General features: G+C 51.1%; 2 protein-coding genes across 6 annotated transcripts; both read left to right on the top strand.

Moving 5' to 3' along the window:
- The first annotated feature begins 4,263 nt into the window (after positions 1-4,263).
- AEN (apoptosis enhancing nuclease) lies at positions 4,264-22,931 on the top strand. 3 transcript variants are annotated; one of them, XM_033100360.1, is made up of 4 exons: positions 4,264-4,356; positions 18,665-19,268; positions 21,565-21,765; positions 22,262-22,931. In XM_033100360.1, exons 2-4 carry the CDS (start codon positions 18,729-18,731, stop codon positions 22,496-22,498), a joined length of 978 nt encoding a protein of 325 aa, XP_032956251.1. In that variant the 5' UTR covers positions 4,264-4,356; positions 18,665-18,728; the 3' UTR covers positions 22,499-22,931. The 3 variants fall into 3 exon arrangements, with proteins under 3 accessions (XP_032956251.1, XP_032956249.1, XP_032956250.1); XM_033100358.1 differs by lacking the exon at positions 4,264-4,356 and adding an exon at positions 16,351-16,445; XM_033100359.1 differs by lacking the exon at positions 4,264-4,356 and adding an exon at positions 16,491-16,749.
- A 5,123-nt stretch (positions 22,932-28,054) lies between these two features.
- ISG20 (interferon stimulated exonuclease gene 20) lies at positions 28,055-39,618 on the top strand. Of its 3 annotated transcripts, XM_033100382.1 has the most exons (4): positions 28,055-28,205; positions 28,478-28,729; positions 38,197-38,397; positions 39,393-39,618. In XM_033100382.1, the coding sequence occupies exons 2-4, from the start codon at positions 28,502-28,504 to the stop codon at positions 39,570-39,572; spliced, it is 609 nt and encodes a 202-aa protein (XP_032956273.1). In that variant the 5' UTR covers positions 28,055-28,205; positions 28,478-28,501; the 3' UTR covers positions 39,573-39,618. The 3 variants fall into 3 exon arrangements, with proteins under 3 accessions (XP_032956273.1, XP_032956272.1, XP_032956274.1); XM_033100381.1 differs by lacking the exon at positions 28,055-28,205 and having other exon boundaries at positions 28,356-28,729; XM_033100383.1 differs by lacking the exon at positions 28,055-28,205 and having other exon boundaries at positions 28,361-28,729; positions 39,388-39,610.
- Positions 39,619-60,948: the final 21,330 nt, after the last annotated feature.

Below are 60,948 nucleotides of genomic sequence, written 5' to 3'. Positions count from 1 at the left end.
TAAATATGACACAAACCTCAGAAACCCCAAAAGACTAATACATTCAATCACCTAAAAATAAAAAAAATTCCATGGGGCAAAACCCACCAAAAGCAAATTATCAACAGGGGAAAAAAATATTTGTAACTTACATTACAGACAAAGGGAAAGTTTCCCAAATATATAAAGATCTCCTATAAACCAATAAGAATAAATGCAACAGCGGAAGAAAAGCATGGCCAAATGATATGAACCCAGAGGTCACAGAAAAGGAAATTTAAGAAATGACTCTTAAAACATACAATGTGATAGTCCGTTGTAACTTATAATAAGATTAATTGCAAAATAAGACTACACCGAGATGCTGAGTTAAAGACGAAGACCCACTGGGTGATTACATTTACATCAAGTTCAAAAACAGGTCAAACTAATTGAAGATGTTAAAAGTTAGGGTGCTGGTTACCTTGAGGGTAGGAAGCTAGGCTGGTGAGATTCTATTTCTTGATTTTGAGCCTTATTACGTGGATGAATTCACTTTGTAAAAAATGAATGGAGCTGTATCCTCCATGATTTGTACCCATTGCTGCAAGTACGTTAAATGTCAACAACATTTACTTAAAAATACTACATTAAGATACGAGTTTTCACCTATGAGTTTGGCAAAGATAAAATCATTTGATGATGGATTATATTAATAAGGGTGTGGAAAAAGGGGCTCTCTCATATATTGCTAATGGGAGTGCAAATTGATAAAGGCTTGATAGGGAGATAATTTATTAATATCTGTGGAAATTAGCAATGCACATGCCCGCTACCTAGCATTTCCACCTCCAGGAATTGACCTTACAAATAACTCTTGCACGTATATGAAGCTATAATGCATTGTCATGTCACTGAGAGATCAAAAAACCTACCCAAACATCCATCAACAGGGGACTAATTAAATAGTGGAAAACAACGGAATCCTTACAACGAAATGTTCTGCCACCATTAGTTCTAATGAGGATATGCTTTATGTACTAATACGGAATTATCTCTAAGGTGTACTTTAAGTAAAAATATAAATTAAGGTACAGAATACCTTAATTTACCCAACTGAGCTGAAACCTTATATCTGCACAAAAACCTGCACACAGATGTTTATAGCAGCTTTATTCAAAATTGCCAAAACTTGGAAGCAACCAAAATGTCCTTCAGTAAGTGAATGGATGATTAAACTGTGGTCCATCCAGATCATTAAATATTACTCAGCATATTACTAAGCAAAAGAAGCCGATCTGAAAGGTCTACATACTGTATGAAAAAAGATGAGCTGTTGCCAGGTGTTGTGAGGAAGGAAGAATGAATAGGCTGCGCAGAGAGGATTTTGGGGAGTAGTGAGACTATTCTTTACAATACTATAATGATAAATCTATGTCACTATACATTTGTCAAAACCTGTAGAATGTACAACACAGCAAGAGCCCCTCCGCTTCATCTTATAGGTGAACTAAGAATGTGTGTGTGTGTGTGTGTGTGTGTGTGTGTGTGTGTGAGAGAGAGAGAGAGAGAGAGAGAGAGAGAGAGAGAGAGAGAGAGAGAGAGAGAGTATTTGACATAAATTGCAAATTTCCTCTTTACCCCTGGGTCTCCTAGACTCAGAAACTCATGAAGATCATGGAGACCCCAGAGCCTGGAGCCACAAGACATTTGTTACCAAGAGGAAATGTTATTTTAGAATGAAATCCTAGCCAGGCTGCAGGGGATGTGGAACACAATTCCATAAAAGCAAGGTCCTTGGAGAACTTCACAAGATTTCTACCTGATGATAAGAAAACGATGATTTTATTGAGAATCCCCCCCACCCCGCCCCAGGAAACTGGTTTCTCCCCATTCAGCTGAAATGCTGAGATCATTTTAGTAACAATACCGAGGATCAGAAGCAGGGGGTCAGCCAGGGCTGCATCTCCTGAGCGTCTGAATTAACTCATCAATGTCGTTCCCAAGGGCAGGACAACATGAGCTATTCAGAGACAAGTCTTCCTGGCAGGACTTCCTGTCCCAGGAATGCCAAGAACTCATCTGTCATCTCTCTCAAATGATGTGCCTCTGTGACAAACTAACTGATCTCTTCTACAAGCTGTCTTCCATTGCCACCTCTGCCATTTTCCACTAAAAGGCTCTTGTGATGGATAGTGAGGTAAACTGCCAAAGGAGTGATTAATACTCACCGTTACGCCCAGGACCATCTCACCTACCTCCCAGGGCAAGCGGCCTTTATCTGTACTGCTTAGAACACCCTGGGGACACAGGAGGGGGAAATTGAGTACCTTCTCTTTATCTATAACCTAATTCAAAATTAGTATGTGCTCTAGTTGTAAACCTCAGGTTGAGCCGTTCTGAGCTCCTTCTGTTTTTGCCATTTCATTTTATGTGACAATAATAGTATCAGCGTTAAGCAAAACCGATCGTTTTTAAAGTGCTCTCTTGTGTGTGAGTGTATTTGAGGCTCACTCACCAAAACCCTAAGAGGTAGAAAAAGAAGAGTCGCCATCCCCATTTGAGTAAAGAGAACTTGTGACACAGACGTTGAAGGGCTCCCCAAGGTCGAACATCAATTATCCTCAATCAACCTTGTGCAGGTGGGTTTTCGTATGTTCCCAAGGTGATGCGACCATCACCACTATCTAATTCCAGAACATTTTCATCACCCCAAAAAGAAACCCTGCACCCGTTAGCAGTCATTCCCTATTGTGTCCCTGGCAACCACTAATCTGCCCTTTGTCTCTATAAATTTGCCTATCCTGAAAATAATTTCATAGAAATGGAATCATACAGGCTGCATACTGCAGCCTTTGCAAATGGCCTATGTCATTTACGGCCCTATTTTCAAGGTCCATCCATTGTATTTTAGTCCTCTTTATGGCTGAATAATATTCCATTATATGGATATACCACCTTTGTTTACTTTTTTATCAGTTGATGGACCATCGGGTTGTTTCCATTTTTTTGGCTGTTCTGAATAACGTTGCTAGGAACATGTGTGCACAACTTTTTTGTGTGAACCTATGGTTTCAATTCTCTTGGGTATATACCTAAGCATGGAATTATTGGGCCATCTAGTAGCTCTAGTTAACATTTTGAGGAACGGCCAAACTGTTTTCCAAAGCAGCTGCACCATTTTTCTTTCCTACCGGCAATGCATGAGGGTTCCACTTTCTCCATATCCTTGCCCACACTTGTTATTGCCCACTTTTAAAATCACAGCCATCCTAGTGGGTATATCTCATTGTGGCTTTGATTTACATTTCCCTCATGACTCACGATATTGAACATCTTTTCATGTGCTTGTTGGCTATTTGGATACCTTTTTGCGATAACTGTATAATCAAATCCTCTGCCCATTTTTAAACTTGGTTCTTTTAATTATTGAGTTCCAAAAGTTCTTTTAAGGATTCTAAGCCTTTCTTTGCAAATATTTTCTCTCATCCTGTGGGTTGTTTTGTCGTTTGTTGTTCATTTTCTTGGTAGTGTCCTTTGAAACACAAAGTTTCAAAATTTTGATTAAGTCCAATTTATCTGTTTTTTTTTTCTTGGGCTGCTTGTCTTTTGCGTCATATTTTAGAAACTTTGCCTGACTCAATTTCACAAAGATTCACACGTATGTTTTCTTTTAAGAGATTTGTAGTGTTAGCTCTTATATTTTGATCTTTGATCCATTTTGAGTAAATGTGTGTATATGATGTAAAGTACAGCTTTAAATTTTCTCTCTCCTGCCGCGTGATGGGCAAGGAAGGGGAACTACAAAAAATTTAAAAATGTCCCTGTGGATATAAGGTTTCTGCGTGCTCACCCTGTGGGAGTCTCCGGGGTTGGGGGTGGGGGGCCAGGCAGCCCCTCTCCTGCCCTGTTAGGCCCAAGGATGGGGACACAGAGATGGATCCCGGACTAGCTCAACCCAAGGATGAGAACACAGAGATGGAGCCGAAACTAGCTCTAGGGCCTCCTGCCTTGCACTAAGCCAACACTAAGGCCGAATTTACTCAAGCTTCTACCCCAGCGGAACTCGAGGTCCCGGGCCCCGACCACGCGGCAGGAAAGAGAAAAGGCGGCTGGCTAGCTGCCAGCCCGCGGACCTCTCAGAGCTGTTGCCATGGCCACAGGGGACTTGGCTGTGAAGCCCAGTGACACCCCCTACTTCCCTTCTGGATGACGTCATGGATGTCCGCGGGCCTGATTGGCCACCTGTGGGTTGGTCTGGGCTTTAAAGCAGCTGTTCTCCCTGGGCCAGCAGTCGCAGCGACTATGTTTGTTCCGGGAGGATCACGCCGTGTCTGGACCGGCCTCCCACCCTGGCAGCGCGGTCACCACTCCGGACAGAACAGGCGCCCGAGAGAGGCAAGTATTCAAATGATGCTTCACAAAATACCTTCCTCAATCCCCAACCCTCTCTCCCCGGCTCCCTGCCCCTATTCTGCAGCTCTTGGGGGAGACGCGATGAGCTGGCGGTGAACGGTGAGGGAGCTTTTCCAGAAAGAAGTGGAGCACAGCGGTCTTCCTTCCGGGCCGTGGCGCCCTACGCCAGGTAAAGTCCAGACCAGGGTCCCCCGCCCAGGTCAAGGGCTTAGGATTGGAGGCGCTGCCGACTGAGCTGAGATTCACGAGTTTAAGCCTAGAGCTGCTTCGGAGAAGGGGGCAGCCGGCTGGGCATCTGCCAAAGGGGCTGTGCCCACCACCAAAGTCCCCAAGAGGAGGGAAGGCGGTGAGGGAGCCTGGGAAGAGGGAGGCGCCCCTGGCTCTGCAGCCCGGCAACTAAGCGCTCCCACGAGGTGCTCAGCCAGCTCAAGTTGTGGGCGCGTCTAGTCCTCGTACCCGCGCGCGGGGAGAGGCCAAAACCCGGCTTGCCATTTGTCCGGGTCGGTCCGGCGCCGTCCCTGGACAAGGGCAGGCAGCTCCACAGCCTCAAGAGCGCGCGCTCTCCGGACGCTGCCTCCTCTCCCGCGCTGCTCACCCGTCAGACCCCTCATGCAGCAGGCCTGCTGTTGCACGCCGGAAAACGGCCGGGGTAGGTGTTCCAGGCCTCCACTCCCTGCCTTGCAAGACCTGAGCGCCAGGAGTCCCGGACTGCCAAGTGCCGAAGGAGAAAACGTGAGAAGCGCCAGGCGGCAACTGTGTAATCATCCCAATGCAAAGAACTCTTCCTACCCTCTGCCATGGGGGCAAATAATTCCACTAACCCGGTGAGGGGAAACGACAGGCGTGGGGGATTGCGCCCCCGAGGGAGCCCAGTCTGCTGGGAAAATAAGTGCATCCGGTGCAGACATGTCCTAGTCTCGCCTTTTCCCCGGGGGGATAAAGCGCGTGCCCTTCGGATCCCACCCTCGGGGGTCCGAATTGGCTGCTGAAGGGCCCCACGGGGAATCCGAGCCTCCAGCTTCAGCACCAGAGGCTGGACAGCGCCACGGCCCGAGAGCGCCTGGGATGGGTTCCTGCGCGCGGCTCCACCACCCAATCCGACGCGCGTCGCTGTCCCTCAGACCCCACGCGGAGGAAGCCAGGAGATGAGGCAGGGTTCGCCGAAAAGGGGGGACTCATCGTCCCCATTTCTCCAGGGGTTTACGTGTCGGGTTCTAGGAGGGCATTCTATCTCTCTCCTTCGCTAAGACCAATTGGAATAACTTGGTGCCGAAGCGCAAAGACGAGCGCCTGTTAAGTGGTGAGCTAGGCGCACGGGACAGTGGCTCTACCCGGACCCCCAGGCCTCGTGTGCTGCGAAAGATCGCCACATCCAAGCTGTGTTCTCCCTCTCCCCACAATCTCCTTACGTCTTAACGTGGGTGAATGAAGGGAAAAGCGTGGGACGGAGGGAGAAAGAGTGAGGTGTTGAGGCCAACACAGAAGCATCTTTCATCTGGGTCGCAATATCGGGGTGCAGATGAAATCGGCCCAAAAGGAACATCAAGGTCCGCATTTTGGGCCAAAGGAGCGCAAATTGCTCTTTGTATGAGGGAGCAGATTGACTGCTTTGCCAGGGAGGGGACTAGCCGCGGAGGAGGGGGAAACCTTATCACAAAAGGGCTAACGGAGGTGGGGGAGGAGGAGAGCCCCGAGGTGGGGGAGCCGGAGAGCAGACAGGACCCTGGCACTGGAGTGTGGTTACCAGGCAACCAGCCCCAGCTTCCTGTTGCCTTGGTTACAGTGAATGGCGGGGCTTTGGCCACTAATTATCCGTGAGCACCTTGATTCTTTAAAATATCTGCTGGGGTGAATTTCTCCTTTTAAGCCAAGGGGCTTGGCGAAGCAGCTACTTTTCCACCACCGCAATCCTTCCCACCTTCGCCTCCTCCCCCTTCAGAGAGGTAACCAAGTCGTATCCAGTCATTCCTCTGGGATTTACAATTAGGGCTTTAAAAAAAAAAATTTAGTTCTTTAGACGGAGGTGCTGATCCCCCCATACACACCCTTTATCCCCTTTAAATGAGAAAAACACACTTGCTCTTCACGTAGGAGGAGAAGGGAGATGGGGAAATTGTCCAAAGGTGTCTCTGATAAAGAAAACCAAGGTTTTTCCTTGGTTTGTCCGTGGTGCCTCCCTCCCTGAACACCTGTTAATTCCAGATCTCCGCCCCCCTCTTCTCATCTCTCCCCACAGACCACACAAGTAGGTAGAAACGGGGCTCCCTTAGCAAGCCGCCACTAGCATCGCCTTCATCTGGTTCCTCCAGCTTCTCTTCTCTCCAGCGCTGCCTTCACCCTTCGCTAATACAGCACTGAACGCTCCTGATCCTCTAACTTTTTCCGTTTCCCTGATCAAGAAACAACGACTCCACTTTTCACCTTGTCTGTCGTGCCTGCCTGTGTTCATTTGGAATATCTGGGCTCATCGTCTTACCCATAATTTTCCAGAGGCAGCTGTAACATTCTCAGCATGATTTACGGGGAAATCGCTAAGTTAAGGAAACAAGCTGTGCACTGCGCACTCTTTCCTCTAGAACACTTCTGAGGAGACATGAACTTTCTCTTTCCAAAGAGAAAGGTGGGCTATCACTTGACACCACAGGAATGGAGGAGGTCTCTGTGTCCTGCCGAAACTAGCATGCCTTTATTTGTGATGCTCTGTAGCAGTCAATACATATTACTTTCCTTGTCTTTTCACTTTTTCCTTCACTTATTGCTACTACAAAGTTTTTTAAAAATCAGAATTTCAGTCTAAGAAGTCCCCCCCCCCAAAAAAAAATCCTCCATGGGCTGGCTAGATATCATTTTTTTGTGGACATTTACATTAAAATGCTTTTTCCTCTCATGTTACTATAGAAACTTCTTTTCAGTCCAGATCAGACAGCTGGTGTGCTTTTTGTATTTTTCTTCCCAAAGAGGTGCCTTCCTTTATGAATTCTCTGAGGCAGCTATCGCTTATCACACCAATAATGTCCCATAGCAACAGTGGCTTTAAAAAAAAAATTACTCTTCCCTTTCTGCTCATTTTCTTTATAGACAAAGGGTCTACTTTCAAGAAGAGAACTGAAATCTTATTGGCCAGAAAGGGAGACTCATTCTTTCATTGGTTGGTGTGTAATGCCTTGTCAACCAATCAAAGGGCGCCATTTATCCTTTTCTGACTAGTTGAGTGAACAGGGTACCCAGAATGATTGAATCTGCCTCAATTCCATCCAGTAGCAAAGAATGGAACTCAAGAGTTCTGGGTCCCAGGATCTGGGATTAGATGTGGCTACTCCAGGTGACATTTGACTTGCAAGAACAAATTTTGCTACCTTGTAATTTGCAGCTTTCTTGAACACATCTGAATAACACATTGTTCTACAGATTTTTTTTTTTAACTTTAAAATATAGTATGATTATCTTTCCAAGTCGGTGCAGGTCACTGGTATCAAAGGGTCCAGGGATCTTCGTCATCTCCGCGAGAAATATAGAGATTTGGTGAAAACTTTTGGGAATGAGGATGAGAAACTGGAAGAAGGAAGAGCTGTGTTATCAATGACAAGTAGCTGTCTCAGGTTTTGAATTCACTCTTCCCAACTGTGGTATCCCCTGGTAGTTGTATTTGTTTTTTTCTACTTTAATTCTTCACAACTACCCTTTTGGCCTGCATTTTCAGTCACCAGTAGAAGAGCTGGATAAATGGAGACAGTGACCCTCTCATTCAGTGTAAGAGCAGACCCACCACTTTCCAGGAAGGCTTGTGACAGGTAGGTGAGGGGGATTTCTAGAAAGGGAGATTATCCCAATCCCTCGTGGCGCTGGAGGTGGGCAAGTATGGCTTTTTTCTTTCTCCCTGCATCGAATAGTCCAATTTAGGGTTGCCGGCATTAGTCTTTACTTCTCTAAAAGGAAGGAGCACCAAGGTGCCCTCCCTTCTGCGACGGAAGTTCTCTAATAGCATAGCAGCCCAGGAGAAGCCTCAACGTGAGTACAGACCCCCTTGGTCAGTCTTTTCTTGGCTGTTGGCTGCAGGGGATGCTGGAAGGAGAGAGATGCTCAATCGTCACGATGCTAGCTAGAGCCACCTCCGTTAGTGGCCCATCTGTGCCAGGGTTTCCGTGGGACCATGAGCCCCAGTGCTAGACGATAAGCCCCTTGATATCAGGGGTTCTGTCCCTTTGAGTCCCTAGAGCTTACTCATCCTTAAAGTAGGGGCTCAACAAATGTTTGCACTGAATCTTCCTGGCTAGTATTATGACAAGTCTCTTAACTTCCTCTTTATGACAATGACGGTTCTAGACCTGGATCCTCCCCCTCCTCTCCCTTCCAAACTCTTCATATTCCCTAGCTCTCTTCACAAAAGAAATGAAAGCTCAGTTAATTGTTACCATGGTATGTGGAGTGTCCACCCTAAGGGTCCCTGTCACCCATTACTGTCAGGGGAGGAAACCATGGAAACAAGCGTTGCTAAGGGGATGGCTCCAAATCCAGAGGTAAGAAACCCCAAGTGGGGGAGAGGGAGTGGGTGGGCTCAAGGGCGGGTCATTTTTTTTTTCTCTAAGGTACATTTCTCTGAGACGATGGCAGCCTCTTTTGCTATTTGCATCTTCCCCCAACCCAGACAGAGCCCAGAGTTCAAGAATTTTAGAAAACTGTCAGGCTCAGGTCCATCTTCATTGGTCCTTCAAGGAAAAAGCCAATGAGAGTGGATTTTTGGGGTTCGCATGATCCTATGCTATCTCTGTCTCTTTGCCAGCTGCTGTCACAGACCGTGAGCCAGGCTCTGTAGTAGGCGCAGGCAGGTAATAATGACCAGTGACAATGGCATGTCACAGGGAATATTCTGACAGCAGGATTCCCTCCGAACTCTCTTTGTAACACCTGAGGGCTCCCTGGAAAGGCATGTTTTTCTAGGAATACCCAAGGCCCTAAGCCTGTGGCTTAACACCTTGTACCTTCGTCAGCCCGGTCTCTAATATTAGCTCAGCTCTTTGTCTCTGAAACCACACACCAAGAGTGACGTTCTAGCCCTTTCTCAACAGCCAAAGAGGCACAGGTTGTTTATTATTCCTCTTATTTTAAAAGAAATAAAAGACAAGACATTCCTCCCTCTTCCTTGGTTAGACAGGGTAGATGGGAGGGGAGATTCCTCAGCTCCTTGCAGCTTGGAGTTGAAGAGCTAGGACCCCACTGGGGAGTGGGGAGAAAGGGGCCTTAGTTTCCTGAGGGTGCCTCTGTTATCCATCCTCCACAGGAGAACCTCTCTGCTTTCTCAGGCCGACCAGCCTGGGCTCTGCCAGTCTTCCCCTTGCCCCCCGCGGCTCCCACCCCATAAGCCTCCAGACAAGCCCTTCCCCAGTCTGGAAGGAGAGAACAAGCAGAAGAACGGAGGGCTGAGCCACAGAGGAAGAGTTTTCAATTAAAAGGAGAAAAAATTAAAAGCAGGGAAGGGTAATTATCGTCCAGCTGCTGCAGAAATACAATTAGGGCCATGCTCTCTGAGCCATCAGAACATTGTGGCTTTGCTAATTAAGAAGAGGATATAGCACTGCAATTAGAGGCTGGCCCGGCCAGCAAGGGCCTTGCCTCTCCTCTGTCAGTGCCCCAGGCTGGGGAAATGAACCAGAAAGCCCCATGCGGGACCTGGGGACATCAGGGGCAGGAATCCACCCTCCCCTGCCCCCCACAACAATTTCCCCTTCTCTACTTTCTGCTCTGCTCTGAAGTGGGGGGATGAAGTACCCCCACTTCATCCTGATCTGTGGTTCAGGGAGCACCGGGACGATTTTCACTCAGACCAAGACGGTAGACTTGCAGGTGGGTGAGAGACAGGGGCCTGGCAGAGAGGGCTCACTGCGACCTGCAGCTCTTCCTTTTTCCCTTCTCCATGATGCTCTAGCTTTATGACTAAGGAGGAAAGGTAACGAGCCCCCCCACCTGCCTCCCTTCAAAGATAAGATGTCCTGATTATTCAAGGAAGTATGTCACATGCCAGAAAAAAAAAAAAAAGGAAAACAAAGTAAGTAAGAACTCCCCCTGACCCATTTCTGAGCAGAGGCTCTAGAGAATTCTGAGGGAAGGAAGGGGCGGTGGGAGAAGACAGATTTGGCTGTGGGAGCAGCATGTTGGCTGGATGACCCAGGGGACGGCCCAGGACCCCAACGTGCCTCTGAGAAGCAGCCGGAGGCAGATACGCATGGCCAGCCCCATCTGGAAGACCGGTGATTTTGTTGTTGTCTCACTATGTTCAACAACAAATCCCAGTCTGCCGCATGGCGTGGGCCTTCACAGCGGGGTGGGGGCTGGGCCGCGACCCCTTTCTGGTTCTGCCTCCCTGTGTTCTTTTCGGGGCCTTCTCTGTCTCCTAGAAAACAGCGCTGGAAACCTGGACACCCCTGGGCTGCGTACCCCGGGCAGAGTCTTCCAGAAACAAGCACAGACTGTGGTGTGAGTGGAAAGCTTTGGGTGGGGGAGGAGGCAGGGTCTCTGTCCTCAGGAGCCTGGGCTGTGACCACACCACCAACTAAAGGGCGGGGAGAGTTTCCCCTCAATTCCTCACTGATTCACCCAGCAACCGTCTTTTTGGTTGGGCGCCGGCAGCGTGAGGTCTGGTTCTGTGACAGGAGAGAGCCCCGGCGTGTGTGGGCATAAAGGGCCCTGTGCTCATGCCCCAGGTGCCAGCGGTGTTTGGTGCCCTGCAACAAAAGGCCACACCTGACCTGCAGCTGGTTTGCTGCCTCCCCGAGGGCTCAGAGTAGACTTGTGTGTACGGAACATCTTTTTGGACCCAGAATCTGACTCAGTGCTGCTGGATCCGAGATGTCACGAAAAAACTGGGGTGAGGAAGCCCAGTCGCCCAACTGTCCTTGGGGACCGCCCCCCACCGTGGAGAAGCAGTGGTCATAAACATCATATCCCAGCCTTTCTGCAAGCCTAAGAAATGGGGGGGGCACCTTGCCCTAAGGTGGTCATCAAGTCCCAAAGATGAGACGCTCCATGGGGACTAAGCCCTCCTTAGTTCTTTCTAAATATATCCCCACCCTTCTTCTCCACCCTCACAGCAGGCACAAGGCACCCCAGTGTCCTCGGGCCAGAGAAGGGAAGGGTTGGTCAGCAGCATCCAGAGGCAGAAAAGGCTGGTAAAGTCTTTCCTTTAGAAGACTAAAGCATCTTATAAACCTAGGTGGGATTGGAAGTTGTACTCCTTTAGGGAACACTAAGAAGGCAACCATTGGCTGAGCTCACTTGCCTCTACCACTTGCAAGCTGTGTGACCTTGGGCCAGGCACTTAACCTCTCTGAACCTATCAGCTCTTCGCTTCCACACAGAGGCTGCTGCTGTCACTGCCTCAGCTGCTCCTTCGGCTCCCCAAACTGGCTCTCTTCTTCCCCATTTCCTGCCTCTTAAATTTCCTCTTTACTTCTAACCGTGCCTGTAGCTAGTAGGCAGCAGGTCCTATTAGAAATCTTATTCACACTTGAGAAGGCTGCAAATTGGTGTCACTCAGTGGGTGGCAGCCTTTCACTGGAGAAGAGGGGCCTGGATAAGCAGGAGGGGGGTGGGAGAGAAGGGAGTCAAATCTCTCCCAGGCAGCCCACAGCATTCAGGGCTGCTGTGCAGACAGAAGGGGGAGAGAGCCTGCTTCAGTGAAACATCTGGGGAGGGAAGTGGGTTCACTCCTGCTTTGAGAGACGGGCTGTGTTGATAGATAGGGTGTAAAACAAGGAGCCCTGCACTCCCTAGGGGGTAAGTCGGGGGAGGGAGTCCGGGCTTTGAAGTCAGACACACCCCACTTCCAGTCCTGGCTCTACCACTTACTGGCTGTGTGACTTTGAGCCAGTTGCTTAACATCTCTGAGCATCAGACACCCAACTTGTAAAACGGAATTTATCACATCTACCACGCTGGGTTGTTAGGATAACTAAGCAAGAGAAGAGTCATAATACATAACAGCATAGATTAATACCCAATAATAGCCTCTTCGCCTCCTCTTCATGGCTTTTCTCTTTCCTTAAGTTGGACACCCACAGGACCCCTTCCACCAAATAGGAACGAATGAGAACCACCATCTCTACGAGTCTCCCCTATCATGTAAGAGTTTTATCCCATTTGAAAGTTTATCCTTCCCCTACCCGCATCAGCATCTCGACTATTTCACAAGCTCAATATATAGGAAAAGAATGTAGGCCAAGCCCTCCACCCATTTTAAAAATGCAAAAACCAAGGCTTACAGAGGTTGTGTGACTAACCTCTAGGTCCTTCGGCAAAATAAACAGCTTACTACTTCTTGAGGTACCTTTCTAGGTGTCTCAGAACACAAAAGGGTTGGTGAGCCAAGGGTCAGAGCATCTGGGTCCCCTTCCCTTAACGGCAGGGACCTGGTTTACACAGGTAGTAAGTAGCCAAGTGGCCAGAACTCCGATTTGTAAGGAGGCAGTACCATCTGGTGGTTTCTCTAGGTAGCTGCACTCTAGCGGCGATTCTCGGAAATCAGCTGCAAAATTGTCACCTAGTGAGTATGCGTTTTGAAAATCTCCACATTCAAGGTCAAGTGTAATTGAAAATTTCTTTGAAATCTCTCATGAAAATCCTAAGAGTTTTGTTAACATTAAAAAATAATAAAATTCCTAGTGCGCAAAATAAAAGCTCCATGTTCACGCCCCACCCCAGACCAGTTAAATCAGAATTTAGGGCTTGACCCAAGTGTCAGTATGTTTTTAACACTCCTCAGGCAATTCCAGGGTTCAGCTGAGATTGCATCCCTGATTTGAGGATTAATTTTACGTGTGAAGGAACTAGTCTGGAATGGAACAAGTATCAGTGGAAAATAAATTTTCCTTAGATCAAATCCTTCCATTTTGCATTTAAAAATTAGTCATATGAAACTTAACCTGGATGTAAGATCCCTAGAAATTCTCAGAAGTGGAGAGAAGGTATAAAGGCACCGTAAGTGTCTTGGGGACAGGTAGGTCCAAAGCCACTGTTAGATCAAGAGTGCTACTAGAGGGGATCTACTTGAATAAAATGAGCGAACTATTTGCATTTGGCTCCCAGAATTTTGTCAGCTTCATACTCTCTAAGCAAGGAGTCTATAACCTGAGCATGCATCGGAAAGCTGTCAGTCAGCTCATTCAAACAGATCGCTGGGTGCCACCGCTGGATTTCTGAGTCAGGAGATCCAACCAATTCCCAGGTGAAGCCTGGCCTCTGGGCTAGGACCACCACACTTAGAGAACCACGGCTCTAAAAAAATGACCAGATCGACCCCCTTCCTATAGGCACCTGGTCCAGCAGCACAAGGCAGGCAGAAGGGCGTTTTGATGGTGGCAATATTTTTTGTAAGAGCAAAATAGATCAAGTCCTATGTCTCAAATGCATATCGATAAGGTAGAGGGGGCAAGGTGGGGTCCATAGGGGCAGGGCTTGGATCTGGGCTTTCTCTCATCAAGCCCAAGCTCAAAGGGGTTCCTTTATATAGGAGCCCCAGCTTTTGTAGAAGCCGGAGATATTTTAGCCCCAAAATGGGAGGGTGAAGTCCCTAAAAGTGGGGTTGGCGATATGGCTATCCACAGTCAAAATGCCACTATTGTACACCTTTAAGTCTTTTGCTTGATCATATTTTTTGTAAGTCTAAGTACGCAGTTACAAAGGATGTATCGCAAATATTTGACATCGTTTAAAAAAGTGTCCTTAAATGAATGCAATGGAGTCTACACATAGCATTTGAATGCTAACATTATCGGCCGCTAAAGCGCAGCTACCTAGAAAATCCACCAGATGGCGCTGCCTCTTAGCTAATCAGAGTGCTGGACACTCAACCACGCTGGGTTATTACAATAACTAAGCAAGAGAAGAAGAGTCATAATACATAACAGCATCGATTAATACCTGTCATGCAGGGTGTCATGCGGGGTCTCTGGTCCTGCTCGCCACATAAGAACGCAGGACATGGTGAGGCCAAAAAGGAACACCCACGGAACCATAGATAGGGGAGTCATACCACTATAGTCTCGCTGGCGGCTGGGTTGGAGACACAGGAAGCAGGAGCCACACCATCCGCAACCCGCTGTCCGCTTCTCTGCCAACCAACCTCACTTGCTAACTGCAATCCACCTCTCTGCAATCCGCAATCCACAATCCGCTCTTGCTAGCTCAGCCATGGCAGTTATATTAGTGGCTAATGACTAACTGGTAACAGCTGATGGCCAACTAGTCACAGCTGATGACCATCTAATACCCGAGCCAGCACCTGTCCAGGTGAGGCCCAGAGCCTGGAAACTGCTCCCTGGGACTCTGTCTCCACAATACCCAATAATAGTCTCTTCGCCTCCTCTTCATGGTTTTTCTCTTTCCTTAAGTTGGACACCCACAGGACCCCTTCCACGAAACAGGAACGAATGAGAACCACCATCTCTACGAGTCTCCCCTATCATGTAAGAGTTTTATCCCATTTGAAAGTTTATCCTTCCCCTACCCGCATCAGCATCTCATCCATTTTACGAAGCTCAATATATATGAAAAGAATGAATATAGGCCAAACCCTCCACCCATTTTAAAAATGCAGAAACCAAGGCTTGCACAGGTTGTGCGACTAACCTCTAGGTCCTTCGGCAAAATAAACAGCTTACTACTTCTTGAGGTACCTTTCTAGGTGTCTCAGAACGCAAAAGGGTTGGTGAGCCAAGGGTCAGGGCATTTGTGCCCCCTTCCCTTAAGGGCACGGACCTGGTTTACACAGGCAGCAGCTAGGTTTCCAGCGCTCTCATCTGGTACCCTGAATAAGCAGGGAGGCAGCGCCATGTGGTGGATTTCTAGGTAGCTGCGCTTTAGCGGCCCATAATGTTAGCATTCATATGCTATGTGTAAACTCCATTGCATTCATTTAAGGACACTTTTTTAAACGATGTCAAATATTTGCGATACATCCTTTGTAACTGCGTACTTAGACTTATAAAAAATATGATCACGCAAAAGACTTAAAGGTGTACAATACTGGCATTTGCCTGTGGATAGCCGTATGGCCAACTGCTAACCTTTCTGTTACTGTGCCCCAAGAGCAACTAGTCGGGGACTGCGCTTGTTCTGTATCCCAGTCTCGAGCCCATAGTAGGAACTTAATACTTATAAAGTATTGCAAAAGCATAAGTGAAAAAAAAAAAAATACTGCCGAAGTAGCAAACCTGAGTTTAAAAACCTTTTTTGGGCCGGCCTGGTGGCTCAGGCGGTTAGAGCTCCATGCTCCTCACTCCGAAGGCTGCCGGTTCCATTCCCACATGGGCCAGTGGGCTCTCAACCACAAGGCTGCGGGTTCAACACCTCGAGTCCCGCAAGGAATGGGGGGCTGCGCCCCCTGCAACTAGCAACGGCAACTGGACCTGGAGCTGAGCTGCGCCCTCCACAACTAAGACTGAAAGGACAACAACTTGACTTAGAAAAAAGTCCTGGAAGTACCCACTGTTCCCCAATAAAGTCCTGTTCTCCTTCCCCAATAATAAAAAAAAAAATTCAACACTCATTAGTTATATAAAAAAAAAAAAAACAACAACCCTTTCTTTAGTGCCCATTACGCAGATTTCACTGAATCACCACTACACCCAAGGAGATAGGGGTTATTATTAAAATTTTGCAACTGTGGGCGTGTACTCTGTCATTCTGCCTTTGGAGGCACGGAATTTATAGGAGCCCACATCCCGAACCAGGGAGCGGGGTGCATTGGAAATAGGGAACACATATGGGAGCGCGACCCGGGTGAGATGCCAAGCTCCGTTCCGGTCTCTTTAAAATTTCCCGCTGGCTCCGCCGACTGGAAGCACAAACCACGCCCCTTTAGGATTTCCCTCCCCTTCTGACGCGCGCCTACCCGCAGAAAGCCAAGTTCCCCCAGAGAACCAATCAGAAGATAGTTTAGGCGGGCACTGCCGTTCAGCGAACCAATAGGCGGGCAGCCAGAACGGGGCTTGCCCGGACATGTGGGAAGTGCAGGCTTCCCGGACGCCACGTGCGGGCGGGAGGACTGGTGACCCGGAGGACTCGCGCTCGAGCCTCAGGTGACCGCGGGGACCCTTGTGGGGACAGCGGGGTCGAGCGGGCTGGCGCGGCATGTCCCCTCCCGCGGGGTCCCGCGTGTGTCTCCACCCCCGGCCTGTGGCGGGGGACGCCCAGACCCGGCCGACCAGCTCGCCTGGTCCGCTGGTGTGCAGGCCGGGCCCAGGGCGCGGCCTGCCCCACGTCCCCGCCCTGCTCGGGGGTCTCGGACCTAAGGGGACGTCGATGGGCCATGGGACTCGGCCTGGCGGGCGCCGGCGGAACCGCCGCAGCTACTGAGTGACCGATGCCTGCGTCCTTCCCTGGGTGCGGTCAGGCCTCCCAGGCGTCACCCGCGGGAGGACGGCGGCGGCTGGGGTGGGGGGGACCGTGCGGGGCTCTCCTCGGACTTGCTTGTCCCGCGAACTTTTTAATAGCACGGGGGATCTTATCCAGCCATCCAGGTTTTCCCAAATGCGGGCGATAATTAGTATCGTGGCCTGGGGGGGTGGGGTCGCGCGCTCTCTAAAATACAGATTCTCAGGCCCCCTTCCCCCAAATGGACGTTAAGGTGTGGGGGTAGGTCCGAAAATCGGCGTTTTAGACCGACCTCTTCATTGTTTCTGGTAACGAACTGCTTTGGGGAAGCCCCTGACGTAGTTCAACTCTGTTTAGTAAACGCTTGTTTTATGGTGAGGAGACTGGCGACCTCCTCCAGTTGATCTAGTTCTTTGGTGCCCGAGCAGGGCCTAGAACTGCCCACTGATCAGCCAGCAGCTTGGTGGCCCTGATGCCATTGGCGATTATAATTTTGTGAGGCCATCGTTCTGAGATCTGCTGCTGGGACCCTTCCCTTAGGCCAGGGCCCCTGCCGGGAATGCCTGGTGGCTGCTGATCCCCAAAACACAGGTTTCGGGCTGGAGAGAGATTTGTGTTTGTCCTTACTGTGACAGTTGTGTTATTTGAGTGACACTTCTCCCCAGACTCACTGAGCGCATCTGGGGGCCCAGGATGAGGGAAGAGTACCCTTGATAGGTGATTGTTGGTTTTGACATGTCAGCAAGATCCCTGCCAGTAGAAGGGCACTTCCCTCGCCTTTTGAAACACAAGGTCACTGAGACCTTTTCTCAGGGAGCCTATTTCTGGCTTCTGTGAAACCCTGCCAGCCGGGTCAGGGAGGCCACTGACCCTAGTCCCTGCCTCAGCTGACCTGCTTGGCCCTCCCCCCCCCACCCCCCCAGAGGTCAGCCTCCGGCTTCTTGGGCCTTGTCCCCATTGCTGGGCTGAGGCAAACAGAGTGAGGTTGCGTATTTGTTGGCTAACGTATGACTTGGCAATATGACAATGAAGTAGACGATAATTAAGGCCCTTCTCCGGGAATGGATGAGCAAGCAGGGGGAGGATGAGTCAGGATGGGTCACTGCCTCACCTAAAACTCTCGAGATTGAGGGTTCCCAGTCAATCTCTGCATTAAGCCCAAACTTTTACGGCTCTCCAGGAATAGTTCTTTCTCACTGTCCACCTTTCTCACGCCTCCCTCCTTGCTTTTCAGTGAATCGCTGCACCAGGCTCCTTGCCCTCCTGCTATGATGTGCTTTTCCTCTGGACTTTGTGTCTGCATTTTCTCTGTCTGGGTGCCCTTCCCTTCCTGGGCTCTTAGCAGACCTTCCTGAAACCCTTTAAAGCTTTAAAGTGTCTCCTGTACTACTGCCAGGCTTTTCCTAACCTAGCTATCTGCCTGGTCCCGTACCTGACCAGGTACGTCAGGCACCTGCCCTTTTAGTCCATTGCTTCCTTCCTGATCACACCCTTGCAAGTTCCTGACTCCTCCTCTCTCTCTGCCAAACCAGGAGTTCCCTGAGTTCCGTCACCACCAGCTCTGCAGTCCCCACACACACAGTCTGACAGATAGCAGGGATTTGGGGCTCATATCAGCTTTTGTCTCTTGTTAATTGGACACATTACTTAATCTCTTTGCCCCCATTTTCTTACCTGTAATATGAGGATACTTTCTTTGGGTTGTTGGGCAGGCTGAGTGAGTCTACGTAAAGTACGTACAGCAGCGGTTTGCATGTGGCACTGACTGTATGAGTGCAATTATTATTCAAGTAGGTCCTCCACTCTGTCCAGCAGCCTGAGACAAGTACAGGCCCAGCAGGAAAGCACTGCAGGAGGGAGGGAGGGTGGGCTGGCCTGGCCCACTCCTCATCCAGCCGCTCTGCCCTGTGTGTTCTCTCTCCAGGGTGCTGGCCCATGGGAAGATTACCTCGCAGGACTCCCTTGCCCCGAGTGGTGAGCAGATTGGGATGGTCCCCCGGGAGGCCTCTGAGCCTGCCCAGTGCCTGTGTCTTTCGCTGGCCAGCCCCCTTGCCAAGGATGTACTTCGGAGAAAGCACAAGAGGAAGAGCCGACAGCACGCGCGGTTCATGGCCCGCAAGGCTTTGCTGCAGGAGCAGGGGCTACTGAGCACGCCCCCAGAGCCGGGACCCTCCCCACCGCCCATGTCGTTAGAGGCACCGCCAGGCACTGAGGCCGCCAGCCGTGGGAGGCAGCGTCCACGGGCCGAAACCGGAAGTGCCGCATGCAGCAGAAAGCCCACCCCCAGGGAATCCACTGGGCCCCTGCCCGGCAAGTGCGTGGCTATCGACTGCGAGATGGTGGGCACGGGTCCTCGCGGGCGGGTGAGTGAGCTGGCCCGCTGCTCCGTGGTGAGTTACCACGGCGACGTCCTCTACGACAAGTACGTGCGCCCTGAGATGCCCGTGGTGGACTACCGGACGCGCTGGAGCGGCATCACTCGGCAGCACATGCGCAAGGCCATCCCCTTCCAGGTGGCCCAGAAAGAGGTGAGGGCAGGGTGGGGGCCCGTTGGGGTTAGTGTGATGGGGTGCGCAGAGCAGCCCTGGGGTTGAGCCACCACTGCCACCGGAAGCGAGAGACCTTGGCAAAGTGACTGAACTCCTCCCAACAGCGGGTTCCTTCTCACAGACGGGTGAGTACACATCCTGACCTACCTGCACGGAAGCATGGCCGGGTGTCATGCGTGATCGTGTTGGTGGAAAGGCGGTGCCAACGGCGGGGTATGAAGCAGCGTGCATTTTACATTTTCTTTTCTGTTATAAAAGTATAACACGTCGGTGTGAAATCTGTAAGGCCCACAGTGCTAGCCCCTTCAGGTGTTGATGTTTTGCTGTGTTTCCTCATGTTAATTCTTCAGCGCTTTGAAAACACATTCATTAGTGGGACCATACTAATGTGCCAGAAATTCCCAGCCGTGCTTGAGCAGAAGAAACACGGAAAGCTTTATTAACCATCTTGGGTCCTTGTCCCCCGATCCCTCTGATCCTGTTGGTGTCTAGGCCCCCGGGGGGGCGGCTCTGATGTGTGCGTCCCTAAAAATCTCACACTGTGCAAACTTGTGGAATAAAAACTTTAGAGCTTATGGGGAAAATGGGGGTAGGGACACAACACGAAAAAACATCATCAGTGACACCCCAAAAATGAAAAGATGGAAACCTAATAACAATGGTAGCACAGTTTTGCACATGTTAAATGGTTAAGAAATACGTAAATATACCAACAAGGATGGCACTCTACCTTGAAAAAGACCTGGACGTTTCCTTGCGGAGGTAGATGTCGGGAGGGTGGCGACGTGCGATCCGGGGTGTGGTCCAAGGACTGTTACCTGAAATCAGAAAGTGGGGGTGCCAGGTGTGGGGGGCTGAATTGAGCTCGCTGGTAGGTTTCTGAGGGGGGGTGCGTTTTGTGCGTTCACTTAGTGTTTGTCAAGGGCGAAATCATGCGTCATTCTCAAATTGTGTTCTGATATATCAATCATGTTGGAACATTTTGCATTTTCCAAGTGAGCATTATTGCAGAACTACTTAACCTTTCTGCGTGATTCTTGGGGTTAGGTAAATCGGGGGAAATATTAGTATGCAGCATCTTGTGTCTTCCTTTTCCACGTACGCTACAGCCTAAGCATTTCTCTCAAGAGATCTGGAGCTTATTTATCAAGCAGGCTGATCAGAAATAGAAGCAACAGGAAGGGAGGCGTGTGGTGAACCCTCAGCTCCTTGGTCTGACCTCAGCCCAGTTGATGGTGACCCCAAGAGAAGACGCACTTGTCTGCTTAGACTCTGAGCCAGTGTGCAGCACGCTTGATCCTTTCCCACCGAATGGCTGGTTGGGGGGAGTGGGGTCTCACTAGAGTGGTGGCACGGCCCTCCCACTAAAAGTAAATGCTCCTTATCCACCCACTGTGAAAGCTGAGTTTGGCGATAAACCATTCGTGGCCACCAGAGGCAGACTGCGGGAGGCCAGCGGCTGGTGATAAGGAGAGCCAAGCCCAGCGACGGGGGCTGGCGGGTTTGCAGGCCTGTGGCCCTGGACGTGGCCTCGCTGGGGCCTAAGGAGGGTGGAAGACAGAGAAGAGAGGTGCACAGCATACAGATGGTCAGGGCTGAGCAAGGCCGCAGGTGTAGAGGCTGAGAAGTAGGGTCCTGCATAGCGGAGGTGCAGAAACAATTCTGTAGACGGACTGTGTGGGGGGCCGTGTCTGGTGTGTCTCCAGGGCCAGGTACCGCTCTGCGGACTTCACCCAGTGACCGGCCTGTGTGCTGAGTTTCCATTGAGTATCGTCAGTAAAATCAAACGTGGTCCCTGCGTGTTTACAGTGAGCTGACCGTAGGGGGTAGATGGACCATGCCAGAGCTGTGTGCTTAGAAAGTGCGATGAGTCCTCTGCAGGAGAAAACGTGTGGATGGGGGAGTCCTGGGGTGACCTCCTGACATGTGAGCTGGGAACTGCCATGAGAGGAGCTGGAGGAAGAGGTGGGTGGGACAGGAGGGCCGCTGAGAGAAGAGGCTGGCATGGCTTATGGGGACTTCTGCCCCCCCCCCCCAGTCTCTGCTCACAGCCATCCGTGGGTGTTGCTGGCAGGATCCCCATTTTACAGGTTCTGCCCATGCTTCCCTTAAGTAGTCGGTTGAAGGGTCTGCATTCCACCGAGGGCAGTGTGGGTGGCTGGAGCTCGCGGTCTCCCCGCTCCACGTGCCTCCCTCCAGAGGGATCTGTGTACCCACGGACCCCGCCGCACCCGCCCGACGTTGGGGCCTTCCTGACTCCCATCTTCGCTCACAGATCCTCAAGCTCCTGAAGGGCAAGGTGGTGGTGGGGCACGCCCTGCACAACGACTTCCGGGCTCTCAAGTACGTCCACCCTCGGAGCCAGACCCGGGACACCACTTCCGTCCCCAACCTCCTCAGCCAGCCCGGCCTCCATACCCGGGCGCGGGTCTCTCTCAAGGAGCTGGCTCTGCAGCTGCTGCACAAGAGGATCCAGGTACGTGAAGCCACGGACGGGCCGTGGGCCGTGGGCCATGCGCCATGCCTAAGACCCTTTGTCATTCTTCCCAACCCAGTCCAGTCCTGGGGACCTTGATCAAGCAGGGATGTCCCACGTGTACATGCCACCCTGGGTTTCTCTCCAGCGTCCTTTGTCCCCGGTGGGTACATTGTTCCGGGTGATCTCTCCAGGATGTCCCCCACATGTTCCCAGGCTCTCAGGGCCAGCAGGGAACGCCTGCTCCTTCTGTGCTCACAGTCATGGTTCCGTCTGCTCTTCCAGCCTTTGTTTTACAGGTGAGGAAAGGGCTTAGGGCAGCTCAGTGGCTTGTGCTGCGGCTGAGATTCCACCGCCTTTCTGTCTGACAAAGGCCCATGCTCTTCTCCCTGTACCAAGCCACACACCCTTCCTCTGAGAGGTCACGTTCTTGGGCCTGTACACTCACCTGGCGTGACAGGCCTCTTGCCAGGACTGACATGGCTCTCGTCCACAGGTGGGCCGGCACGGGCACTCGTCTGTGGAAGACGCCATGACGGCCATGGAACTCTACCGGCTGGTGGAGGTGCAGTGGGAACAGCGGGAGGCCGGCAGCCTCTGGACGCACCCGGAGGACAGAGAGCCTGACAGCAGCACGGACATGGAGCAGTATATGGAGGACCAGTACTGGCCTGAGGACCTGGCCCAGGGCAGCAGCGGAGCAACAGGGCAGACGCAGGACAGGAGGGCGTGAGGGAGGCGAGGGTGTGGGGGGCCTCCCCGTGTGGAGAGTGGGGCCAGGAGCATGCTGGGCGCTTCACCTGGACAGGGCAGGCTGCAGCCAGCTTCCCCCAGGGGCCGAGGAGCTGGGATCATCTGTCCTCTTTCCAGGGCTGTTGTCGGACCCCCACCCCCACCCCTGTGGTTTTGCTAGTGGCACTTTACAGATGCCACAAAAATGTCAGGTGGGCTACCTATTAGGACCCCCGCAGGAGTCGGGTTTGCGCCAACAGACTGTCCCAGGCTGTCACTTCCTTACCCCCAAGCAGCGGTATCTAAAGGGATAAGACCTCCCTGGGAAGAGTGGGGTATGGCTGTTACGCTCCCTTAGCTCCTGTTTTCTTTACCACCTACCTCTTCCTCCAGAGCCATTGTCACGTTCAGAATAAACGTGCCCTGAATCTTTAGAGTTACTATCTTCCCTTTTCTCCTGGCTACCTGAGGGACCGGGCTAGGGTCCCATGGAATGCTTGGCTCCAGGAACACCGGCCACTATTCCAGGAGGAGGGAAAGGGGGTAAGATTTGGGTGGAGACGGGCATAGTTATTTTGACCCCAAGCTGGCATTTCTCTTGCCCACGCAGCACTCGGCTCCCCTAAGCAGAGCCTGAGAAATAAGACAGCAGTTTGCATTCTGGGACCTGTATTAAGAGCAAGGCCACCAGTCTGCGCTTCTGGTGGGGCCGAGGCTTGGGCAGTCATGCAGTGTCCTGGCCCGCAGGCTGGTGCCCCCTCCAGCACTTTGAGAATCACTATGGTGGTTGGGTCTTCTCCACATTTCTAAAAGGACTCTGTTGTTATTTCACCCCCACCCCTCTTTTCTTGTTTCCTAAGGGGTGGTTTTGGGGGTGTTGGGGTAACCAAGAGCTCAGGCCATACAGACGTATTGCTACTCAGTTCATAGCTTTGAGACCTTAGGCAAGTATGTGACTTCACTCTTGAGACTGTTCCCTCATCTGGTAAATGGGAACAATGACATAACCTACCTCACAGGGTTGTCAGGAGGACGATATGCTAGCACCCTGTACAGTGCCCGACACACAGTGATCGCTGGGCCCCGGGAGCCGCTGCTTTTCTTGAAGGATTCATTTCAGCCTCTTCAGGGGGACCCCTGAACACACCCCTCTGGTCGCCGGGCTTTGGACCATGCAGACTGTCTTTGCTTGCCTCTTCCAGCAGGTGGGGCATTGGGCCTGGGTGAGAACAAGGCACGGAGGTCGAGGCTTTTCCCCATTCTTCAGGGACACACGATTCATGTGCACTCTGGGTCCCTTTGTAGTGAGCAGGAGGTGACGGTGGATTTTTTCATGTCCATCTTAGAAAATCAGCAGGGCCAGGAAGGGAGAGACCCCACTGAAAGCACACTCCTTCCAGCTTGGGGCCATAGATTGTTCTGTCACCAGTTCTGTCCCCTTCTGCAGAGTAGGGAGCTGGCTGAGTCATGGACGACTGCTGGCCCGGCTCCAGGACTTTGTTCTGGATTCCTTAGAAATCTGCAGCTGACTCCAAACTCACAGCTGAGCAATAGCTGTGATTCTTTTGCCTGTGGGTTGAAGGAAGATGGAGCTGTTACTCATGTTCCAGAACTGTACTGGGTTTTCAATCAGCATTGTTATAAGACTGTTCTGGAATAAAACTCAATTGGAAAAGTGAACCTTTTCTGTAAATCCCCAAGCTAGCGTGGGAGGGTGGCTTGGCGGGGGCGTAGGGGTGCTGGGATGCAGTCTTGCCGGGTACGTTGGCCTTTGAGGTCGGTGTCTTTCAAGATGATGCTTTGGGAGGTGGCGAGAAAATATTAGAGCTACAGAATTTACCTAGTTTATTTTTAAAATTTTGTAACTGCCCTGTTATAGAGCACACATTTATTTAACTTGTTTTTCCCTAAAGCTATGCACATTTTTTTATCTTAAATTTTTTTTTAATTGTAAAATACACAACATAAAATTTCTCATCTTTACCATTTTTAACTGTTGAGTTCAGTAGGGTTAAGTACATTCACATTGTTCTCCAGAGCTTTTTCATCTTGTAAAACTGAAACCATACTCATTAAACAATAACCCCCCCAATTCCCTCCTCCCTGTAGCCCCTGGCGACCACCATTCTACTTCCTGTTTCTGCGAATTTGACTAGATACCTCTTATAAGTGGAATCCTACAATATTTGTATTTTTGTGACTGGCTTATTTCACTTAGCATAACGTCTTCCAAGTTCATCCATGTTGTAGTATGTTTCCGAGTTTCCGTTTTAAGCCCGAATAATACTCATTTGGGTGGCTGGCTATGCCACATTTTGTTTATTCATCCCTTGGACACTAGGGTAGCTTCCCCTTCTTGGCTATTGTGAATAATGCTGGTATGAACGTGGGCGTGCAAATACCTCTTTTGGACCCTGCTTTCAGTTCTTTCGGGTAAGTCCCCCGCTTATTCCACAGTTTCATTTACCCACATTCAATGGCAATCCAAAAATATTAAATAGGAAATTCCAGAAATAATTCATAAGTTTTAAATTGCACACCATTCTGAGTAATGTGATGAAATCTCACGCTGTCTTGTTCCATCCCACCCGGCACCTTCACCCTGTCTTCTGTTCCCCACCCTGTTAGTCACATGGTCGCTTTCTCAATTATCAGATCAACTCACGTTGTACAGTATTTATGATCAAATAACCCTGATTTTCCTTAATAGTCACCCCAAATTGCATGCCAAAGGGAAGCCATAAAGTGCTTCCTTTAAGTGAAACGGTAAAAGTTCTGAACCTAAAAGGGAAAGGAAAAAAAAAAACGTGCAGATGAGGTTGCTAAGGTCTATGGCAAGAATGAATCCATCCAATCTTCCAAATTGTGAAGAAGGAAAAAGAAATTCATGCTAGTTTTGCTGTCACACCTCAAACTGTAAGAGTTACAGCCAGTGCGTTGATAAGGGTTAGTGAAGATGGAAAAGGCATTAGATTTGTGGATGGAAGACGTGAAAAGAAAATGTGTTTCCACTGACGGCAATGTGTTGTGCCAGAAAACATTGAGTCGAGGATTCCAGCAATGGACCCCCTGAGACAAGTGACACCAGGCCTTTTACTGCAAGGAAGGGGTGGTTACAGAGATTCGGGAACAGGTTTGGACTGGAAAATGTAAGGATTACTGGAGATGCTGCGTCTGCTGATGAGGAAGTGGATTAGGGCTCAGTAGTATCCACGGTTTCAGGCACCCACTGGGGGTCTTAGAACGTGTCCCCCAGAATAAGTGTGTCGGGGGGAACTACTGGATACCCAGAAGTGGAATCCCTGTATCATGGTAATTCTGTTTAATTTTTTTGAGGAACTCTCCACCGTTTCCCATAGTGGCTGGCTGCACCATTTTACATTCCGACCAGCACCCCACAGGGCTCCAACTTCTTCACATCCTCACCGACACTAGATATTTTGGGGTGCGGGGCGGGGTGTGGGTTGGTTGGCATCCTACTGGGTGTGAGGAGGTATCTCATTGTGGGTTTGATTTGCGTTTCCCTATTGATTAGTGAGATCGAGCGCCTGCACACGCTTATTGATACACATTTTCTAACTTTTTTACTATGTCTGTGTTTTTAAAATGTATTCCATCAGCGCAATTCTACATAGCATTACGTTGAACCACATGAAATTGCTGATATTCGACTGTTTCAGATAGTTCCACCTGCCGTAAATAATTTAGAAATTCACATACACGTTTTAGGAGTACGTGTGCAGCCGAGGTGGGAGACAGCTGAGCTGGAATTCAAAACCTGTCACTTCTACCTGAAGGCAGAGACAATCCTACCCCTGGAGCCCCAGGGCTCAGCACTCAGTGAATATGAATTAAGAAATGGCCCAGTCATTCTGAAGGAGGCAGGGAGGCAGGGAAGGAGGCTGTGATGGTTGGAGAGGAGTCACCATGTGAATACACAAAGGCCTTGAATTCAGGATGGGATTGGAAAGTCCCATGGGGCAGATGAAAAGAGGGTCTTGGAAACTGCACAGGAAGTAGAGGTGAGGTTTTTTTGACAACAGGAAATCAATAGGTTCTTGAGCAAAGAGCTTGTGACAAACAGTGCAAGAGACGAGGCTTTGGGAAACAACCTGTTACAATATGAAGGGCAGTTTTGAGAAGGGCGTGAAGATGGAGGTGGGAAGAAGACTGGGAGCCGTCTAGGAAAGTCACGAAGCAAAGGAGAAAAGCAGGGAAAGCTTAAAGCTGTAGATTTGGAGCCCAGCACAGAGCAGGCTCAGGGCCCGTGGGGACAAGAATTGGAGGGGAGGGTTATGTGCTGCCTGAGACCAAGGAAGCAAGTCGGGTGAAGGTGTGAACTATGGGGGGGGGACACACTGATGTGTGTGGATCACCAGGCTGTTCCTGCAGAGATGACAGAAACAGAAACCTCCAACTGGAGCTTTAGGGGGTTACTTTTTCAATGCCCATTCACTTTACGTAAAGTAATGGATATTTTGCTTCATCTCCTCCTAAATCAGGGTAACAATCGTTGACCCCGTTGAGATACAGGAAGTCCCCAAAGAGTCTGAGTTGAAGCAAAAGTTGCTCATTCAGGATCGGAACTGCAAAACAATCTCATACCTCAAATCTGAACCAACTGAACAACAAAGAGTAACGATGCCTCATCATTCAGACATATTTCAGTATCGGGTTTTATTTTTGAGGTCTGTTCACGTTGGCTGTCCGAGTTGGACGCCTTCTGGGTGAAAACACCATGGATCTCAGGAAATTCCTTTCCAAGCCTCAAATCTTTGTGACCACTGGGGACAATCAGGTCCCACGGCTCCGTGCTTATTCTGAATGGATCTGGGGTAGGAGCCAAGATGGGGGACTCTCGACTCAGGGGTGAATCTCACCATAGTGTATGATGGACGATCTCACGGGATGCTGATTCTATGTTTGCCCCCGTTGTAACTCATTTCATTTATTCACCAAATCTTGAGTGCTCCCTACGCGCCAGGCATCGTTCTAAGAGGGAGAGAGTAACCAACAGGAAATATACCAGGCTGGTGGCGTGGTCCCTCCAGGCCTGCTTGTCCCTTCCCAGAGCCTACTGAGGACAGACAGATGGCTGTTTCTGAGGCACCCTGAACCAATGAAGACCGTAAGGACCTCCTCACTCCTTCCTTGCCTTCCCACGCTGGGGTGGGGGCTAGTGCCCCTCGCATCTCAACCTCCTGTCCTTCCCAATGAATAGCCTCCATGTCCCAAGAGCCAGCTCCCTTTGCCCCATAAAAAACCTCAGAGTGTCAGACTGGTAGTGGCCCGGAAGCTGTGCGACATTCCCCAGGCTCCAATCCTGGGGATGTTTATTTTACAGGCGGAGGGTGAGAACGGAATGAGACATGTTGCAATCCACTCCCTCCAGCGTCAGCAGCGTCATCTGAGCGATGAGGTGGAGGACGGGCAAAGGGGGGACAGCCAAACATGTTGCCTGCCAGCTTTGTCAGTCCTGACTCACGCCACCGAGCTTCCCCATCGGCCGGCCGTGCAAAGAGATGGAGCAGCCAGCCCACGTGCTGGCTTCCTGCGCCTGACTTCACTTGAAAAGGAACCTGAAACTGAAACAGGGTCAGGATTCCCGACCTGAAGTCAGAGATGAGTCACTGCTCAGAGCAACTGCAGTAGCTGACAAGCAGCCACAGAGAGGCAGGCAGGCGCCCCATGCATTAGGAAGCAGGCAGGCAAGGATGGGAGCCGGGACGGGAGGTTCAATGCATGTCTCCAGGGTGGCGGGCCAGGGAAGGTGGCCTCCTGGTCCTGAGGCTGCCAGGCGTGACCAGAGTCCCTGGGACCGCCAGGCTGGGCGGGGTGACAAGAGGCCAACTTCCCTTTGCCAGGTGGCATCTGTGATAAAGGGCAGGGCAAAGAGTACAGGCTGGCTGGGTGGTGGCTGAAGAGGCTTGGGGCCTCGGTTGGCCCTCAGGTGATGGCTGTCCTACCACCTGCTCTCCAGCATATCTGAGCGTCCCAGCGAAACATGGCAAGCAGCATGGAGGTGGTGAGCATGGACTGTGAGATGGTGGGAGTCGGGCCCCACCAGGAGAGCGGCTTGGCTCGTTGCAGCCTCGTGGACATCAACGGAGACGTGCTCTATGACAAGTTCATCCGGCCGGAAGGGCAGATCACTAATTACAGAACCCGAGTCAGCGGGATCACACGCCAGCACATGGAGCAGGCCACCCCCTTCGCTGTGGCCAGGCTGGAGGTGAGTGAAGGACCATTTGCTAGCCAAGTCAGCGGGGTCTGCAGACACCCACACACACACATAACACACTTCCCTGGTGCCTTCCCCAGGTGCCAGATCTGTCACCTGTGTCCCCAGCAATGTAAGATTCCCTGCTACCCCTGTGTGGGGAGCACCAGAGTGGAGAGACACCTGTTGGTATCTGTATCACATCCCTGAGAAGGCTTGCTGTCATCGCGGCATCTGGTCCCCTTGCTGGTCTTATGACGGGGAAACGGAGTCCCACGTAATATCCCCTACACTGATTTGATGGATGGATTCCCCATTCTTTCCTCTACCCCAAGCTGTCCTGTGGGGGCGGGTCCTGGGCAGAGGCCGTTACTGGCTGGGCCCTTGGCAGGGGTCCCTCCTGGTCCTTGAGAACCAACCAGAGGCCCCTGGGCTGAGGGGAGAGCTTGATCCCAGACCTACTGCAGACCGTCCATCAGTCTGAGGCCCCAAGATCCCGCCCCCCGCCCCCCGTCTTTCCCTTGAGGTGGCTGTGGTCTCTTCTCTAGTTTAACTTTCTGTTTCTCTGAATTAACCAAATAGAAAGCAAACTCAGCCACTCTAAAGGTGGCACTCAGATTAGTCACTTCTGAGAAGGTTCAGAAGGGCAAGCAAACTCATTGGTTTCTAGGCTGGTGGGGCGTGGGGAAGTCCAAGAAGAACACAGAGAATCGGGATTTACCTCAACTCCCCTAACCGCATGTGCGCCAGTCTCCAGGTGCTAGAGATAAAGCCACAACCATAGGTATTATTTACTGAGCAAGGGCTGGATGCCCCCTAGCACTCGCACAACCTGCCAGGAGCTTTCTCAGGGGCTAAACCAGGTTTGAATCCCGGCTGGTTCCTTACCTGCTCAGTTACCTTGGGCAAGCTCCTCCACCTCTCTGTACCCAGTTTCTCAGTAGCAGTTTCACAGGATTACTGTGAGGACTGAGATGGCGCCTGGAGAGAGTGCCCATGGAAGTACTCAAAAGCTGTTAGCTACCATGATTGTTTGCCCTGCAATCCCATATTACAGATGAGGAAACTGAGGTTCGCCTGAACTAAGTGCATTGGTTGGCTATGGCCATTAACAAAGGACTGCAAACTAGGGGGCTTAAACCACAGAGGTGTATTATCTCATAGTACTGGAGGCCAGAAGTTCCATCAAGGTGTCAACAGGGTTGGTCCTTTCTGAGGGCTGAGGGTCCCTTCTGAGGGCTGAGGGAGAATCTGTTCCAGGCCTCTCCTAGCGTCCGGTGGCTGCTGACGATCTTTGGTATTCCTTGGCTTGTAGAGGTATCACTCCGATCTCTGCTTCATGTATCCATGGCATTCTACCTGCGTGTGTGTCTCAATGTGCCAATGTCCTCTTTTTACAAAGACACTCGTCATTTGGATTACGGGCCTCCCTCTACTCCAATATGACCACATCTTCACTAATTACATCTGCCAAGATCCTATTTCCAAATAAGTCACATTTTGAGGAACTAGGGGTTAGGATTTCGACCAGTGAATTTTGTGGACATGGGGCCGAGCGACCCAATTCAGCCCGTGACAGTAAGTAACTTGCCCGAGTTCAGATAACAGAATGGGGAAGGGATGGTCAGGATTCCAACTCAGGCTCAAAACCTCTAGAGCTGGGTGCCCAGTAAGGTGTGGCTGGTTGGGCTGCAGTGGGCTGTCAGTGTAAAGTACACACTGGAATTGACTAGAGCTTTCACGAAATACCTCTAATTTTTGGATCAACTACATGCTGAAATGGTAATATTTTGGATATGTTAGGTTAAATAAACCACATTAAGACTAATTAACCTATTCTTTTTAACTTTTACCATATGGCTATTCGATGATTGAAAATTACATGTGTAGCTCACGTGATATTTCTATTGGACAGCAGTGCACTAGAGGATCCTGGGGTGCCCTGGGGAGGGGGCACAGGACCTCACGGTGGTTCTGGAAAGCCTCCATGAGGCTGGTGGTATTTGCAAGGGGTGGGAGGAGTCTGTGTCTGCAACTCAGTGGGCCACCGGGAGCCACTGATGATTCTTGAGCAAGAGCAGGGCAGAATCAAAGCCAGTCTCAAGAAAACTAGAGTAGGGGGTGCTGTGAAGGAGAGATGGAAGTGAGGAAGAGATGACAGTGGGGAGGAGATTCAGAACCCCTAGGGAGCAGCCACAAGGGCCTGAGACACCTGGGGCAGACAGATGATTAGAAAGCAGGAAATGTGAGGACGGAGGAGACCAAAGCAGAGTCATTGAGAAGGGGAAGCAGCAGAAAGAGGAGGTGGGTCTGTCCAGGTCCCCACGGGACACTGCAAGGAGCTGCCCATATTCAAACTCCACCGAGCAGCCAGATGGAGAGCGCGACCCCTCCTTTCTCCTCCTCCCCAGCCTTCCTCCCCATCATAGTGGCGAAAGGGGCAGAAGAGCCTGGAGCTGGGGGACAGGAGGCAGCAAAGAAACGCTTCTCACATCCCTAGGCAATTCCCTGGACACCTCGGCGCTGGCCTGGGAAGCAGGACACCTCAGTGCTTATCCAGACGTGGTGTGCAAGTTTCTGTTTCTCAGTTGGAGGTTATGCCAGGCCCAGGGCTTCTCGTGCGTGGCATGGAGACCTGCCCAGAGTAGGCACTTAGCCATGCAGGGAGTGAGGCAGGGATCCGAAGACCAGGAGGCTCTTTGGAACCACAACTGGGGGGTCACACTTCCTGCTCTGTCCCTTACTGGTCTGTGTGACCTTCGGCAGGTTATGGGCCCTCTCTGAGCCGGTTTCCTCACCAGTGAAAGGGGAGTAGTGCTGCTTCTCCCTGCTCTTGTGCACATAGCCTGTAGCTCTAAGCACAGTGCCTGGTTCATGGCGGACGGTCACCAATGTGCCCGTGGAGAGAGAAGGGCAGAAACGCTGATGCATCAGAGTCCCTTTTCGGACTCCATCTAGAATTGCGATCTTAGACTCCAGCTCTCAGTTCTGCCTGCTGCCTACACTGCTGCCAGAGAAAGTTCCCCGGGCCTGGCTCATACCACAGCCTCCCAGCCCCCCGTTCAAATATCTCCCATGACTCCCCATGGCCCAAGATCCCCTTGGCCCATCATTCATAGTCTTCCAAGGCTCGACCTACCTACTTTTCCTGCCTTCTCTCACAGCTCAGCCGTCACCCACCTGTGCTTCAGCCAAACCCTTACTCTTCCTACCCCTAGAAATGCTACCACTGTGGAGAGCCCAGGCCAGAGGAGTCCTTTATAGTGTCCCCACCCCACTGCCCCAAGGGGACCCCCCAGTGGGAGTCTCTCACCCTCCGTACTGTCACACAGGAGTCCTGGCACCTGCATGAACAAAGCTACCTCTGCCCTCCGCAGGCCTTTGCTGGGGAGATGCAGTCATACACGCACAGTACAGGGGGACGAGCGTGCACACAGTCTTTGAACTGGACGTGGGTCCTATCCAGCTCTGCCCCCGACGGCTGTGTCCTCCAGCTTGTGGCTAAACCTCTCTGTACCCTTCCGGAGGACCCTCTGCACAGCTGGCGTGATGGCAGAAGCACAGCACCGTGACCCGGCGCTGTTCTAAGCACTTTTCATGCATTTTCACGCACCACTGCCTTTGTCCCGACCACAAGGCAGGGAAGTAGTTCACGCATATCATCACTCCATTTTACAGATGAGCAAACTGAGGCCCAGGGCTAAGCAAATGGCTGTCATTTGTTTTTAGGAACAAGGACACTGAGGCAGCATGACCCCACTCACCACCCGTAGTGTTTTAATCCCAAAGACAGAGACCAGGCTCATGGGCCCCAGGATATGCTGGGGTCCTCCAAAGGGCAGAAGCCTCTCAGCCATTGATCAGACCCTGCAAGGCCAGGTGACACTTAGGTGAGTCTAGGATGCACCAGGCATTGACTTCATGCTGGTATCTTTCAAAGGCCACCCACCTACCTGTCTCTTCCTCCCATGGGACTGGTGAGTGGGTCCCGTCTGTGGAGAGCCCTCCACCATGGCAGTTAGGAGGGCTGGGGAGCCCCTGAGCCCCAGGGGGCACTGCTGCCATGGGGGCACTGAGACAATGAGCGGGCCCACTCCAGCCCTTCTCTCTTTTTTATTTTTGGTAATGTGGTTCCATTACTTTTATAATGTAAAGTCATTGCCTGATATCTTCTGATACCTCTAGGTCTGACCATCATCTAGAGCAATGGTTCTTCAAGTTTGGGGGGGATTTTGTTCCCCCAGGGACATTTAGCAACATCTGGAGCCGTAAGTGGGCAGGGGGCCTGCTAGTGACATCAGGACAGCCACTCCACCACCACACACACATCCAGGAAGTATCAGGCGTGCCAAGGCTGAGAAACTCTGGTCTAAAGAGAGCCCACAAGTCAAACTGTCAGCACAAGAGGGAACCCATGAGGAGACAGAGGTCCAGAGAGGGGCAGCGACTTGCCTAAGGACACACAGCAATCTGGGATAAAACTTAGTGCTCAGATTCAGGGCTCTCACCTGGCAGGTTAGTGCTCTTCTTTGTTTTTCCTTTTTCTAACAGTAATTTTTAATGACTTGCATCTCACTTCTGTAATTTAATGCTCTTTTGATGTTAACCAAGTATGGTGAATAGTATCGACCCCACAATGGAGACTGGGAAGGTAATTGCATTTTCAGTTTGCAAACAAGGAAACTGAATCCCATGAAGCATCGTGGCTTAGAGGGAGACACAGACAGAGGGAAGCCACAGCAGCTTGTGAACAGGGAGCTATTCCATCTGTAACGAGCGCAGCAGTCCTTGCCACGGTTGGAAAGCCTGACAGGGCTGCACCACCGGGCAGGTGTCTCTGGGGCTCAGCCAGATGCAGAAGGATGACCTCGTCACTCAGGTCCCCCCAGGGTCAGCTGCCCTGTGGGAAGCAGGCACAAGCTGGGAGCAGGGGAAAGGACAGAGGGGGACCGGGGCCATTCCTGAACATGACAGTAAGGGACCTGGGCCTCCACAAGGACAGTATTTAGACTCCCTTACAGCCACCTTTCCTGGCGGCCAAGAAAGAATGCATGGATACATCAACCAATGAAAGGATGGATGGATGAATACATAATGGGAGCAGCAGGTTCTAAACTGCTCAACAAGTTTCAGCGCAGAGATTTCCAAACTCGTCACATGCAGAGAATACCCTGGGACCCTGGCGATTATGCTTCAATAGGTCTGGAGTAGGGCCCGGCCCTCTGGATTTTTAACAAGGGCCCCAGGTGACTTTTTTGATCAGGCACATCTTGGGAATACTTAGAACTAGAGTGAAACACAGTGGAAAGAGTATACAGGCAGACCCCGGCACCGAGGCCTGTCACTTCCTGCTGTGTGACATGGGTACACACTGTTCTGTGGCCCCCTTTCCCTGTTGGTAAAACGGTAGGATGATCCCCGCCTTCCAGGGTCTGTATTCCTGGTTCAAGAAACGTTCATTGAGTTCTGAGGTGGGCCCAGCTGTGCTCTCTGATCTGAAACTAATAATGCTAATATAGTCTCTAGATTACCAGGAGGTGCTGGTAAGAACAACTATAATAACAAGAAGTGCGTTGGGTGATCCAGACAGCGGATCTCCGCTCTCAGCTCACCAGCTGTGTGACCTGGGCAAGCCCCTTAACCTCTCTGATCCCCAGCCCCTTCCTCTGTAAAACAGAACTGAGAATACTCTTGTGGAGTCCTCATGAAGTGAGGAAAGTACCTGACCCAGTGCCAGCATGATGAAGGCAGATAGATAAATGTCCCTTGCCCTGTCCCGTCTCTAGTTCTTCCCAGGATTTTGAGAGTCACCACCTGCATGTGACACATCTGCCTCATGATGCTGAGTCAGGGCAGGTCCAGCAGCCAGCAAGTCACACAGTCTTGAGGTCCCGCCAGCGCCATGGCGCCTCCCCACCCCTCCTTGGGCTGGAGAGGTCCCCCCTCCCCTCCCCAGCCCTGCCTCAGAAAGCCAGGGGAGCCCTGGCTGCCTCACCTCCAGGCCTTCACCTTACAACAGGGGAACTGAAGCCCAGAGTCAGTGTTTAACCTCCCCGAGGCCACACAGCAAGTCCCAGGGGCCTTTCCCTGCCCTTCCCGAGGACTCTGTCCTCAAGGGTTGTTGGCATCTCGCCACGAAATAGACCGTTCTCCTCTTTTCCCTACTTCCTCGTCTTTCTCTGCATCTCCACCCCCTCTTATTCTATTTGTCTCAGGAGGACTCCTGTAGTGCTAAATGTAGGCCCCCCACACACAGACCCCTGGGCTCGGGAAGCGATGAGTACCCCAGGAATCCACCCCATGATGACCTGGCCCTCTTAGGTCTGGGACCACAGCGGCTGTCTCTAGAATGGTAGATAGTTCCCTCGGTGCTGTGTGTGAGCTGGGCCTGAGCCAGCTCCTCGCTGGGGAAAACAGGCCACATTGTTTGGAAACATAAAGGATGTCAGCAAGAGAAGACACGTGACCGCAGCCGCGGGGACGTACCCATCCCCCACCGCGTGTGCTTTCCCCTCCCTGCGTGCCAGCTGGTGCCCTTTCCTCCACTCACAGGATTCCCCCGGAGCCACTGCTCTGAGGTCATGTGCCCTCACCACTCAGGGGGACACCAGTGTGAGAAGCACTGGTGTCTCACGAGCTGTCCCCAGTCCCTGTGCTAAGCATGGGTTCTGTCCAGAGGACGTCCCACAAAATCACAAGAACGGCAGGGCAGGCCGGTGACATTGCCTGTTGATGGATGGACAGACCCTGCCTCCAGGGCTGTGACTCGCACGAGTCACTTCACCTCACTGAGCCTCAGCTTTCTCTTCTGTAAAATGGTCACAATGACCCATGGTGAGCATATCGAAGGCCCATGAAGTTACAGGAAGCCACTAGAGGCAGAAGCAGGACACGGAAAGGTGTTAGCCATCCAGAAGGTTCCTCCCTGGTCCAGAGACTACAGTCCTTGGCTGGGCACAGAGGAAGAGAGGCAGGCTGACCAAGAGCTGTCCAAAGGGGGGCCTGAGACAGCCATGAGCTACCCCTGCAGCTTCCCCAAGTCTGTTTCAGGCCCTTTGCCCCCCAAGTCTAATGGCAGCCAAGGTAAAGAAAGGGGATTAGCCTGTGTGGCCAGAGACAAGCTCTCTGTAAGGCCGCCATGGGAGAGGAGGAGAGAATGGAGGGGGAACCAGGCTGCGGGCACTATCAGGGTTGCCCCCTGCAGCCTGGCCACTAGGCTGCCAGGCACAGAGCAGACCTGCCTGCTGTTTCTGCAAAGCGCAGTGGTAGCAAGTAGCACCGGAACCCACCCCTTGGCTTTAAAGGCTGGCTCTCCTATGGGCGGACTGTCCCCGTTAGCTAATGGTGCCAACAAGTCACCCCAAAACCTAGAGGTTCAAACAAATGTCCATATGTATTTCACTGACGCACCTGCATCTGGGCAGGGCTGGGCGGACGGGGACAGCTGGTCAGCTGAGGCATCCTGCAGGCCGGCGGCTGGAATCACCAGAAGCTTCCCTCAACCACCTGTCTGGTGTCCGGCACTGGGGCACCTCATGCCCGTCTATCTCCATGTGCCCTGTCCAGTATGGTGACTCGGGGGTAGCTCAGGGATCCAGGGGTACCGGCTCCATAGAGAAGGCAGAAGTCACACAGGCCAGCCAGCCCATGTGCAAGGCGTGGGGAATCACACTCCGTTTATTGTGACAGGAGTGTCAAGAAACCTGCACACTTCTATTTAAAATCATCTGAGTAACTGGGCAAATTACTCCACTTCTTGGTGCGCCAGTTGTTTCGTTTGTAAAATTCAGTTCCATCCAGACCCCCTTTCCCTCACATCTGTATTAGCTTTCTGTGGCTGCAGTACCATTATAAACTCGATGGTGTATAAAACCACGCTAGTTTACCATCAGACAGTTCTGTGGTTCAGAAGTCCGACATGGGTGTCCCTGGGCTGCAATCTCGGTGTGGACAGGGCTGTGTTCCTTCTGGACGCTCTGAGAGTCAACCCATGTCGCCTCCGACCCTCATTCCAGACTCATGGCCCCCTCCACCTTCTTCAAAGCCAGCAGCCATGTGTCAAGTCTTGGCATTGCATCGCTCTGACCTCCACTTATCAGGACTCTCGGGATCATACTGGGCCTACCTGGATAACCCAGAAAATCCCTATTTTAAGGTCAAAAGATTAGCAACCTAAATAGTCCACCTGCAACTTTAATTTCCTGTTGCCATATAACCTGTTCACAAATTCTGGGGATTAGGGCCTGGGCATCTTTAGGAGATTATTATTCTGCCTGCCGCAGTAGGGTTGTTGAAAGGATTAAATGACATAATACGCAAAACATACTTAGGTGAGTGGCTGGCATATGGGACATGGTCAGTAAGTGCTAGCCATTGTGGAAAGGAAAAGCTCGATTTTTTTTCCTTCCTATGTAAGGAGAAAGCCCCGTTCTTCCCTACTACGCCTTTCTTTCCTGTGTATCCCCTTTACTTTAACAGACACTTCACTTCTGACACTTGTGGGCACCAATTGTGTGTAGGACTTCCCCACACCAATGAGTAATTCTCAGACACCAGCTGGGTGTCCGCCCATTCAGTTCAATCCTGACACTTTCTACCTGGAGATGTGAAGGGCTCAGCCCCACAAGACTGCCCCCTACACACACACACACACACACACACACACACCACCAGTCACAAGCCCAGGTGGTGACCTGTCCTCCTGACCAATCTGCTCCAGATCAGAGGTTCCAAAGCCGCCCTCTTCGGGATTGATTAATTTGCTAGAGCGGCTCCCAGAACTCAGGGAAACACATCTGCCAGTTTATTAAAGGACATAGTAAAGGATACAGAAGGAAGAGGAGCGTAGGGCAGGTAGGTGAGAAGCGGCGTGGAGCTTCCATGCGCTGTCTGGGGGCCACTCTCCCAGAACCTCCACGTGTTCACTAACCCAGAAGCTCTCCAAACCCTGTACTTGGGGGATTTTATGGGGTTCCATCGCGTAGGCACGATCGATCATTAGCTCTCTTTTCAGCCCTTCTCCCTTCTCATGGAGGCGGGACTGAAAAAACCAAGCTTCCAAGTTTGGCTTGGTCTTTCCAGCGACCAGCGCCTATCGAGGAGCCCACCTGAGTCACCTCATTAGAACAAAAGACACCCCTATCACCCCAGAAATTCCAAGGCTTTCAGGAGCTCTGAGTCAGGAACTGGGGGCAGAGACCGGTATCTATTTTTCCACTATCTCACACAGTGCTATTCCACATCGAAACCACTGAAGGAATCGGGATGGGCCTAAACTATTAAACGTGAGGAGGGACTTGGTCCCATGTTCTCATTTTGTGGATGATATGTTTGAAGCTCAGAGAGGGATGGTGATTTGCCCAAGGTCACACAGCAAGTCGCAGAGGGGCTGCTCCCTACCAGCTCCATGACAGCACCAAGTTGCCCCAGACCCACCCGAGGACCTGGGTGATGTGTGGGGTGCGTGTCTTCCTGGCCAGATCCTGCAGCTCCTGAAGGGCAAGCTGGTGGTGGGTCATGACCTGAAACACGACTTTAAGGCGCTGAACGAGAACATGAGTGGCTACAACATCTACGACACAGCCACCGACTGGCTGCTGTGGCATGAAGCCAAGCTGTCCTACTGCAGGCGCGTCTCCCTCCGGGTGCTCAGCGAGCGGCTCCTTGGGTGGAGTATCCAGGTGAGGACCGTCCTCCCTTCCCAGGCTGGGAACCAAAAAGCCGGCCTCAGGAAAGCCCAGGCAGGGCCTCACGAGGAGGGTCTGCTCTGGGGGCCTGGGCCTCCCCTCCAAGACTCTAACCCCACCCCCACCCCTGCCTCCCTGCTGCCCAAGTGGCTCCAGAGTCAATATTTGGACCCAAGCATGCACTGTGTCCCCCCGAGTTCTGAGCGGCTGTGAGGGGGGCAGTGTCTTTGTTAGGGTTGCAGGTCAGCTGATATTTATTACACGCCTACTCTGAGCCAGCCTAGACCAGATGCCGGGGACACCGGTGGCCAAGGCCCTGACCTGGAGGAACTCATTTTTGGGGAGGTGGCTCCAAACTGGCACCTCAGCACAGGCTGTGGGGAGTGTCTGACGGAGAGACGGGCAAGTGTCCTGGGGACAGGGATGAAAGATGGGTGGCGGGGCCAGATCTGAATGGAGTCCGACGGGTGAGTGTTAGCAGAGCGGGGCAGGAGAGGGTTGCGGGAGCGGACATGACGAGCCCCAGCTCCTCGGCTGGGAGCAGGAAGCACACAGGGAGCAGGGGAAGCGCCTGAGTTTGGGCCCCTCTGTTAGCCTTGAGGCATCAAGGACAGAATGGCCAGCACGGGATTCACTGAGTAACACCTTCTCAACTGACTGGGCAAGGGGCACTTTAGAAACACCTTGTGAACACATTCCTCGGTGCCCAGCAGGGCCGTTAGAGCTGCTTCCACCCTCTCTGTCCGCCAGCACACAGCGGTGCCCCCATCCGTCAGTAAGCGCCTTGAGGGCACAGCCTGGTTGTCAGGATGCTGGGTGTTGTGCCACGCCTGGGCCTTAGCGTCCTGGACCCAGGACTAACGGGGAAGCCAGGCCTGCTCTGGCCCCTGGCCCACCTTGGGGCCCTGGAAGAGGGGGTGTGAGCAGGGAAGGCTGGGATCACACGGGGCCTCTCCAGGTCTCACTCTGTACCTGTGTCTGCAGAACAGCTGGTCCGGACACAGCTCCGTGGAAGATGCCAGAGCAGCAATGAAGCTCTATCAGATCTCCCAGCAAATTCGCGCCCGCTGAGGGCTGCCCACCGGGCGGTGTCGGCTCCGTTCCGCCCCTTCCCCAGGGACCAAAGACGCTCATCTCCTCAGGACAGCAACTTCCTCACTTTTGGATAATGTATCTTTAGTAGTAAAATGGCTCTAAATTTTCTCTACTCTGTCATCAGTCCTCTCCTTGTGTTTTCCGTTCTTCTCTCTGAGCCGGGTAATGGGGAACGGGGCCCAGTCTGTGTGGCGCTGAGAGGGCGACCAAGGATTGAGGCGTAATGGGGGCACAAGTGTCAATTTCCTTAATATCTTGAATCCTGTGGGTCCAAGAAGAAGCTCCAGGAATCTAGGTGGCATGTGACTTAATCAATAAGGCCTGCCTCTGCCTGCCTTTTCCAGTTGCTTTTATGCGTGGAGCAGTGGCCCTATTTATGGGGGGTGGCACCCAACTCAGAGGTCCATTCATCCTATCTCGATATTGGTGCCATAGCAATGGTGAGATTTGAAGCAAAGGTACAGAAAGTGTGATGGGTGCCACCTCTGGTGACCTTCAGGGAGTCACTCCTCCTCTTATTTGTAAACTGAGGAAGCAGACCTAGTGGACTCTAGAGTCAGAGACAACTAGGTTAGAGTCCTACTTCTGCCACTGAGTAGCTGTGTGATGTAGGACAAGTTACTTAAGCTCTCTGGGCCTCAGTTTCTGCATCTGTAAAACAGGGAATTCTAACAATTCATAGGATTCTCAGGAGATGCTGCATACAAAGACCCTATGACAGCTCAAACACCCACTAAATGTCAATAACAGGTAGGTAGTTTCTGGACCACCTGAGGGGTCAGGGGACCCCTCACTCTGCTGGGAGACCCTGCCCTCTAAGGGAGAGGGTAGTATACAGGGAGAAGGGTCCAAACCAAGGCGCTGACTGCTCATTAGCTACAGAGTTATTTTAACCCCTGCCTGGGTCCCACTTCAGCTCCACTACACAGGAATCGCTGGGGTTTTAAGGACATTTGAACCGGTGCGTTTTGAGCAGCCCCAGTACCCAAGCGGTGTTGTCACACTTGACATTGTATCAGCATCACCTGGAGGGCGCTGGGATGGAGCCCCGGCATCTGAATTCCTACCAAGTTGCCCGTCAATGCTAACACAGCTCGTAGCCCAGGAGCAGGATTTGAGACGCACTGGCTAAGCGTCACTGGTTGTAGTGGGCAGCACTGGCCTAAAGGCTGAGGGCCACCAGGCTGGACTCCTGTTGCTTGGGTCAGCCTCGCCCCCTGCTGTCTCCCTTCGCTGCCTGCCATGCAGACAGGACACAGATGAGACACTCGAGGTAAGGTTGAGCACACAGGGGTTCAAATCCAGGGCCGTCAAACCCCAAACTCGAGTGCTTTTCAACGGCAGTCGCCCGTTCGCACCCTGACCTCTGGGAACCTGGAGGACTCCCTCCCACATCCGGGAGGGTGGGGAGGTGTACCTTGAGCTTTCAGGGTTCTCTCTCCTGCCCTCTGCTGTTGCATGATTTTTATGAGCCTTCAAAGCGGCCGGGTGTGGCTGCCTTGTCTGGCTACGACTGGCCACGAGATGGTGCCCCAGGCTCTCCAATTCCCAGAATGTTCTTTCCGCGGCCTTAGGCTTCCTTGAAAGGAGATATGAACTGGGATTCCCAAAGGAAAAGCATTCCCAGAGGAAATATAACCTGACTTCCTGCTTCTGGCTGTGGTGCTTAGATGCCCCAGAGGAGGAAAACCTGGGGAGGCAGCCACCCCACCTCCCAGACAAAAGCCAAGGTGACGGCCAGGACCCAGAAAACAGCATGTGCTGTTGACTCCGACCCCACTCACGGACTGCTGCACAGTGTTTACTGTGGTGTGAAAAACAGTCACGTGAAAAACACAGACGTTGAGTGCGGCAGAGAAAGCACCAGCTTTACAGTCCGGCCGACCTGGCTTGAGTTTCTCACTTCTGAGAGGCTCAGTGTTCCCATCCATCAAATGGGCTGAGAGCAGGATTGAGATCTCATACGCAGGGTGCCCAGTAAGGATCCATAGACAGCACCCACCACTACTGATCATAATAAAAACACAGAGCTGCCTCTGGGCTCCCCTCTAGACTCCTGACCTAGCTGGGTCCTGACACAATTGGTGTCGGTGTCTGCAAATATTGGGTTTATTCCATGAGGTTGTAAAGGATGGAGGAAGGGAAGATGATGTTTGTGGCTGCTTTGTGACCAGTTCTGTCACCCCCAGCAGACCCGCCCCTGGTGGCCTGGAGCACCAGTTCAGAAAGCATACCTGGTCAACCCCCAGGAGCCCTGCTGTTGCCTAGTGGCTGAACTCTCCCCTGGGCAACTTCAGCCTCAGTCTCCTCATCTCTAGAATGGGAATATTTGTCCCAACTCCCATAGTTATTGTGGCAACAAATGGGACCAGGGAAGTGAGACCACTCTGAAATCTGCCCCCCTCCATAGGCATCAGGTAGAATCTCATTCCCCATGCCCTCCTGGTCTTGCGCCCTCAGTTCTGAAAAGGGCCAGTCAGGGTCCACCCGAGATACACAGGGAGAAATTGAAGCTGGGGTGCTTATCATCCCCTTGCCTTCCTGTCTCTTCTTTCCAAGCCCTTTAGCTGCCCCACTTGGCTTCCCCAGATTAGGTCCCCTTTTTCACCCAATCCTACCCCACCTTCCTTTAGACCTACTGCTGCTGGATGCTTCCCTGGGCCGCCCTTTTGGACCAGGGAGGAGTGCACTTTCTCACTTTGTCCCTTTTGTCTCGATTCTCAGTGCACCTGCCTAGGTGCCCTTCCCGGGCCGTAGACACCTTGGGGGGCTGGCTCTGCTCCAGGGCAGGAAAGCAGGTGAATGACTACGCTGCCCTGGGTGGTGCCTCCCTAGAGACCATGGCAGACGCCGGCCCCATGGCAGCGTGAGGAGCGGGGAAGAGGAGTGTGCAGTGGTGGTCGTCTCTAGCCCCACAGGAGCCCTGTCTGCATCCCATGTGGTCTCACCTGAGCCCGTGGGAAGGTACCATCTTCCCCTTCCCCAAGGGGGCCCACAGGGTGAACCTAAAGAGGGCGAAGGGTGCGTGTGTCAGGGCCTGTGCTCCAAGGCTCACAGACAGCAATGCTTATGGGGCCAGTCCCGGAAATCAATGAGTGACCCAGGTCTGGCGCGCCGTGCGGAACTGGGAGCACATGTCCCCAGTGCACTGGGCAGGTGGCAGTCAGCACCAGCTGGCTGTGGCTGTGCAGAAACACTGGCCACTGGGAACATCTTCAGGGCTGTGTCTGGCCCACGGGCCACCAGTTTGAGACCGAAGCTCTAGTCTACCTCCCTCCTGACCCCTTTCAACTGAGGGCCATCTACTCTCACCCTGGATGTGTCCGATGACAGAGAATTCACTGTCACAAGTCACAAAAGCACTCCTCGGAGGGTTGGGGTCCCTGATTTATACACACAGGGCTCCCATCCAGGACAAATAGGCTCCCACTCTGACATGGTGACCTGTCACCCATCTTCAGATCATTTCATGACTCTCATCTCGACCCCAAGTCTTAGACATTCCAGGTTAAATGTCCCCAATTTCTTCAATTTTTTCCCCTCACAGGGAGTCGCTCTCCATTTTCTCTCTGCCCCACCACCCACCCCAAGGCCCTGGCCTCCCCATCCCTTCTTTCCCTACTTCCTCTAAGCCCCATCCAGGGCTCAGTTGAACCAAGGAAATGAGCAGTGTCCTCCAGCCCAGGGCTGGCTTTGGAAAGACATGTGCGGTCATGCGGCCCTGGCAGAATGGACTAAGGCACGGAGGAAGGGATCACTTCCTGCCCCCTAACCCAGAAAGCATCAAGGAGATTTTGAGGGTGGCTGGAAATGACAGTCTAAACATAGCCTGGCCTGAGCATACCTGAGTCACCTCTGATTCAGAGCAGTTGATTGGAAAGGTCGCCTGCCCGTCAAACGCCTAGCCTCCCCCGCCCCGCCCAGCCTGAATAGGAAAGTGCTTTTCTATTCAGGGACACGATTCTCTAACCTGACCTGCTAACTGTCTTTAGGACATCCCAAGTCCTGCTCCCTCTTGCCCCCCACCCCATTGGAAGGCCGTTGTTCCTGAGGGTCAGGAGCCAGTCTAGTCTGCTTCCCAGAGTGGTAACGAATGCTGCCCGCTTCCTGCCCAGTATGCACGGGCTGGGCCTGGCTCCGCGGCCAAGAAGCTTACTCACTTGTGGAACAATTTCTCCTCTATATGGAAAGAACATATGCTTTTCCTGCTGGAGAAAGAGAGGGTTTTGAGTAGCTTTGCTGAGACGTGAAGGAGAAAGCAAACACTGGCCTGGCCCCAGCAGCCTGATTTCCAGCAATGTGCTGTGTGCTTCGTGGCAGAACCGCCGGACTCTGTTCCCAGGTGCAAGGCGAGCCCTAGGGAACGCTGGTCCAGACATCAGCTTTAGGACACTGAGCTGGTCCCTCGCTCAGGCTGGGTGTTCTCATCTCTTCATTTTCCTGTTCCATCCCCCAGTGCTTAGGGTCCACAACCTTGATGGCTTAAAACTAACCAAAGTTTTATGTTCTTACAGTTCTGGAGGCCAGATGTCTGTGACCAAGGTGTCAGCAGGGCCACACTCCCTCTGCAGGCACCGAGGAAGAGTCTGTCCCTGGCCTCTTCTAGCTTCTGGTAGCTGCTGGCATTCCGTGGTGTTCCACGGCGTGTGGCAGCATCTCTGCCATCTCTGCCTCCATCTTCACACAGCCTTCTCCTTAGGGAGTGGTGGTCTATTATCTCCTGCCACCTCTCTTTTATAAGGATACGGGTAACGGCATTCAGGGACCATCCAGATAGTTCAGGATTAGCTTCTTGTCTCGAAATCTTTAACTTACTCATATCTTCTAAGGTCTTTTTCCCAAGTAAGGTACTACCCACAGGTTATAGGGCTTTCACATGGATATGTTTGGGGGGGATATTTTTTAGCCTACCAGAGGAAGGGATTGCATTTAAGGAAACAGGAAGTTTTGGACTATTCCCCCCGAGGAAACTCAGAAAGGAAACAACAACAAGAGTAGAAAAGGGATTGCTGAATAACAGTAAAACTGACTTGAATCAACCAAACATGAATTTTGTGTGAGTGTGTGGACTTTGTCAGCAAAGCTGGGAGGCTCAATTTTGTGTCACACATCTTATTTTCTGTGACTCCCTTATCACTTTGATTAGCACAAAACCACAAATGAAACATTGATATAGATTGTATAGGTTTTAGGTGTGGCAGGGAATAAAAAGATATCGCGAAAGATACTTTGGGCAAATGACAATCAAGTAAAATGGGAGCTACAAATTTAAATTACGTCCCACAGAACGTGCGATAACACACATCGTAAGGGACAAAGAGATATTTTGCAAATTGGTAACAAGGAACAAAAAGAAGATGTAACAAACACAAACATAATATGCACCTAATAATATAGCCTTGGAACATATAAAGCAAGGCAGCCCGCTGGAACTTTCTGGAAGACAGAAATGTTTTATACCTGCACTGTCCAACACAAGAGCTACTAACCACGTGTGTCTATTGAGCACTTGAAATGTGGCTTGTGCAACTGAGGGATTGAGTTTTTCATTCTATTTAATTTTAAATAATAAAAACTGAAAGAGCCACGTGTGGCTACTAGCGACTATACTGGACCACGCAGAAAAAAAAACAACTGAAAGAATTATGAGGGAAAATCAATAAAGCGATGACCATAGTTGGAAATATCAATGCACGCCTCTCCGAATTGGGTTGATGAAGCAAGAAATAACAACACTGGGGTTGCAGTGACAGGATTCTCCACAATAGTAACCTTTATCATCCTTGTTTTTATGTCCTGTTTTGAACCCCCACAAGTTGCGCTGCTGAATAACAAACAGGCATATTCTACTATTTGCTTAACTGATTTCATCCACTGTCATCATGATTCATGTATTATCATGCGTATTAAAAAATATTTTCCTCTTTGGAACTCTGGGTCAATATTAGGATATTCCTTTGGACGCGAGTCAATAAACAATAAATTGCCTTCCTCAAACTTTTCGTCTGCGTTCCTTTGACCCTGGGCTCCTCTCAAGCTACTGCCATCTCTCTCCTTCCCCAAGCTAATATTTGCCCCAAGAGAAGCCTATATTGACTATTTCTTCTGCTTCTCCCTCTCCAACGCACTGGCTTCTGTCCTAAGGACGTCTCTGAAACAGCTCTACCCAGGCTCTCAGTGGCCTTCAAATGGTCAAATCCAATGGACTTTTCAGCGCTTATCTTATGTGACATTTCTGTAGCATCGAACAATGCTGCCCTCACCCTCCTGGAACTCTCTCTTCTAGGATTATTTTTTTCTATGACATGAGCCTTTCCTGATTCTTTCCAGCTCACTGCCTACTTTGCAGATTTCTCTTTTGCCTGCCACTTAAAAATCAGTATTTCCTCAGCCCTCCCTTTTCAGTCATCTCTGCCTCTCACTCTGCCTCATCTCCCCGGGAAATTTTACTTACATCCATAACCCCCTTGGATCACTAGCCTCTTTCTTAAACTCTAAACTTATCCCACTGGACTATCCCCAGGCACTTCAAACGCCACGTGTCCCAAAATTCTACCCAGCCTCTTCATTCCCATTTACCTTCTCCAAGTATTTCTATCTTGGTTTCATCACCCTTCCATCCATCCAGTCTCTTAAGCCAGAAACCAGGGCTTTCCTTGGCTCCTCTTTCTTTCTCTCTCTCACGTCCCATAGCCAATCATTCTCCAAATCCTAAAGATGCCATTTTCCAAATATCTCTTGCCTTTATGCTCATCTTCATTGACTTAATGCATGATCTCGTCATCACTCTCCTGGATTATTTATATTTTCTTGCACTGGCCCCTCACCTAGTCTTGCTTGCCTTCACCCCTTATTTCACACTAACTTCCTAAAAGGCAAACACTTGTCATTCTCCTGCTCACGATCAAATCTAGTGGATATTTGTTGCACGGTATTAATTTCGCCTTCCTTTGGAAATAACACTTCAATATTTCTTTGAGACCTACCCCTTCCCTATGGTATGCAGACCTGATGGGATTATAAGACAGGAGTTCCTGGCCTTCCCAAGCCGGACCAGTTGGTCTCCGTATCCAAGAGCTTTGAATTTTGTGTGGAACGATTCCAGGATGCAAGAATGTTGCTCGCATATTCCAGCAACAGCAGAACTCTGACAAATCAGAAGTTCTCATCACCTCGATTCTTGGCACTTTTCGGTTCCTATTCTTTTCCAAGCGCGATTCATGAGCCTTCCCCCCCACCGCCCCAGTTCTGTGAGTTACCGGATAGTCTTCAGATAAATCCCTTTTCTGCTGAAATTAGCCAAAATCTGTTTGTGGTGCTTACACCTAGGAAGCCTGTTCCCAAATTCAAACCCCTTAATAAGGCAGGCTAGGCCCCTCAGTAAGTGGCCTCCGCCTTCTTCTCCGGCATCCCCTCCAGATATGGTCCCCCTGCACCCCTCACTCCAGCCTGCAGAATAACATGCCTAACGTACTACCTATAACATGCCTAACTACACCCCGGAAAGTCCTCCTCCTTTAACCACCAGCTTGTGGTTCTTCTGTGAAGCCTCCCCTGCCACCCCCAGGCCCTCACCTTCCAGGGCCCCTAGTGTACCCCACTGTCTCATGTTAGACTGAAACAGCCTCTTACATGTCTAACCTGCCCCCGAACACAGCCTGGCACACAGTAGTACTGCACTCAATAAATGCCACTCGAAGCCTCAGTTTCCTCATCTAGACAATGGAGATAATACCGTGTTTCCCCAAAAATAAGACCTAGCCGGACAATCAGCTCTAAGGCGTCTTTGGAGTAAAAATTAATATAAGACCCAGTATTATATTATATTATATTATATTATATTATATTATATTATATTATATCATATCATATCATATTATATTATATTATATCATATCAGATAGACCAGGTATTATATTATAGTAAAATAAGACCCAGGCGTATACTAATTTTTGCTCCAAAAGACGCATTAGAGGTGATGGTCTGGCTCGCTCTTATTTTCGGGGAAACACGGTAGCATCTAATTGTAGATGCCCAGGTTCTTGGTTCTCACCAGCAGAAAACATCTGTAACAACTTAAGCAGACAACAACTCTACTAGAAGGATTCTGTGTAACCTGGAGAAATGTCAGAGAGGGAGCAAGCTCAGAACCCGGGCCGGAAGGAGGGGTGCTGGGCAGCCAGGGCAGGGCCAAATGGAGGCTGTCCCCGGCACCACGGCCATCGGCCATCGGCCATCGGCAGTGCACACAGGACGTCACTGCCGGCTCCGGCAGAATGAATTCCGATCTGACCTTGTATCCATAGGGGTGTGTCCAGGCCCCATACGGAGGGGCAGGTCAAACATTTATCTGGCCTTTTAAGCTTCTTATGGAGAGTGAGGCCCAGTCTTTCCCCAAGACTCACACTATGCAGTCGTCCTCAAATACGGGGGTGGGGGGAGCTCAGGTGTTCGATGGTTCCTCCCCCATGAAGATGTTCACCACACAATGCCACTCGGTTAGGAGGATTAAATGAGATAACGGGCGACCCAGTGATTCGCAAACACTTCCCCTAAAGGCAGAAGGGATAGAATGTATCCCGATGAGGAGGTCCAGCCTGGCGCTCAGGCTGTAAGCTTGTGTTATATTCATTCAACAGGCACCTGCCCTGTGCCAGGCTCTCTTCTTAGTACCAGGAATCCATCAGTGAACAAAAGACACAACACTCCTACTTGCTGGATCTATATTCTAGTGTTTCTCTCTGAAGCCTTGTGTTTTCTGTGGAAGTGAGTACAGAGGTTTTGCATTCTATTTTATAATGGGACCATAATAATACCCTCATAACATATCAGGGCTTGTTTCAATACAGAAGCAACGGTGCCCCATTAATGGGCTGGCAGATGTCCTGCCCTGTTTGCTTAAAGATACAGGAAACTGTCTTTAGGTGCCTATATTTAAGCACGTTCTAGTTGACACCAAGAACAAAGCTTAAACCAAGTATGTGGGAAGGAAGAAGAAAAAGCTGGGGTTCTGGGCCCAGTGGGAGAGGGGCAGTCGAGGAGAGAGATGATGGGGAACCCGGGGCCCTGCCAGCCTCTTGCCAGGGTCCAGAAACAGAATATTCTGGTTGTCCCTCCTTCTGCCTGAGGCACCAGAAAGAACCACATGCTCTTTCTTTCAAGGGGTTCATGTAAAGAGCAATTGCAGACTGACAACAAGAGCTCTATTGGGGGGGCAGTAGTTCTGGGCTAGTGCACAGCTGGTCCCTGGCTCAGCATGGACCATTATGGTCATCAGGTGGCCTGGGGGATTGCTGGCAGCCACGGGCAGCCGGGAACCCATGGGGCAGGTAGGCTGCAGCCGGGACAAGGGGAGTGACCTCCCTTGGCAGTAGTACTGAGAGTGGCATGGCCCTCAGGTGTATCAGAGACAGAGGTAGGATGGAAAGGAGGTCCAGCAGGATCCGCCCACCCCGTGAACAGCCTGGATGCCCAGATGGGTGGTTTTCAAGGGCTTCGTTGTCTAAAGAAACTCACTCTCCTTCCCGGACGAACCACTGCAGAGATTAATGAAAAACAGATGCTGGCTGCAGTGGGGGTGGGAAGATGGGGTTGAACTGAGCTTTCCCCCTACCTCCCCAGCCCCGGTCAGAAGGAGACCCAGCCTGGCTACAGAAGAGGCCCTCCGATTACAGCTCACATGTTTTGTCAGCTAAAAATGGGTCCACAAGGACCTGGGCGGTAGTGAGGTAACACATAACTCTGCATACCAGGCACTGCTCTAAATCCATTTGTTCCTCCCTGCAGTCCTGTGAACTCTGTACTTATCTCCATTTTCATAGGCACAGAGAGGTTAAGTAACTGGCCCAAGATCACACAGACAGTAAGTGACAAAGCTGGAATGTGAACCCAAACATTTGGGTTCAGGATCTTAAACCCTACCTGGCATTGACCTTATACCCAAGAGGGAGGGGGTAGCCAATATTTTTTTCAGCACCAACTGTCTGACTATCTCTTTTTCACTTTATTTTCAAAGATATTACTATTGCCATTTTATAGATTATGAAACTGAGGCTCAGACAGTGCACCATGTAACTTGTGCAAGGTCTTATCGTTACTCCATGACAGAACCTGGACTTGAATACCGATCCTCAAAATTTGAATACAAAATCCTCATTGCAAAGCTTGGCACATAATAGTACCTCAATAAACACTGAGCCCCTTTCCTCTTCTTTGAGTCCAGGAGTCATCTGTACTCATGTCTGTCCTGGTCTGGCTGTAGTGCCCCACTGAGGGGTCCTGCAGCAGTGCCCCCCGTCTCAGCCAGTCCACTTCCTGTTGGCGAGCCAGCCAGAAAAAGCCAGAGAGAGCGTGGAGACCTGAGACAGGGGCTGATTGGAGCCTTGCTGCCCTCCCCTTGGCCCACCCACCTCCCTACAGGGACCTTCGGACAGGAGCCAGCAGCACAGACAAGGGCCGCATGGATCGGCAGCCGGCGGCTGGCCCCTGGGGCGGGCAGCCAGGTACCCGCGACCACAGGAGAGAAGGGCCCCTCTTCTCTCCACTCAAAGGTGGATTGAGGAAGGCTGGCTCCATGATTTTTCCAAGAAGCTTGTCTAGGGCCAGAGAATGGGAACATCTGTGCTGTGGGCTCTGTTCTGGACCCAGCTCAGGCCACAGTCTGGGGCTGGCGTCAGCTGGAGACAGCCCTGCGTGGGGGAGGCTCTGGCCTGCTGGCCCACGGGTGGGGCCCTCTGGCTGGCTGGCTGGCTGATGAGGGCAGCCGCTGGAGTTCTGCCCCGTAGAGAAGGAGCCCATGCCAGGAAGGGGAGCGAGGCAAGGCCTGAGGCTTGGGTGCCAGTGGCCTTCTCCATCAACTGTTTGTACTGAAGAGCTGGAGGAGTCCCTGGTCACCCAGAAGGTGAGCCCAGGGGCCACAGCTCTCCCTCCCCAGGCCCCTGGACCCCGGGTGCCTCCTTCCCTCCTCTGCCTTTCAACATGGGCATTTTGGGGCATCTCTTAGTTCCACCAGCCTGTTCACCACAACTACAAGGGAATGTAGACATCACCTGGCCAACTAATTCTTCCCCTGACCCTTTGCTCCCACTTGGTATACTTTTTAAATTTAAATTTCATTATCTTGAAAAGCTAATACAGGTACATGGTTCAAAGTCAAAATGCTATAAAAAGCTATCCATTGAGAAATCTTGTTTCTCCCTGTGGCTCCCCCACCCTCTCCGCTTTCTCCCCAGTACCAGGTAACTTCTCTACTAGATTCATAAGTGTCCTTCCAATGCCTCTTGATACAAATCAAGTATATGTGTGTGTGTGTGTGTGTGTGTGTGTGTGTGTATTTTATTCCCTCCCCCTTTAATTACATTATAAATAACATACTATACATCGTTCTGTATCTTACTGTTTTTACTTAATATATCCTGGAGATCTTTCCTTATCGTTATTTTTGAAAGCACCCTCATTTTTTTTACAGCTGTATAGTATTCCATTTTTTGTGGTTATACCCTAGTTTAATAACCAGCATTCTAAAGGTGAGCACATGGGTTGTTTCTAACCTTTTCCGTTTTATTTTCACATGCGATCTTGTGTGGGAGCTTGATTCAGGTCAGGCTGCTCTGGTTGGAGAAGTGCTGGGGGAGGCTAACATCTTACTTGTAGTCCCCACCGCCCCTACCAAGCCTTGGAAGGTCCTCACCAGAATCCTGGGCAGCCAGGGAACACAGCTTACGAACCATGATTTTAGCCCAATCTCCACATTTTATAAATGGGAAACTGAGGCTCAGAACATAGTCAAGACTGACCCGTGGTCACGAGTTATCCTGGGGCCAGAATCGGAATCAGAAATCGGATCTCTTGGATTCTGCTCGCACACTGGCCATGTTTTTATCCCCAGGGATACCCGACCAGAGGCAGTATTACTGTGAACCAAACCGTGGGCCCAGCCGTGGAAGCAGCCGTGGAAGCAGCCGTGGAAGCAGCCGTGGAAGCAGCCGTGGAGCTGGTCGCAGGTCTGCCTCCTTCTTACTCTGGGCTCCCATTTCCTAGTCCATTGCTTGGGGTCTTTGAGTTCACTAAAGGAATTTGGAACCACCCAAACAGGACGAGAGCTACCAGGCTGCTGAGCTGAACGCTTAAGAAGTGGCAAGTCAAGAATGTGCAGGAAAAGGACATCTGGGAGCCCTCAGCCTTTGGAGGTACATGTAAGCAATTCGTGTGTTTGAAAAGAATCGCTGGAGAGGTTGACAACCAGTAAGTGACTGAGGAAACACATGTTATGAAAGAGAAATGTGTTTACCGCCAAGCAAAGGTTGAAGGGAGGGACGGTCTGTCTAATCAGGAAGGATTTAACCAATAAACAGGACCCCAGCTGGCCAAGAGGAAAACAAGCAGAGAGAGAGTGGACAGAAGGGGAGGGAGGCCAGCGGACATGTGAAAGGCTGAATCTCGAAGACAGGTACGGTCCAGGGGTACAGGGAAGAGGCAGGGTTTGGGGAATCAGGGGTCTCGGCCACAACTCCCCCACCTTATACTTAAGGAAACTGACTCACAGCCAGCCTGGGAGCCAGGAATCCTGGGTCCTATCTTTAACTCTGCCACACACAGGGCCACTACGGACAAATCACCCAGGACCCTGAGGTCCCAGCTGTGCCTTCTCCATGACAAGAGGGTGGGACTGTTAAACTTTCTTTTCAGCTCCAAAGTGAGGAGACTGGACCCTGCCTTGGAGTTGTGACAAATGACCCTTGATCTCCAACAGACAGGGAGAGATGGAGGAGTCACTGTCACAAACCACGAGGGCTTGGACAGTGAGCAGCCCCGATGAGCTCGTTCCTCGGCAATCCTTTTGCTAAACCACAGAGGGTGGTGTGAGATGGGATTTCTCATCATCCCAGAAAGCAAGGTCCCAGGGTTTTACTCAGTTTGATTTAGGAAAATATAAGAACATGAGATTCCTTGCACCCAGACGAGTGGAGTCAAACACCCACTTGCTTCTTAAGATTTGCCTGCCGTGGGGACCCTCTCCTAGGAGACGTCCCCATCCTTCCACCTGCCACTGTGTGAGGAACACCAGCTTTATCCCCTATCATTCCCGTATATGCCGCTCATATATGCTGAGCTCTAATGCCTTGTGGCTGCAGGTAAAGCGGAAGAAGGCGGCTTGTGGTGCCCTCCCAGAAGCCAGTGACTTCACCGGTTAAGTGACTTCACCGGTTATCGTAAAGGGCCTCTGGTGTCACATGTACAGGGATGGACACACACACACACACACACATGCTGGCACACACCTTTAAAGAGAGACATATAGGTGATGGTAGGGCCCATTTAGGAGCCAAGGGACAGATGTCAGGCATCAGGAGTGGGCTTGGGGTGGGGCCGCAACTACTTGTATCCCCAGGCTGGGCCATCCCCTAGGCTCCGGCTTAGGTAGGGGTGGGGAGACAGGGGAGGGGCTCTCAGAGATGGAGTGTTGGTGAGGTTGGAAGTGCCAAACATCTGCCAGGCAGCTTCGGAGCTGCCGGCCAATTTGGGGCAGTAAGGATCTATTGACTTGGGCATTTGGATAATGGCAACAGCCGCTCCAGTTATCTTCCTACCCGTCACCCTGAGCCTTGTCACGAGACTTGTCTTGTCCTAACCCTCCTGGCTGGGTGTGATCAGACCTCAAAACCATGAACATGTTTTATCTTGTTCTGCTGTATGCCTCTGTCTACAGAGACACAGGGTAGTATGGTCCTTATCTATAACCCCAAACCTCCAAGGCTCTGAAACTTGAAAAAGAATTTTAAAAAATTCATCTGGTAACAAAATTTGACCTGAACAGACATGGGGCAATTTATGGTCTTCCCTTAGTAGGACTGTTCAAAAGGTTTTTTCTTACAAGGAGCTGTCACACCCCATTGGCTGTCATGTCCTATAGGGTATATGCACCATAGCACCTGTCTGATGCTGAAAAATTCTCCATTCTGGGGCATATCTGGCCCCAAGGGTTTCAGAAAGGGGATTGTGCATTGGGCTGCTTACCCCCATTTTGCAGATGAGGAAACTAAAGCTTGAGGAATTTAAGTGCCTTCCCTAAGGTCGCATGGTTAGGAAGTAGGGACATCAGATAAAAATGCCAAATCTCTAGCCTTGACCCCTTTGCTCTAGAGCCCAGCATTTCAGCAGAGCCCAGGACCAAATCTAGGGGTTCTGGTACCCAGCAACCTGAAGAGACAAGTGTCCCAGCCGTTCCTCCCTGCGGCCATCACCAAAAGGAGCTGCCATCTGAGGTGACACAGCCCCGCCTGGAGGGCAAATTCAAAGGTGAACAGGAATATGCCATAAGAGCCACGCAGTGGTGACAAGATGATATGTACAGTAGGTGGGGTTTTAAACCCCACCTCCCACCCCCACCCCCATCCTGATTTGGCCTTAACATAGGGCCCTTTCCCGTTTGGGAAGGGAGACATAAACCCAGCACAACTGCAAGGTGGGACATCATGGCGGAACCACAGAATAAAATAATATCATGTTTGCATTTTAAATTCCAAAGCTGCCATCCAGATGAGAGCCTGGAACGATCTAGGAGTGTCGCTTCCTGGGTGAGGATTTTTCTGGCCTGGGAGGCTGGTTAGCAGCTTCCCATGCAGGGAGAAGGACGCAGTGGGAAATAAACAATGGAGTTGTGCCTGGATGCTGATGGCAGAGCCGCTCAGAGCATCCCAGGGACGGGGTGGGGCACGGAGGGACACCAGGCCTCCTTTCAAGGGCAGGATCTGAAGGAGGAGGGCACTGCCAGACCTCTCGGATGCACTCCGGCCTGGGCAGCACAGTGGAGATGGCCGGGTGGGATGCCAGGAGCCCTGAGGCAGCCTGGTAGCTGTCTTATGATCCAGGAGGGGTGCAGGAAGGTAGCCAGCCTTTCCCATGCTCTGAGGGGGGCCTGCAATGTCACTGAGAGAGAGCATAGGGGCCTAGAGGGGTCCCAAAGTGGTAACAGGGCCCATTCCTTTGGAGACCACGGAACTGCCCAGGTTATCTGTCCAGCCAGGGGTACAGTTATGCCTCACACAGGGGCCTCCTCCACGGGGTCCTAGGGGGCAGAGGAGGGTGGGAAAGAGGACAGCTCTCTCCTCAGGGAGAGCTGCCCATGTTCAAAGGAAGGATTTGCTGAGAGACAGTCACAGGGCTGAAGGGCCCGCCTCCAGCCATTAGGGGCTTTGTCACGTAGGCTAATAATAAACCTTGGGGAAGAGCTGCAAAGAGAAACAGAGCAAACCCCGAGAATCTGCCTGGGACCCACAAAGCTCCTTCAGCCCTCAATCATTAGCCGAGCCTTGGAACCGTCTGGCCTTCCAGTGGGCACTGCCAGGGGCTGGGACATGGAGCACTGTCTATGAAGGAGGTTGGGGTGTCAGCTTTCTGTCCTCCAGTTTGCTCCCTACCAACCTCCCTGAACTCACGGTGCAATCTCCACCTAAGTCTAAAAGACAACTTTGGATCCATTTAATGCCACAGAGGGAGGGCTTGGGAAAGAAGCGACATGAAAATTCCAGCTGTGTGACCCTGGGCCAGGCATGTGCCTTCTCTGGGCTTTACGTCCCCCGACTGGAAAGCAAGAAGTTTGCCTGACTTTCCCTAATAGCCCCTTTTCCATCCTGACCTGCGAGCATGTCAATGGTGCACATCCTAGATTTGGCACCTGCCTCACAGCTACACATGTTGAACTTGGAAGACAGTGAGCTGGGAAGATTACGGCCAGGACAAAGCAAGGAAGGAAGAGGAGTAAAAAGGGCAGAGAAGGCGGAGGTGAGATGGAACACTCAGAGTCATAAGAGGGCTGTGGGCCATGAAGGAAATACTTAATAGCTGGATGATCCTGGGCAGGTTACTTCACAGAGCCTCAGTTTCCTCATCTGTGCAATGGGCTTAATCCTACCTACTCTGTGTCAATTACAGAGCTTATCAGACAGCCTGGCGCATGGCACACTCAATACATGTCAGCTACCTTTTCCTCCTTGACCCCTCACTCCTCAAAGAGGACCCTGGCCCCACTCTGGTCATAAGCACGTGCAAGCTTCTTCGCTCCAGGTCAGGGGTTGCAAACAGTTGTGTGCTGGAGGTGGCCCCCCGATGAGTTTGGTTCTCCTTCACAGTGTTTTCTGGAAGAAATGGTGTAGCATTGGTATTATTTCTTCCTGAAGTGTTTGGTAGCTGCACAGTGTTTTAATTTCCCATGAAAACCCAGATTTCTAGGTTCTTTTGCAGCATCGGGCGATCCGGCACCACAGGGCCTGCATTCCCTTAGGACGCTGGGTGGCTGGAGCTGAGCAGCTGCTACGCCCTTTATGCTGTTTTTCATTCTTCCTCTTTGTTTCACTCTGTAGACGTTTCTTACTCACGCATTTAATTTGACATAGAGCGGGACTATGAGTATTCCCCCATATGCTCGGTTCCCGTCTTTGGCTTGGCTTGCCTTCCTGCCCCCTCACAGGTAGTAGTAACACCTTTGTTGTCAACCTAATACACAGCCTTCAACATGTTCACATGCTCTTAAATCATGTTTGGACATATATATATATACATATATGCACATGTTTGTAGGCGGTGACTGTAGATTTTCCGCCGGTTTATAGGAGGATGTTATGAACCCTGCATCTTGCTTTTCTACGCCCCCTCCCCCACCCCCACGCCGAGGCAGCCTGTCCACACCAGTTGGCTTTAGTCCCCTCAGGTCCCCTTATTTCCCTACTGGAGCCTGTGAGCTTTTCAACTGACCACTCCTCTCGAGATCAGGGGTCCCATCCTGTGAGTCTCAGACACCAGGGGACCAACCCCAAAGTTCTGACAAGGGGTCCTCGGAGCCATGTGACCACCAGGCTCTCGAGCAGGGGGTGGGCAAGCTTTTCTGGAAACTTTTTAAAAATATGACAAAGACTGTACTTTTCATTTCTGGAAATTCATCTTGGTTTCCGAAGGCTACTGCAAGAAAGTTCCACAAACTTGGTGGCTTCAAACAACAGAAATGTATTCTTTCATAGTTTGGGGGGCCAGAAGTCTGAGCTCAACGTGTCCCCAGGACGGTGCTCTCTCTGAATACCCTAAGGGAGGATCCTTCCTGCCTCTTTCGGCTCCTGGTGCCCCTAAACTTGTGGCTACTTAACTCCAATCTCTGGCCCACCTTCACATGGTCACCTCTACATCTGTGCCTCCAAATCGCTCTCTCCTTTCTCTTATAAAGACACCAGTCATTGGATTTAGGGCTCCCCCTCAATCCAGGATGAGCTCGTCTCAGGATCCTGAACGAATTCTATCTGCCAAGACCCATATTCCAAATGAGGTCACATTCCAAAGTTCTGAGTAGACATGGATTTTGGGGGACGGGGGGAATACTCTTCAAGCCAGGACAGTATTCTCTCAGATCTTCCCGCCCTTCTATTCAGTGTCCTTTTCTAATGTATGTAATCCTCTTAAGTGTATTTGTTTGCCATCTCCCCCAGGCTGGTGTCCTGTTCTTTGGAGTTCTTGCAGCCCCAGACGCCTGCCTTTCACTCACAGTGGCGCATGGACTGTCTCCTGGGGTGTTTCGTCGTTCTTTACACTGTGAGCTCAGCTTTCGCAGGACTCCCCTTTTCGATGAGAAGCCCTTGTGCCTGGGTTTTCTGGAGCATTTCTAATAACCATATGTGCTCCCTGCTGCAGAGACCTCCAGGCCAACTGCCTGGGGGGCACCGGTTTTGTTCGTTTCTCAGGTTGGGAGTTCTTGGACCTCATTGTACATTTGGGCCCAAACTCACAAGAAGAGACCTGAGATGTTTCATTCTCCTGTGGCGACTTAAAAAAAAAAATCTACTATTCATGTGGAGGCAGATGTGTAGCCTTATCATTTCCTCTGGCGGAGGGGTATGTTTTTCCTCATCTACCCTTACTCTGAGGTTTTATGAAAGTGTCTCAGCACCAACTCCTTACCTTGTGCCATCCCCAAGCCTCATTTCCGAATTCACGTGGGCAAGACAGCTTCTAGACTGCCATGCTCAATCCTCCCTTCTCCCTGCCCCATCCCACACCTCACCCACGCAGGAATAACATCAACTTTGTCTCTTAAGATCCACGAGATCGTTGAGCAAATCATTGAATTCTAAAACTCTCTCTTCTCTCCTTTGCCTTGTTAACCTTAACTTTTCCTTTAAGACTGAACTCCAAATCACCTCCTCCAGGAAGCCTTCCTGGATTCTACCAGCTCCATCTCCCATTGCTCTAAGACACACTTCTGAGCCTTTGCCCAGCACGGTGTAGGCAGGACACCACAAGCTCTTTACCTGAGCATAACAAGTGAGGTGGGAGTAAGGGAGGTGTCATAGGAGCAGCAGACAGGACCCATCATGGATGGGCCTGAATGCCAGGGAAACAAGTTGGATTTTAGCTGTGAATGATGATGTTTCACGGACATTTTCTAAGGAGGGGCCACTCAATCAGTTGCCCACTTTGGAACGGGCCCCTGGCTGCCAGGAGGAAAATGGAATGGAGAACAGTCAAGAAGCTGGGTGGCAGTTTGGAGGCTCATTTCACCGTCCAGGTGTGTGATGATGGGCCTTGAGCAAAGTCTGCTCAGGGGTGGAAGATGGGGGCAGATTTAGGAAATATTTAGGGAGCAAACATTCAACAAGTCTTGGCGAAGTGGAGGGCGCTAAGAGTGCCCCACCTTTGACACTCCCGAGGGTAGCTGTCACCTCACCTCTCTCTCCTGCTCCATTAAGCACCTCAGACCCATCCCAGTGCTCCAGGCCCCCCCTTCCTGCCCTTCTCACCCTCTAAGCATGATACATTGAGTGTTTCGGGTAGGAAGTCTAAGCAAGGGGTGCACAAGCCAGGGCTTCAGAGAGGCAGCCCGGGTCCCTCCTTGCCTTCTGCAGTCTCCTGGCGAAGTGTCCCAAATAAATGTATTTATCCGGCTACTACCTGCATCGGGATGCTTGGCTTGTGTGTTTCAAGATGGTTTGAATTTTTTCAAAAAATTAAAATTCTCTGCCAGGCAAGCCAACCCCGGTAAACGACCACACAGCAAAACGTGACAAGGGCCTCTTTCACAGGCCCTGACTGCCCCAAGCTGGCCAGGCGTCCACTTCATGAATCAGCCTACGTTAGAAGGTCTGTGACTCAACGTCCTGCTCTGCCCCTGGGAGTCTGACTGCACAGCGACAGGCATACTGGTATTGATACACGGAAGGAGAGTCTTGTGTTGTCTTGGATGACAAGATCCCCAGGATGGATTTTTTTTTATTTTTAGTAAGTAATACAAACAGGTATTTCTTTATCATGTATGTCCACATAACTTACTTTTACATTATTATAATGGTAATTTATGGTTTTGTCTTTTTAAACACTATAATCACTTTTCCATGTAGGATTCCTAATTACCTTTTTATTCTTTTAAACCAATTTACTGAGGCATAATTGACATGTAAAAACCTGTAAATATTTAATATACACAGCTCAGTGAGTTTGTGGATAAACATACGCCCGCGAAACCATCACTACCTACCTTCATAGCCACCATCTGTAGACATAGCCACCACCTCCAAAAGCTTCCTTCCGCTCTCTTTATTGTAATTATTATTATTTTGCTTGTGTGTATGTGGTAAGAACACACCCCTCACACCATTATAACTGATTCTGATTGTTCATTCAACCAAACCTATTGTGCCCATGTTGTGCCAGGGGGTCTGTTCTAGGCCGAGAGACCCCTGTCCTCATGGAGCTCTCCTCGAGAGGGGTATGAGATGAGAAACCCACAAACTTGCTCACTATTCTAACAAGATAACTCTGATTAGTGACAAGCACTAGAAAGAAAAGAAACAGGCATGGGCTGGCGCATGAAGGGTAGATGCAACCTTTGCACGGTCCTTCTACCACGGTGACATTTCCGCTGAGAACGGAAGGATGAGAAAGAAGTGGCCATGTCGCAGGCAGAGGGAATAGGTTGTGCAAAGGCCTTGAGGTGGCAACACGCTGGCTGTCAAGAGATTATGTGTAAGAGAGTTGTGAAATCCAGAGAGTTAAGCGTGTCTGAGGAACAGTGAGAACTTGCAATTGGAGGTCACAGGAAATGCAGAAGCCAACGCCTGCAGCTTATCAGCAAAGGTAAACAGCTGGGAGGTCTGGAGACGGGAGCAACATTGAGGTCAGGACAAGACAATGGTGGGAGACTCTATTCATTTTTGTACTAGGCAACTATGCACCACGTGTTTACTGTGGGCCACGTGTTGACTGGACCTACAACAAGCAAAGCCCAGGTCCTGCCCAGAAGGAGTGCCTGGCCTAATGCAGAGAGAGACATTCAGTGTGGAGGATGTGAGAAGAGGAGACCCAGGACACACGAGAACGTTTCAGAGGACTTTCCAGCAGAATAGGGACTGGGTTGGTTCTGTGCGAATCCAGAGAGCAGGGGCAGGTGGGCTTCGCACGTCCCCAACCCCAAGGAAGTAAAGCTGCCTGAAAATGAGATGGGCCACCGTGGGAAGTGACCGTCCCCCATGGGGGACGCTCAGAGAGGCGACTGATACTCCTGAACACACCTCTCCTGATGCTATGGGACGGGAGTGTTCCAGGAGCCCGGCCTAGAGAGGGAGCCTCAAATCCATGCTCCCCGACTTACGCTGTTCAGTTCAACAACATCAGGAAACGTTACTCTTTGGAAGCGCTGAACCTTTTGCGGCACACAAATCCCTCTGAGAATACGACTAGGGACCCACACTCAGAAATAGGCATCTTTCTGTACCCCAAATACTGCATCCTTTCTAGGCCTCCTAACATCTATCCAAGGACAGTTAGGGGACCTGGGTTTCAGGTCGGAAGCTTGTCTTCGAGGAACGTCAGTTGGTTCCTGCACTACCTTTCCCTCAGGTGGGGTACACAGTCCTGGGCTCATTCTCAGGGCTCCCCCTTGTGGTACCCCTCACGTGCCAGAGGTCTCCAAAGAGGCAAGAGAGTCCTCCTGAGGCATGCAAGGATACTGCGTCCTAACGAGGAAGTCCCACATTCACCGCCACGGTCCTCTTTTCCTTCTGAGACTCGGGTAGTTTTAGGGACCCCATTGTATGACCCTAGAGAAGGTGACTATTGAAGGGGAAGGTGGATTTCCGCTCTATTCCCCAATATTTGCATTTATACCTTTCCCAGAGAGTTGGTTATGGTCTGGAGTGTGCGCCCTGAGGAAACGAGGGGTTCCTCTCGGAACCAGGGCTCTGCTGGAGGGTCACTCGCCGCAAGAAGCAGCAGAAGCAAAGGGCGTGGAGAACTGAGAAGTGTGTATCCTGAGAGGGAGAGAGAGAGAGAGAGAAAGACGCCGGGGTGCAGGATCTGGCAGGGACAGGCCAGCCCCAGCCTTGTGTACGACATGAAGCATTTGGGACGTCCTGGGAAGCCACTGCTGAGCTCTAATCAGGAGGGTAACAGGCACGTACAGAGAAGCCTCCA

Source organism: Rhinolophus ferrumequinum, chromosome 28 (genome assembly GCF_004115265.2).
Source record: "Rhinolophus ferrumequinum isolate MPI-CBG mRhiFer1 chromosome 28, mRhiFer1_v1.p, whole genome shotgun sequence".
NCBI lineage: Eukaryota > Metazoa > Chordata > Mammalia > Chiroptera > Rhinolophidae > Rhinolophus > Rhinolophus ferrumequinum.
The sequence above is the reverse complement of the archived record's forward strand: the minus strand, read 5'-3'. Positions and strand labels throughout refer to the sequence as shown.

Coding starts and splice junctions, on each gene's coding strand:
- AEN (XM_033100358.1), top strand. CDS start 16,366: ATGTGGGAAGTGCAGGCTTCCCGGACGCCACGTGCGGGCGGGAGGACT. Junction 16,446..18,664: donor GACTCGCGCTCGAGCCTCAG/GTGACCGCGGGG, acceptor TTCTCTCTCCAG/GGTGCTGGCCCATGGGAAGA. Junction 19,269..21,564: donor TCCAGGTGGCCCAGAAAGAG/GTGAGGGCAGGG, acceptor CTTCGCTCACAG/ATCCTCAAGCTCCTGAAGGG.
- ISG20 (XM_033100382.1), top strand. CDS start 28,502: ATGGCAAGCAGCATGGAGGTGGTGAGCATGGACTGTGAGATGGTGGGA. Junction 28,730..38,196: donor TCGCTGTGGCCAGGCTGGAG/GTGAGTGAAGGA, acceptor CTTCCTGGCCAG/ATCCTGCAGCTCCTGAAGGG. Junction 38,398..39,392: donor TCCTTGGGTGGAGTATCCAG/GTGAGGACCGTC, acceptor TCTGCAGAACAG/CTGGTCCGGACACAGCTCCG.